General features: G+C 40.0%; 3 protein-coding genes and 2 long non-coding RNA genes across 5 annotated transcripts in view; 4 read left to right on the forward strand and 1 right to left on the reverse strand.

Moving 5' to 3' along the window:
• Positions 1-14,695, forward strand: part of LOC309476005 (uncharacterized protein) — a 220,006-nt gene extending 205,311 nt beyond the window's left edge. The window contains exons 8-10 of the mRNA XM_082139079.1: positions 11,777-11,887; positions 12,416-12,483; positions 14,262-14,695. Coding sequence (XP_081995205.1) covers positions 11,777-11,887; positions 12,416-12,483; positions 14,262-14,315 — 233 coding nt within the window. The 3' untranslated portion in view covers positions 14,316-14,695. The remainder of the gene's footprint in view (positions 1-11,776; positions 11,888-12,415; positions 12,484-14,261) is intronic.
• LOC309474988 lies at positions 9,518-10,472 on the reverse strand. Its single transcript, XR_014197459.1, has 3 exons — positions 10,144-10,472; positions 10,016-10,073; positions 9,518-9,933 (listed from the first exon to the last, which is right to left on the reverse strand). It is a non-coding gene; the product is annotated as an uncharacterized lncRNA (long non-coding RNA).
• A 1,287-nt stretch (positions 14,696-15,982) lies between the features above and the next one.
• On the forward strand, positions 15,983-19,485 carry LOC309476551. The gene is made up of 3 exons (XR_014198267.1): positions 15,983-16,024; positions 17,226-17,378; positions 18,864-19,485. It is a non-coding gene; the product is annotated as an uncharacterized lncRNA (long non-coding RNA).
• A 7,233-nt stretch (positions 19,486-26,718) lies between these two features.
• Positions 26,719-32,274, forward strand: LOC309474955 (uncharacterized protein; the record flags this gene model as incomplete). The annotated part of the gene is made up of 4 exons (XM_082137574.1): positions 26,719-26,734; positions 27,799-28,098; positions 30,725-31,048; positions 32,213-32,274. 4 exons carry the CDS (start codon positions 26,719-26,721, stop codon positions 32,272-32,274), a joined length of 702 nt encoding a protein of 233 aa, XP_081993700.1.
• LOC309475955 (uncharacterized protein) lies at positions 32,167-46,216 on the forward strand. The gene is made up of 17 exons (XM_082138972.1): positions 32,167-32,288; positions 33,226-33,334; positions 34,371-34,533; positions 34,658-34,850; positions 35,320-35,427; positions 35,957-36,064; positions 36,578-36,685; positions 37,221-37,328; positions 37,867-37,974; positions 38,518-38,625; positions 39,175-39,282; positions 39,818-39,925; positions 40,419-40,487; positions 41,173-43,162; positions 43,276-43,344; positions 43,967-44,095; positions 45,635-46,216. The coding sequence occupies exons 2-17, from the start codon at positions 33,232-33,234 to the stop codon at positions 45,856-45,858; spliced, it is 3,804 nt and encodes a 1,267-aa protein (XP_081995098.1). The 5' UTR covers positions 32,167-32,288; positions 33,226-33,231; the 3' UTR covers positions 45,859-46,216.
• The last annotated feature ends 25,873 nt before the right edge of the window (positions 46,217-72,089 follow it).

Below are 72,089 nucleotides of genomic sequence, written 5' to 3' on the forward strand. Positions count from 1 at the left end.
GGGCATATTGCACTGAGTTAAAAGGTGATTGGGAGGAAGGTCTACCTTGGTTGTTGTTGGCCACACGTGAGGTTATACAGGAGAGTTTGGGATTTAGTCCCAATCAGTTAGTCTTTGGACATTGTGTACGGGGACCCTTGGCGGTACTGAGTAATGCTGCTTTACCGGAGGAGCCACCACAGAGTCTGATTCAGTATATACAGGGTTTTCGTCGACGTTTAGTTTTGGCTGGGGAATTGGCAAAAGAAAAGTTGGAAAAAACTCAGGAAAAGATGAAAGGCTGGTTTGATCGCAAGTCTGAGGTTCGCATGTTTAGTCCAGGAGATCAGGTGTTAGCCTTATTTCCTTTACCAGATTCTCCTTTTGCTGCGAAGTTTTTAGGACCTTACACTGTGCTTCGAAAAGTGTCTGATCAAAATTATATTCTTTCTACCCCTGAGCGCAGGAAACATACCCAGTTGTGCCATGTGAATTTGTTAAAGCCCTTTTATTCTCGTAATGCTGCTCCTGAAGTCATTCCTTCCTCAGTTGCGTTAGCTAGTTTGAGTCAAATAGGTGATGTGCAACAGGATGTGAAATCACCTGATGATGTCATTTTACAACCTCGCCTAAAAAACTCTGAAACCTTGGCTAATTTAGAAGGATGGGTAAAACATTTATCTTGCAAACAACGTTCTGAGTTAAATTCTATGCTGACTGAATTTTCTGTTCTTTTTTCAGATACTCCTTCTCGTACACACTTGATTAAACACGATATTGATGTAGGCGATGTTAAACCTGTCCGACAACGATTTTATCGTGTATCATTTGACAAACGTCAGAAATTGGAGGCTGAAGTCAATTACATGCTTGAAAACAACATAGCAAAGCCTTCCTTTTCAGATTGGGCTTCACCTTGTTTGTTAGTGGGAAAATCAGACGGCACTCAGCGTTTTTGCACAGATTATAGACGAGTAAATATCCTAACTAGACCTGACTCATATCCATTGCCTAGGATGGAAGACTGCGTTGACCAAGTTGGATCAGCTAACTATGTCAGTAAATTTGATTTGCTCAAAGGATACTGGCAAGTGCCCTTGACCGCCCGAGCACAGGAAATTTCCTCTTTCATTACACCATTTGGGTTATATTCTTACACCGTAATGAGCTTTGGTCTCAGAAATGCCCCAGCTACATTTCAGCGTTTAATGAATAGAGTGACAGCTGGTTTAGAGGGTTGTGCCGTATACCTGGATGACATTGTTGTCTATAGTGACACATGGGATCAACACCTTATCCGAATTCGTGCGCTGTTTGAGCGTTTGTCTGAAGCCAAACTCACAGTCAACCTGGCAAAGTGTGAGTTTGCCAGGGCAACTGTGACTTATCTGGGCAAGGTTGTCGGAATGGGCAAAGTGCGGCCTGTACGTGCTAAAGTCATAGCGATTGACAAATTTCCTAGCCCTCAGACTAAACGTGAATTGATGAGATTTTTAGGAATGGCTGGGTATTATAGAAGTTTTTGTCCAAACTTTTCTTCTGTTGTTGCCCCGCTTACAGACTTGTTGCAAGCAAAGGCTAAATTTGTGTGGACTCCAAAATGTGAAAGCGCCTTTGAGAATGTTAAACGATTGCTCACATCGTCCCCTGTCCTGACGGCTCCTCGACTTGATAAACCATTCAAACTTCAGGTGGATGCTAGTCAGGTTGGAGCGGGAGCTGTTCTGCTGCAGGCTGATGAGAGTGGTATAAATCGCCCTGTCAGCTATTTCTCACGAAAATTCAATTCGTATCAGACCAATTATTCTACCATTGAGAAGGAGGCGTTAGCGTTGATCTGGTCCCTGCAGCATTTTGAGGTGTATTTGTCTTGTGGGACTATGCCAACCGTGGTGTACACAGACCATAACCCCCTTACGTTTCTTCACTCTCTGCAGAATCCGAATCAGCGTCTTATTAGGTGGTCTCTTTTCTTACAGCCTTATGCTTTGGAGATCCGTCATGTGAAAGGCGTAGATAATGTTTTAGCTGACGCTTTGTCCCGTGCCCCATGTGGTGGAGAATAAAGTTTCTTGACTATTAATACTTCTCTTCTCTTCCCTTTTATCGGTCTTCAACTCCTTAATTTTGCTTTTTCCAGGCGCCGGGAGATTGCTGGTTTTGAAACTAAGAGATGGGTAGAGTTTGGGGAAGTTGTAATGGTTAATGATCGATATTAACTTCACCCTAACCCTGGTAAGGTTGTTCTTTTTGTATGTATGTTTTGGGGTTGGAACTTGTATAAGGTAGAGTTTCTAATGAGAATCTCTCCCTTTTTAAGGGGGGAGGTGTTACGGCTCAGTTTTGTTTTGGGTTTGTTCTGTTGTGTTCTCTCTTTCTATAGGTTGCCAGTTAAGGATCCACACCTGTGTTGAATTTGGAAAGCAGTATTTAAGATGGCTGTCCTTTGTGGGAGGGAGTGCTGACCCCTATCCTGCATTTGTGCTCAGGAGCTGGACCTTCATATTGTTTTTCTCTTTATTGTTTGCTTATTTTCTGTTGAACATCTATTTTCTTCATTATGTAATCCCTAGACGTAAATAAATATTTTGTCTACTTCATTTTTGGACTCTGATCCCTTTATCTTGTTACTTCCTTGAGCCGGAATGTAACAACTGTTTAGCCTAAATATGAATCGCGCGTCTGTGTGTGAAAGAATAAACTGCTTTTACAGTTACAGTTACTGCGTTACAGTCAGGCGAAGTATGAAAGACAACATTTTGTTGACTAGATTTGGGTACAGTTTTTACTGTAGAATATACTGTCACATCAAATAAGCTTTTCTGCTCATATATATAAAATACTATTTTGTCAAAAATAAAGTCATAGACTAAGATGTTCCAATGTTGGCTATATTCAAACTAATGAATACATATGATAAAATGTAGGCCTATAATCTTTTTTTTTTTTTTTTTACAAACAAAGAGTACTTTTTTTGCAGAAATATTGCTGAAATTGTAATTATTGTTGTAATTGTAACCTTTTTAATAAAATAGCTAAACATATTTACAAGATAGATGTAAGCAAAATCTTAAATGGTCAATATAAGTCTTCTTCTAAATATATAGGCTATTTTGTCCTTGCATTGTGGCTCAGTCAGTGTCACACCTGAATGAATGGCTAATTATGCAGAGTCATTATGCAGAGTGGGTGGGACTGGGTAATCTAAGGTGTAAACTACTCCTCCCCCTCGCATATTGGCTTTCCAAGCAAAACCTGTTTTACACCATTTAAATCAATGTATTTTTTTTTTGTGAACGATAAAGCAAGACTATTTTCACATAATTTTGAAGCTAGAACTCCAAGAGAAAACATCCATTAGTCAAAAGTCTTGTGGGCACATATTTTGTATGAGTTTTGTGGTCTTATTTCAGCAACTTTCATTTTTATTTTTTTAAATAACCACGCATAAACATTATTCTCTTAAAAATACAAACATCTACATACATGTTGCTCGCATATTATGGTAGGCCTGTTTGTGCTATATAGAGTGAATTTACACCTTTGCCATTAACATGTTTATAAATAACTGAAAAAAGCACAAATGTCAGAGCATGTCAGAACATCTCAAGGGCCCCAAAAACAGCTTGGTCCCCAGAGGGTTAAGGAAGCTGGCAGAATTAACTGGAACACTACCTCAAGGCCATCAGGGCGGAAGGTCTGACGATATAAGACCCCGTCCTTTTCCATCAAGCGGTCCCACTGGCGGAGTAATACCAAGGCAGGTTGTGAAACCGCCTTCCGCTCCTCACCATTGGGACGACATCCTTTCTGCCAGAAGACCAGGGCCTCTTTAATGACTGGGTCTGCCTGTTGTAGGCCACTAAGATCTAACAGAGTGTATTCTGGCAAGGAAACAACAGCAGCTTGAACTGCTTCAACTGGGACATGCTGTAAAGGGTCTGGGAGTAACATACCAGGAACCATAGTCTCTAGGTCCTGTCTACCAAAAGGATGTTGACGGGACAGGGCATCTGCATTTCTATTACTCCTCCCCGATCGATATTTGATTTCAAAATCGAAGGAGGCCAGCTGCGCTGCCCAGCGTTGCTCGGTAGCCCCAAGCTTCGCAGAGGACAAATGGCTAAGGGGATTGTTGTCCGTAAAGACAACGCATTTATGATCCAGCAGATACTCCCTGAATTTCTCGGTCATGGCCCACTTGAGCGCCAAAAACTCCAGCTTCATGGAGCTGTGGTTTTGCATGTTGCGCTCAGTGGGCCTCAGACCTCGGCTGGCATAAGCCACCGGTCTAACCTTGCCCAACTGCTCCTGGGAGAGCACTGCCCCAAGTCCCCCATAACTTGCATCAACCTCAAGAATAAATGGCAATGAGAAATCGGCGTAAGCAAGCACTGGTGCCGTTACAAGTTTGATCTTAAGGGCCTCAAAATTGCACTGGCATTGCTCCGTCCAATGTCCTCCCACAGACAGTTCTGCTCTTCTCTTCAACTTGGTGCCCCCTAGTTGAGCTACCAGCCTATGCAGAGGGGCCGCCAGCTTGGCGAATCCCTCTACAAAACGGCGGTAATAACTAGCAAAACCGAGGAACGACCGCAACTCTGGGATAGTGGTAGGGGGTGGCCAATTTGCCACCACCTGCACCTTACTGGGGTCTGTGGAGACGCCTTTGTCCGAAATGACATGGCCCAAGTAGCGCACTTTCTGTTGGAAGAATGCACATTTGCTGAGCTTGGCCTTCAGGCCCTGTTGCTGAAGCCTTCCCAGCACTACCTCCAACCTCTCCAGATGCTGTTCAACCGTGGACGAGAAAACCACAATGTCGTCAAGATACAAGAGCAACGATTGGCACTGTTGGTCACCAAATATACGTTGCATCAGCCTCTGGAAAGTACTTGGAGCATTGCACAGCCCAAACGGCATTCGATTCCATTCGAAAAGACCAAATGGAGTACAGAATGCCGTCTTGGGTCGATCAGCCTCAGACACAGGGACCTGATTATAGCCGCTGGCCAAATCCAAAGTCGAAAACCAGCGGGCACCCGTCAAAGCATCCAGGGACTCATCGATGCGCGGAAGAGGAAAAGCATCCTTTCTCGTTTTGTTATTGAGTTGTCTGTAATCAACGCACATACGCATGCTTCCATCCTTTTTCTTCACTAACACAATGGGACTAGCATAGGGACTACTGCTCTCCCGAATTACCTGTGTCTCCAAAAGTTGGTTGATGTGATCTTTAACCAACTCATACTCCGAAGGAGGGATACGCCTATGGCGTTGCCGAACAGGAGTTTCGTCCAAAAGCGGGATGTCATGAGCAATCAGATCTGTACAGCCCAAGTCACCATCATGAGTAGCAAAGACAGGGATATATTCCTGTAAAAAGGACCGCACCCGGCCCTGCTCTTCCGCGGGTAATGAGGACAAGTCCATGATCTCGATCTGGTCTTTTACCCCGGAAGAAACAGCTTGAGACCTCACTGTGGCAACCACAGATGGCACCTCGGTGACCCCAGTAGGCAAGCTGACCACACGAACCTTATCCAGGGTACCCACCACAGTGCGCGGGTACAGCATCACATCGATGGCCCCAACATTCACAATAGGGATGTAGGCAGTACCTCCAGCCACCTGAACCAGGGCTGGGGAGGCCAACAGTCCAGCCGGTAAACCGAAGTCCAGGGGTTCGAACAGTACCGGATGACCAGAGTACTCCTCTGAACAGGTCGCAGCGATGATCTTCATTGTGCCACCAGGGATGCGGCAGGACTTACTACCTCGAACCTTCACCCTACCTGGAACATCCCGAGGGGCCTGCTCACTGGCCTGGTGACATCGCTGCAATGCCTTCACCACAGGCTCCGGAGCCCCAGATACCGAGGGTAAGTTGAACAAGGCCAACCCATACTGGCCGAACAGCTCTCTGTAGCACCTGCGGATGATATTCATTCCCATCACACCAGGGACATGGAGTGGCATATCACCGGCGGGGTCTTTAACCACCAGCACCCCGCACCTTGTCATTAACTTACTACAAAGTTTAACATCCAACTCCAGGTAGCCGATATAAGGGATGGCCAACCCATTGGCTGCTCTGAGCTGCAGCCAGTGACACGACTGAAGTCTCTCTCCACCCCACGGCTCAAAATGCTGAAGGAAAAAGCTCTCTGTAACGGTAGACACCATGGATCCAGTGTCCACCAAGCAAGGGACGTCAACCCCTCCCATCATCACGTTCAAATGTGGACAAGAGGAAATCAACATAGGCCCTCTTTCCAAAACACTTGGAATAACTTCCGAGCCAATGACTGCCCCCCCCGAATTGTGACTCTGCAATTCAGCGGGCGCTAGTTTTCCGAAGACGGAAAATAACGCAACTGCCTACCAGGCGGTTGGGAGGCGGGCAAAACAGACGAAGTGTTAGGTGGAGCACGTATCCCCTCGCACTCCCTGGCAAAGTGACCCGGTTGCTGACAGCGCCGACATATTACAGGGCCTTTATAAAATGGCCGGTTGCGTGGCTGGGAATTCTGTGAGAGAGAAATACTTTGAGTAAGCTGGTTTAACTGCTCTTGCTGTAACTTCAACATTTCTCTCATCTCACTCAACTCAGACGCCTGAATGGTGGTACCCAAGCCCTGAGGACCACCCTGGACTCCGAACTGCATGCCCAAGGCAGAGGGGACAGAATTACTTCGGCCGCGAGCAAGTCCAGGCGACCCCTCGCGCTCCCAACGAATAGCCTCGCTCCTAACCTCGAGCAGAGCCGCAGTGGGCTTCCGCCGCACCAACTGTTTTAACTCACGGCGAAGAGCACCCTCAAGTACGTGTTCCACAAACTGATCGCGCAGAAGTACTTCGGAATTTGGCACGCCACTCGGGGCGTTCTGCTTTACGGATGCCATAAGACTCATCAGGGCAAGCGAAAACTCTTGCAGTGTTTCTCCTTCCTGCTGCCGTCTAGAAAAGAATGCCTCCTGAAGGGCCACATAGGACTCATAACAACCATACAATTCTTGCAATGCCGCTATAATTTTAGCCGGGTCACCTCGCTCTATACTGGGTCGATGCTTTATCTCTTCACGCGCTTCACCCTCCAAATGGTCGAACAAAAAAAAGGCCTGATCGGAAACAGACAGGTAACGTGCCCTCATACATGCCTGAACCTCGTCAAGCCACTCTGTAAGCCCTATACCTGACCTACCCCGAAACGTGGGACACTTTCGATCTCGAGGTACAACAATCAGTCGCTCAGTAACAGGGACATTAACCGTAGGTATAGGAGGGGCCGCAGCGCTAGGGCCAGCAGCATTAACATTCTGCTCCAGACGCATCCTCTCATTATCCGATCTTAACTGGATGACTAGCTCCCTCAACTCCTGTAGCTCCTCACCCATAACTTAAACCCCACTGGTACAATGGAGCCGCAAAGGATAACCACAGTTCGTCACACGCCGCAAAACGAGTGAAGCCAGCTGCTGTTTTGTCTCTAAACACCAAAAGAAAACAAGATTAAACACAATAATCCACTGTACAAATAATTACACAAACAGGAATACAAGAACAAACGTCAATGGCTTTCCAAAAATGCATGAAAATCCTGCCGACTGCGCCAGATTGTGGCGAGTACGACTTTTCTACCTATTCAAGGTCTTAAATTTTAATGAAGACACCGACTACGCCACCCGGGGAGTTTCGCCCCGGGAAATAGAATTAGACTAGTTTGATGACTCAAGTAAACATAATATTTCCAGAAAGCACACAGGTTCGATTCATGCACGAAGCCAGAGACGTAGTTCCAGTAAAACAATTTTATTTGTACCATTAAAATCAAATATAAAGTATCATTCACAAGAAATAAAGAAAAAAATAAAGAAAATGGGAGTGCTGAGGCCTTACCAGTGGAGGAAACCGGGTCAAAGTTGTGGGATCTCAGGGGTTAAGGATTCCCTGATCACACATATACACACAATAAAATAACCAAACTCCAAAACACACCAAAAAAGGGAAAACACAGCACACAGGAGGAGACACCACCACCGAGGACACCGATACCACCACTTCCGGCACTCAGCACTAAAAGAAGAACATTCAGTTAACCCTCTGGGCGCCACGGTCGAGTTTACTCGACAAGATGCGGCACTGAATAAAACGGCTGATTTAGTCAAATAGGGTGTCAAATTTCGTTCGACCTCCCCTCCACTAGTTGGCAGACATGTCATACTTCATCCCCGACTCAAAAAAAAGTCATGCTTCTATACAAAATATTCGAGCTAGAGCGCATTGAATCAGTGCGAACAAAAGCGGAGCTAGTGTGCGAGTGAGCCATTTTATCAGAGCAATATTGTCAACGTCAGCGAGTATTTGCATTAGATTATTATTATTATTATTATCTAATGGCATCAATAAAGCTTACCCGCAATGAAGTGTTGGGTCTTCTATTCGCGGACCCTGATTCTGAAGGGGAATAACGTTATCTGCCTTCAGAAAATGACGGTGACTCTGAAAGTGAAAGTATAGCCCTACACCAAGCACAAACGGTGAATCCTTTGCCCAATATAACGTTAGATGGTCCTTTGCCCAATGTCAGTGGTGGGAACAATGTTTCCCGGGGTCGGAGTGTTCATCGCGAAGTTAGCAGGCGTGTTAGTGTTGTGGGGAACGAGGCGGCCGCGGGAGATTTTTACCGCGCTAGCCATGGTGACCGTGTGCCTCCCCGCAATCGCGGCGACAGTATTGTGTTGGAGACTTTGTCTAATGCCACTGGGTATGTTAGACGAGGTCGAAGTATTCATAGGACAGTTAGGGGGCAACGTGGAGGCAGGGTGGGGAGTCGCAATGACAATGACAGTAGTCCGAGCTGTGCACACTCAGCGCACGCGCGAGGCAGATCTGGCCGCGCCCGCGCTGCTGCTCGTAGCAGGAGAAGAGGTGATGTGACACGGGGCAGAGGGGCTATTATGCATAGTCTATCGCAAGACCACACCATGAAACACTACAAGAAATGTCACCTGGATGAATAGGGAGTCATTATCTCTACAGAAAAAGCCCTGCAACAATTGTTTTTGTCTGCCATTTATTACACTGTTGATTTACTATCTATTTCCCTGACCATTTAGTAGTGTACAATATGTGTTCTTTTTTGTGTGTTCATGTCCTTGTGATGTGTGCGTCTTTGTCAGCTAAAACACAAAAAAAACAACCAAATAAACATCAACAAAAACCATAAAAATTCTATAATCCAAGATGACCGCCACCATATGACGTCATAATATGCAAATTAGATGGGAAAATGTAATCCCTACATAAACTTTGGGTCATCCTTAATATTTCTCTAATTTACAGAAAGTCTCTATCTTTTATCACTTTTAAGATATAGACTTTTGAAATTAAGATGTCAAAATCGAACGTTTTAGGAAAAAACCTCTGGCGCCTAAAGGGTTAAAGACAGAAAAATAACCAATAAACCGTAAATCAATGAAAACACAAAAAGAAAATCTTCTTTACAAATACTTAATCCAAAGAATATATAAACTAATCAAAAGTATTTGTCAAGACAGAAAAATAAACAAACCATCAATCGATGAAAACACACAAAAAAAGGAAAATCTTCTTTATAGACACTTAAACCAAAAAAATATATATAAACTAATCAAAAGTATTTATCAAACAACAAAAGCCACACACACACACTAATAAACACAGGCGAGCCACAGAATGGCACAGTTATCGTCTGTGTCAGTCACTGAGATACTAGTAAAATGTTGTGCGCGACAAATCCCTCGCTGTAAAGTGCATAGGTGCGTTCAGAACCCAGAGTGAGCTCGTATAGCTTTCAATGGTCCATAGTTAAGCAGAAATCAGTTGAAACAGCAATCCGTAGAGACAAAACAGCAGCGTGGCAGGAAGGGAGAAACTCATATAGACACCGGCGCCAGCAAGCGCTTCACGGTCCTGACGTATATAAACAAATCACATTCAATGACGATACATGAACAAACATATACATGCAATACCGACAGGCATACAAACATACCTGTCAGGGAGCTTCACATCTATAGACCGACCGTGTCGTTAGTACAGCTACACGAAGCCTACAATAAAACGGCCCATTACACTCAGTCACGCAAATATAAAAAAAAAAAGGAAGCAGATTCAACCTACCAGCAGCACAACGCAACCCGGTTCCGTTACAGGAAAGATCGGGTTTGAGACAGGAGAAACACTGCAAAAGACAATCGCACACTGCAATGCCAATTGCAACACTAACACGGTCTCTAGGCAATGAGAAAGTTAGCCACGCTGTATTACCTGTCCAATAACCGCGACTGCACCACGAACGCGAGAGGACCCACAGCGAAAGTGCGCCTCTGACGACAACAACATAGAGTGACACGAGGGCTCACCCTCTGCCCATATAGCATGCAGTTACGTCCTGATTGGTCCAGAGAGTGTGATTGACACAGCTGCAATCAATCAACCTGCTACATTTGCAAAGAGTGACTGATGCTTTCACACTCGGCTCTTTTGCTGCGGTCCGAGCGCGATTGTTTCCTGGCGCCTCTATCAAACCCTGGTGCGTTTGCTTGCATCTTAAGTCATGGCAGAAATCAGAGAGTGCGTGGGTCAATATATTGTGTTTTTATTAATTCGGTCCTATTATGCGCAGTTGAGTGAACTACACTGGTTTACTGTGTGTTGCATAAGGTGGCTTTCTGCTGCTTGCAAATGGACTCTTTTGAGGAGAAAGTTGATTTCCATGAATTGCCCTAATTTTACGTGCTACGCATGTAATGCTACCTCCGTGTTGCTTTCACATTCATGCAAACCGCGGCACGGTTCGAGAGCAACCAAACTCAGACCACCTCCTCCAGGTAGTCTCGGGTTCGACACCCCAGTGTGCACTCGGGTCCGCATGACAGTGTTCACATTAGCAATTTTTCATGCGAATCGTGCCCTGTTCCGAACTAAACTGCCAGTGTGAAAGCACCCTGAGTAAACCAAGTATTTATAGACAGAGTTAACAAGAGTAAATGAGAAACAGCTGAAACTATGAAAGGGATAATGTAGAGCGAGGCGGTTGTTATAGCGAATACAACCCCGACAGGCTGATCGGGACCCCGACACGAAGCGGAGCTTGAATCAGCCTGAAGGAGTTGTTTTCACTATAACAACCGCCTCGCTCTACATTAACCTGCTTATTACATGGCTACCTACCAAATAAATCAATAATTTGACACAAAATATTGATTTAAAAAGGAGTTTATTGATTTAAAAATGATTGTATTGCTTCCGCTAAAGGAAATAGTCCGTTCCGTCTCTACGGTTAGAATCCTGCGTCCATAGCAACGCTCTGTTTTTCATGGCAACGGTGTGTTATCCTTAGCAGCGGTCTGTTATCAAGAAATAACACACCGCATTCTACATTAGAATTCAACCAAGCCATGTAATAATCAGGGATAATGAGTCTGGGCAAAGGATTCTGGGAAATGTAGTCCATGGTGGAATGACACTGGTCTGGAGAGGAGAGCCCTCTGGTGGATATCCTGGGCACTCCAGCTGGTGATCGTAACAGTCGGCATACCTCAGATTGTTTATCATATTTATATACATATATATACAACATCACCACCTTTTCAGCCTGAAATGAAACATATACAATTAGATTTTTACTGTAACCCACACTAGAATGGAATAAACTAGAAACTTTAAAATGAATTTAAATGTAAAGCATCAAAATACTACTAACTGTGAAGTTCTCTTATCACTAGCTGACACTAATAACTGTTTCTCTCAGTGTCTACAATAGTGCTGATCTCTGCTGCTGCCGCTGGATCTCTGATCATTGTTTCTGCAGTCGTTGGGATCTTCTGCATCTGCAAGAAATTTAGAAAAACTGATCAAGAAGGCAAGTGCTAATTATAAACGCTATTGAATTTGTAAAATTATTTTTTATATAAATGTTATATCAAATAATAATATTCTTTAATAGTGTCGTTTCTTTTAACCCTCATGTTGTGTTGTGGTAATTATGACCCATATGTTTCCACATTGGACTAAAACTTACTGACTTTGCTCACACAGGGTAACATGTTAGCAGTTATCTATGGTGATGCTGGGGATTTCAGCTTCTATTAATATTTAATTTCAACATAGAACATTTTTTAATTACTTTAATTGAACATTTTCTGGGTTTGAATTATCTGCAAAGAAGGTCTTTCTGAATGAATGTTCAAACGTGACCCTGCTAGTGACCCGTGAGTGAGTGAAAGACAAATCCAATCAATTTGTTAATGTAATGCAGCAATGTGAGCTTTAACACTTTAACTTTGACGGTCCTAATAAGATTTATTATGTAAAAAAAACAGATATAGGTAATAACATTTTGTTGTATCAATCCACCTGTTTATTATATTATATCTTATCGTTTAAACAGTTGAGACTCATGAAGAAGAAATCACTTACGCCGAACCAAAGTTCTACAAAAGAAAAGCACAGAAATCGGTAAGATCGTTTACTGATGGTCTTCGTTTAGCAGTCACAGTGGGGGCCTTCCCGGTCATAAATGACCGGACACCTAAAAATGAAACTTCCTCCATCCCAGTAAAAACCAATGCAATTTATTTTTGTTCTATAATATTTATTCTTTTTAATTTAGAATTTTGAGACAATTTGATTGAACTTATTAATATTTATGTCATATTTATAGTCCATTTTTTGCCATTGGAAATAATGATATTTTTTTTTTCTTTTTTTTTTCTTATTTTTTTTTTTTTCTATGCAGTATTTTCGGGTAAAATAGAGACTAGGCTTTCAGAAAAATTTTTTTTTTTTTTTTTTTTTTATCAATTTATTAAACATAAAATTAAATAAAACATGTTATTGCATGGGTTTACCACTAGATGCCTGTATAGCTCTAAATGGAGATGTTTGTGAATTCTAGTTGTTTTTGGACCAAATTACTTACTTTTAAGATGTGGATTGAATGTATTTTTTTAGAAATTCTCAAATAATACTTTTTGCCAAGGTTTATAACATTTTATTAATTATTATTTTAATAATTTTAATAATTATTATATTAATTATATATACATATATTAATTATAATTATTAATTATGTTATGTTTTTCACTCTTGATGTTTTAGAGCTTCACCCCTTCATAGCTGAGCACTTTTTTTCTGCATCGTGGCTGATTTGTAGAGAATTTTTGTGTTTTTGTAAATTTCCCATTCATTTCCTATGGGGGTAATTTTGACCGAAGACCAAAATCATGACAAATTTTTTTACGACCACTTAGCATGCTCGGATCATGAACTCAATTTTTTTGTGTGTTCACATACCTAATGCCAGAAAAGTCACCAAGTTTCGTAACATTCTGATGAAGCTGTGATTTTTAAAAATTCAAAACAGATTTTTGTAATCTGAATTTAATGGTGTGTATGTGTATAAACGTGTGTTTGTATGTGTGTGTGTGAAGTTTTTGCACTCTTGATGTTGTAGAGTGTCACCCCTTTACTACGGTGTACTTTTTTTTAGAATCGTGTCCGATTTGTAGATTGTACAGACAAAAATTCAGAGAATTTTTGTGTTTTTGTAAATTTCCCATTCATTTCCTATGGGTCGGTCATTTTTTACGACCACTTAGCATGCTCGGATCATCAAAAACTCAATTTTTTTTTGTATTCACATACCTAATCCCAGAAAAGTCACCAAGTATCATAACCTTCTGATGAAGCTGTGATTTTTAGAAATTCAAAACAGAAAATTATTCGGTCAGAAATGACCGAGGACCATCAGAGGGTTAATAATTCATGTCTGTGTATGATTTCAGCAGTGAGTGCACCCGTGTGTGATAGATCATTATACAGACAAAACACCACCATATTAAATATGTATAAAGATCAGCATTCAATGTGAGAAACATATGCCATAACACTCACAACACTCATTCTACCATCAGATCAACATTACCGGTAATTAATATTTCCAGTGTTTATAATGAGCCGCTGATGAAGTGTTTTCTGTCAGTTGATGACATCACAGTCCAAATCTTCTACGTGCTTTTGTGAAATCAACACAATTCTGTCAATATGAAATTTGTACTGGAATACATTTTTATAGCAAGTATTAATTTGCAAGCATTAAGAAACAAACAGAAGGAAACAGTGAAACTCTCTCACTTACAGGCCTATAGACGTGACACACTTGAGGCTAGTTTTATATCTGCATATTGTAAAATGACTTCAAGGACATTTATTATTATATATTGTGTTTTTGACAGGATGATAAAGAGGAGGATCATGTGGTGTATGCGCCGATTGCCTTGAGAAAATGATCAAACTTCAAGAACCAGACCAGCGGTGTGATCGCTTTCACAGGAACCGCTGTAGTTCCTCTCAGCTCTTTAGTTTTGAGTTTCGGGATTGTTGAAGTGTGATATTCAGTGGCGGACTAATGAAACTCTCTCTTAAAGAATGTGATTCTAATACAAGGACTTTGAACAAATTATCCAAATCTTGTGGCCCACTGGAGCTTTTTCACGTTTGTTTTTAAAGCCGCTTTTTTCTCCCTTTATAAGAAATCCACAAAACAAGAACAAACAAGAAACTTTTTGTCTCCTCATTTAAAAAAATATATGAATATTGATTTGTTGTTGGACAAACAGGTTCTGCATGATCTTCTACTGCTGGATGTTTGTGGTTGATGTTTGACAGATGCACTTGGGGGAGGGGGGGGGGGGGGGGAACTAACTAGCAACATTGCTAACAAATTAATGTTTATGTTACAATTAAGTGTAATAAATATGCTCATATTCAGAAAAAAAAGTGTGAAAATTCCAATCAATCAAAATTAAATAAAAAAACAAAACATTTTCAACAAGTTGAATACTTACATTTTTCTCATTTGCAGTTGTTTTACTGACCATAAACCTTAAATTTCATCAAATAAAACAACATCCCACTATTAACTAGAGCGCCATCTAGTGTCCAAAATAAGACTCTTGCACAATAATAGCTTTACCTGTAAGACACACACTATGAATTCACTCACTGGACACTTTATTATGTAAACCTTGTTAGTAGCAGGTTTGACCCTCTTTTGCCTTCATAAATGCCTTAATTCTTCCTGGCACATCGTACTGGGACGTTATCTATAAGCTCCTGCTATTGATGAGAGGGACCAGGGGCTTGTTATTCATCACCAGCTTAAACTCATCCAAGCCACACAGTATTTTTCAAACTTCTCACATGCCCACACGCTGGCCACACACTCCTCGATCTGCGCATATCCGTGTTCATATCCGTGAACATCTCCGTGTTCAGTTTTAACCCTGTAGACTCCACTCTCTGCAGCACTTGTTCCAGACGAGAGTCATAGACAAGTATGTCATTCATAAAGACCTTCAGTCCTCCAGCACTTGAAGCGTCTCCTGCATTTTCCTCTGGAAGATCTCTGGAGCGCTCGAGATCCCGAAGGCAAGCCTCCTGAAACAATATCTCCCTAATGGTGTGGTAAAGGTGGCGAGTCTGCAGCGCTCTGGGTGGAGAGGGATCTGAGGAGGAGAACACCTTTGCTCCACCAAGCTTAGCAATAATCTCATCAGCAGTGGGTACACTGTAAATGATTTCTGTTGTTTTCACAGCATTATACTGTTTTTCTCAACAGTTTCTTGCTAACCTATGTACAGTATGTTCCTGTAGATTTTGTTGCTTTCACAGTATTATTTTGTATTTTCAACAGTTATGTACAGTTGACAGTATGTTACTGTAGATTTTCAATGCATTCTGGGAAATTATTAGTTACTGTAAATCTAAATACAGCAGTGCAAATTGACCGCGAAAAACACCACACACAATTCCACAAGTAAAATTGCTAGCCTACTAACGTTATCCGTACATAAAACATTTTCAGGAGTGGGTGACCATTAACAGTCTTAATTTCTGTCAGTGGGGGGTGCATGAGAGCGCATTTGAATGAGTTTTTCTGTTGTGTCAGTGATCGTGTAGACCTGTCGTTTCTGCCGACCTGGAACTTCGTCATATGGTAAGTAATAAATCTTAATATTGGTATGCATGGATTCTAGCTAATAACTTTAAAATTGTTTAGAGAGTAGCTGACCAGGATTTAGATATTTAATTTAATTTATTCTCAACATTTTACTATAAGCTGTGTACAATATGATAGGCTACTCTAGGTTTCAATGTACAGGGTGGGCCATTTATATGGATACACCGCAACAACATGGGAATGGCTGGTGACACCAAAGTCCCGTTTGTGGCACACCAGTACATGTGAGGGGGCAAACTCTTCAAGATGGGTGGTGACCATGACATATACTAATGTGCCACAAACAGGACCTCAATATCACCAACCACTCCCATGCCACCACGGTGTATCCATATAAATGGCCCACCCTGTAGTTTGGGACATTGGGACATGTTACTGTAAATTTAAAAACAGTAGTACGAAATGACCGCGAAAAATAACCACAAGCTGCCGTTTTATGAATAACTCTTCAGTTCCCTGAGTAACGTTGAGAGCGCAGGCCTTTGCATCGCGTCGCTGTGTCTGTCAGCGAAGTTTTCGCCATAAATATCTGGTTAGTGATGAATCTTTATATTTTTTTTATGCAAACTAAATAGTAGCAGGTTAATGTTAGTTTAGAAGAACTGCCCGCGGCTTATGTTCTATAACGCATGTAACGCGGATTTCCTTCATGTTGATAGCTAGCCTAACGTTACTTGATTAATAAATGTAATTTTATAAACATAGATTGCATTTGTAGCCTCTTATAAGGTCAGAATGATCTAATCATTGTGTTCTTTACCATTTTAAGTCAGTGGAAGCGCCTGCGCGTTCATTATTTTATATATCATACGGTTGGGAATTGAAAATCGTTCAATGTATCCTGAAATTGGATACCCAAGGTTAGGATTCGGATTCTTGGATTCCTCTTATTGATTTATTCGCGATTATTTTTGTCTAAATCAGAATTTTCTTTTACACGTCTGTGAGGACCTGACCTGGCGATCTGCCAGGACCTTGTGCAGTTACCTCAGTCCATGTTCATTCATACACTTTTGTTACAAATTGATTTCTATTAGTAACACCAATGGCTTTTTATTTTGCACAAGTGATGGTTTAGAGCTTATCCCCTATTGTGATGTGACTTACAGATGATGTTACATATTGTGATCACTCTTGATTCAGTTGGAAAATATTTTTATTTCTTTTGTGTTTACAGGTTTCTTGTCAGGATAAATCCTGAAAATTCGAAATGAACATCACAGTTCCAGGTGAGCAGAAAGAGTTGTTCGGAGGAAGACCATGGCCTTGAATCCACACGTTGCATCTTACATCAGGGACTTTGCAGAATATGATTGGCAAAATCATTAAGGTAAGAGTAATATTAGGTATGTGCAGCGGAGCCCATATCTGTAGAAATGATTTGTGTCTGAATCTGTATTTAGAAAAATCCAGAAAGGGTGGAAATGACTTAAACCATACATTTTTCAAATTGATAGTCTGTTTTAAAATGTAATTATGTTCCCTTCACAGTTTCCATTTAACAAATATGCCTTGTATAAGTCAAATAATTTGTATTTTTATATTATAATTGTAACATCTCTTTAAATAAGTTTTAATTAAAACATGAAATGGTAAAAATAGGGTTGAGTGATATGGTCAAAAATCATCTTGATAAAATGTTTCATATCAGTCAGTGTTGATCATTATCACAATCAATGTCAAATATTTATTTATTTTAAGTTTTAAATGTTCTCAAACATACATTAAATAATGAAGACAACAGGTAAAGTTAAAATATAATGAAATGTAATAGGGGTGGGAATCTTTTTGATTCAACGATTCGATTCAAATCGATTCTTTGGGTCACGATTTGATTCAAAAGAGGCGGTACTTTTGGAATTGGGAATTCTCTTTTGAATAAAATTTCAATTTGATATATGCATAGAATAGATTTAAAATCTATGATCAAATCTAAAATCAAATCTATGCATATATCTAAATGAAATTTGATTCAAAATCGAGAATCGAACAGAAGAGAAATGATCAGCAGCTACTGTTAGCCCCAATCAAGCGGGAGTTATTTAGTTTAAATTATACACACCTCATATCTGTGTTAATTTAATCTAACCCGCTGCCGCTCAGCGTTCACATTTACCTCTCACGGCGTGAGCTCACGCACGTCTTTTTCATCATTAAAATTAGTAAGCATAAAGTCGACAGACATATCTATGAAAGGAACTGACTATCGTAAGCATTGTAAGCCTAAATTGATCGTAGAGACCATTGGTGGTAATTGCTCTAGAATCAATTTAAGGTTACAATGCTTTGGGGAAACGCAGCCCTGATCAGTGGCCGATTGTTTGGAGTCCGAGATATAGAATATGGGCCATTGCCTTCTCAATATTTATTACTTTAGCTTCTGATACAGGACATGTTCATTCTCTTTTATAGAGTATTTGTTCGTTACCACAGAAAACCGCTTGCGTGTCCATGTTGGACGTGTTTCTTATATGTAAAAACTAAAGTATTAGCCTACCTAAGCTATTTTCTGTGAATGTGCGAGACTTCCGGTTCATTACCCGCTATATGGAAATAACGAAAAGTGCTGTAAATAATAAAAATATTTGTGCTACAAACTAGTGTTTACAATTATGACGAATTCAATACATCAAAATATCAAGAAGCATAGCAAGCTTTTTTGTACAGCTAGAAATAACTATAAGCGGATGACACCGGAAGCCAGACACATTTCATTTATAAATGGCCGTGCCCACTCTTCCGTGAAAAATAAGGTGGATACCATAGGCAAATTTTTTTTTGCCTCTGATTGATTTGTGCTTATCATTCCTTGCAGGATTATCAGAAATGCTGTCGCTCTTCTACCACTAGACACCATCACTACCCTCCTCACCTGGCCTTCATCCTCACCTGTCTTGCTTTCTTTCTAAGTTTATTTTTTACCTGTTCAGGATCATTTTTGCATGAATTGAAATACATGAATTGTTCACTGATCTTAATTATTAAATATATATTGTTCATTAGTCTTCTTTTAAAACAGATTTTTATTGTTGTATTATATTACATTATTATTACTAATGTATTGTTTAAAAATACACAATAAACCTTGTTGTGCAGTTAAAGCTTCAATTGTTCTTTTTTCTATTTCCCATTAACTGTTAAAATAATATTCCTACAGATTTTCTACATAATTCTACAGGTAACACAGTAGCACTATAAAAGTAATAAAATAACATTTCATAACTGTATAATACTATACAGTATTATTAAAAATCAACGGTGTAATACTGTGTTTTAACGTGGTAAAAAATAACAGTAAAATAATGTATTTAATTGTACAGTATGCTTAACACTACTGTATTTAGTGTTACAGTAATTTTACTGTTGAATGAAATACAGCAACTACTGGATAATTGTTGCCAGTAAGTTACTGTTAATTTGACAATACATTTTTTACAGTGTAGCACAACATGTTCTCGTTTTACTGCCTCGTTCAGTCTTTTAAGATCCATGCAGACGCTTTGCTTTGCCGATCCTCTTCAGAACGGGTGCCATTGGCACACACCATTCGGTTGGTTGTGTCACACGCTCTACGACACCATTGTTCTCGATCCTCTGCAACTCCTCTTTCACCTTTTAAAGCATTGGAGTGGGAACACAGCATATGGCTGCGGCAAGTCTTTTAACCCTTCTGTGCTGTTCGTTTGTGGTTTACACTCGGGCAATTTTACAAAGATGGGCAAAAATCTTACACTAAACCATGTAAAATTATCCATGTTATCCCCATGAATGAAATTTAGAAATGTGGGCCTTTTATAAAGTGAATTTTACATAAAAAGTTGCTATTTTTATTTTATAAAAAAAAAACTATTTAAAATATATATATATAATACGTCAATTTTCATACGTCTCTGGAGACTTTTTTTCCGCACACTAAAAATAAATAAATAAATAAATAAATAAATAAATAAATAAATAAATATATATATATATATATATATATATATATATATATATATATATATCATTCTAATTATTTTTTATTTATTTTTTTATCTAGAAAGTGTTGACAACTGTACAAAGTTTCATGTCATTTAGACAAATATATATTTTTTGTTTTTAATTTTGATCAAACGTCTTTTGGGATCACAAGACCCCGAACATTTAGTATTTTGACAGGGTCAGTTTTGAGTGTGACATGCTCACCAAATGCATCATAGCGTTCAGAAGCTACGTTCGCCTCCTCTACTCTCCTTACTAGGTTCATGTTAGCTGATAGAGACCGACTAAGCCGGTTATTCACGTTATATCCACGGACCACATAGGCAGAGAATGGGCATTACTTTCCCCCAGGGCTGTCCAATGACATTAGCTGGCTCTAGTGTCTTTACTGGGACCAGTGCGGTGAAAGTCTCTTCTGCCACAATGTTTACGTCAGTCCCAGTCTCTATTTTGAATCTTACAGGGGTCGCCCCAATCAGGAGTGGCACCATCCACTGCTCTTCTAGTTCATTTACATTATAAACTGGGCCCAAAAAGTACGAAGGTTGGTCAAAACATTCTGTGACTTCTCTTACTGACCAGTTTTAGTGACATACTCTGGTCCAGTGTCCAGATTTGTGGCATTTGTGGCCAGGGTTGGGGAGTAACGGAATACATGTAACGGCGTTATGTAATCAGGATACAAAAATCCAGTAACTGTAATCCGTTACAGTTACGTCAAAAAACATAGTAATCAGATTATAGTTACATTTTGAAAAAAGGGGGAATACTTTCAGGATTACAATGGTTTCATTTAAAACTAAATAAATAAGTATTTTGGCATAATAACACTATATTAAGCGCTGCTTGATTGTACAGTAGTTCCTGGTTCTGTTGCCAGTAATGACTCACGTGTGCCACCCGCTGGTGCGTGTGCAAATAACAGCTGACTACAATCTCCTCAGACGCAGAGTGAATCACTGCTGCTAGTAGAAACGATGCTGCCTGCGGGTAAAATCGCTTTTAATTCATGGAAATTCCGCTGCTATTTTGTAGAAATTAGGAGAGTAGCTTTTTTAGTACCCAAAATGTCCTTTCTTAATCTTTTCTCACGTAACGGGATGTTCGCTGTCTAGGTAACGTAGGGGAACTCCCACTGCCAACGCCCCACGTCCAGTCAGGCAAATTAAGAAAGATCACGGCTTTAGTCAACATGTAGGCCTATTTTAAAATAAACTAATATGTAGATTGTGTAAAAAATGTAAATGTTGAGTTTTTATTTTTTAGTTAAAAATTAGTTAAAAATAAAACAAAATAATCTGTAATACCATACATTAGCCACTAGATGTCTGTATAGCCCTTTACATAAATATATTTCAGGCATGTGTGTATATTTTGCAAATATTGTACACTGGACCAAATTCTTTAAAAAATATATATATTTCTTCTTGCTTGACTTTATTTATATATGTGACCTTGAAGTAATCCCAAAGTAATCAGTTACATTACTTTCATGTTATAGTACTTGGATTACATTACTGAATACTTTTTTTATGAAGTAATTTGTAACTGTAACGGAATACATTTTTAAAGTAACCCTCCCAAGCCTGTTTGTGGCATCTGCCTATTACTCAGATACAGATGTTCAGATAACATCTACCAATAAGGCCTATCGTTACAGCATTGCAATAATCTAGCCTTGAGGTCATGAATGCATGAATTAACTTTTCTGCATTTGACAGTGATATCATATGTTGTAATTGAGTATTTAAGATTTTTAAAAAAGCAGTTTTACAAGTGCCAGAGATGTGGCTTTCAAAAGAAAGGCTGCTATCAAAGATCACTTCTACACTATGGTAGAAAATCTAAACATTTCAGTTTGTTCTGAAGAAAAGACCAAGAAAAACTCACATGTGTTTAATTTTGCTCAGATTCGCCAAAATACCAAAGTCTGCAATCAAAAGCAAAATATCTGATTATGAACTCAAGCATTTCTCATCAAATTTTCCCACGACCAACACTTTCTGGTAACCAGATGATATTTCTCTAAATGAACGATTACATTTACAGGTTACTCTATGTTTGCATTAATGTTCATTCATGAATTTTGTTGCAACACAGGCATACATTATACATGTGATTAAGTGGATTCTGAGTCATAATGGACTCTGTAATGGTTTACCTCTTTGTTTTATCTGTACAAACATCTGTGTGTCTGGTTTGATCTGTCGGTGGATAAACAGCTTCTGCTGGATGTTTGTCGTCTCTGTGTGTGTCAGCAGTTTGTGGCTGAAGCGTTTCTTCATTTTCTCTCCTGCTAATAAGAAGCTCACAATCTTCCACTCCACACAAAACATCTTTACACTGAAATAAAGTGAATCCATCAACAGTCAAATAAGAGTCACAGGTCAGAGGTCAAATATGATTGACAGCTCACAGCACTAAATAACACACCAGTAGATACAGATATCTAATCCAATATTTCACTCTTCTGCTATTAGTTTTCATTCAGGGCCAGAATTCATTTGAAAATGTAAGATCAGCAAAAACTTGTTGATTTCGATGATGTTAAAGGAGACGGATGTGTGAGCGGAAACTGACTGAGGTTGGGGGAGGATTCACACACAACCAGATACATTTCTCAGTTAAGTTATCTTTCAGATCAATCTGAGTGTTTCAGACATTAAGAGTTACTATCGTGGGCTTTTCAGTGAACCGATGAAGAAAATGTTTCTCAAATTAGTTTAGTTCTGTTTATGGTGTTTTAAATGTATTGTTATGGCTTCAGTTATTTAAATTTTTCTACAGAATTATGCCAGTTTGGATCAACACATATTAATCCTTCACATTTAGGAAAAGTACCAACCCATGATTTCCTCAGATTTGGGAGATGAAGACCTTCCCTTTAGTCATGATCTAGAAGTCTATTTAAAACCGCAGCTCAACCCTGACAGTGGTGTCTGTCGAGGTAGTCTTGCGACGACAACACAAGCGTGGGACTCGAGGTGATACCAGAGTCTTCCACAGAGAAAGAGTACGAAGCATCTGTGCGTAACCCTTATGTCTCACAGATAGTTACTCAGAGGGAAGTCTCTGCTCCTGAGTATCCAGAAATGGCTGCAATATGTCCTGGCCTAAACTGGGTCAGACTGAGGGCGACTCCATACCAGAAATGTTTGCCCCCAAAGCAAACTTGAAAGTGTGTGTCTACAGACTCATCCCCCATATTACTGTAGACTTCTAGGAGGGGAACTTAGGCAAAGGCCCCTGCTCCCAAGAAAGGCTCTAACCTGATGAGCACATCAGAAAATGAGGTGGACTAATGCCGAACTAAGTCCTGTAACCTCATACCAATTCTGTTGTACAGCAGCTCTAAAAAGACAATAGAGCTGGTAAGTCCCGCCCATCCGTAAAACCCCAAGTTGACCTCTAGGTTGAAAAATCATCAATGCAAGTGAATGTGAGAAAATAATTATTTTACGGTCCCGTTTGAATTGTGCCATGAATGTGAACATATGTTGTCTGTGAATTTTTTATATAATTTTTCATGTTACGAGTTTGACAGTATATTGTATGATTCTTTGGCTAGCAGTTGTGGAAAAGACATAACGAGAAAGACTACATGTCGCCTATGTGATGTCACCCCATAACACATTTTCCCTCCACTTGTCAAAGCACGGTGCTAATGCTGCGATAATCCAACGCTATCTCACGACCAATTCGTACGAATTCGTACGAATGATAAAAAGTTGGCTAATTCGTACTAATTCGTACGACCTCACTCGTACGAATTTGTACGATTTGTCTAAACCCACGTGATGGGTAGGTTTAGGGGCGGGGTCAGGGGTAGGTCATTCGTATGAATTCATACGAATTGGCCAATTCGTCAAATATGTACGATTTTGCAAAAATCGTACTAATTCGTACGAGTCAGGTCGTATGATTTCGTACGAATAAGCCACTTTGTAGAATTTGTACGTTTTCCTGTGAGATCGGGCTGGATAATCTATGGAGACAGATCGAGATGCCTGTGTGTTTTGTACCCAAATGTCACCATTCAAACCAAATGGGCTGTTCTTTCTTCAGATTCCCGTCTGATGTAAAAACTAGAGTTGTAGTCCACAAAGTGCTCTCACACAAAGTCTAACCGTATCAAACTTCTACCCGCTAAATTGTAGCATTCTTCACACGAAATATTATATTAAAAATTCACAGACAACATATGTTCACATTCATGGCAAAATTCAAACGGGACCAGAAAATAATAATTTTCTCACATTCACTTGCATTGACGATTTTTCAACCTAGAGGTTCCAGTGGGGTTAGCGGAAGGGGCGGGACTTACCAGCTCTATAGTGCTGTTGTTCAGCTGAAGTCAGTTCAGTGTTGATTCAGTTCAGTTAATTTAATCAATTGTGAAATGAGTTCATTTCAGCTATGAATCAAAACAGTGATGTCATCATCCAGCTCAGTTCAGTTCTCATCCAATAGTGTCAGTGCATTCAAGTCAATAATATTAATAACTAAGTATTCAGAGGCGACAGCGGCAAGGAACCCAAAGTCCATCATGTGACAGAAACAGAGAAAAAAACTTTTGGGAGAAACCAGGCTCAGTCGAGGACCAGTTCTCCTCTGAACATGATGTGATTATGATATTTCATCCAGCTCCTTCTGCTTGAAGATCAGAATACATCATGCCAACATATGGAGGGAGGAGATAATAATAATAACCTTTATTTTATAAAGCGCCTTTAAAAGCATATTCTCAAAGCGCTGTACACATAATAAACAATTGTTAAAAGCAACAAGAAACACATCAACAGGAAAATGCAAGTTTAAAAAAAAATATGTCTGAAGTTGACCTTTAAAAATGGTATAAGTCTGAGCTTCCCTAAGTTCAAGAGGTAGAGAATTCCAAAGGACAGGTGCATAGAAAGAGAAAGCCCTGTCACCCATAGACTTTAAGCGAGTTTTAGGAACAACCAGCATGCTCGATTGTGAGGAGCGGAACCTGCGATTAGGAGTATAGGGGTACAACAGTTCTGCTAGATAATTTGGAGCCAGGCCGTGCAAAGATTTGTATGTGAGCATCATAATCTTGAAATCGACACAGAACCTGACTGGGAGCCAATGCAAAGATTCCAAAACCGGAGTGATACGGTCATGGGCGTCGGAACCATTGTATATGGGTGGGACAAGACCCACCCACTTTTTAAGACCAATGATATTGGACCCGCTTACTTTTACATTCAGCGCATAGCTGTTCGCTTTTCAGAGCGTCGTCAGTCAAATCCATTCCACTTGAGGAATGCCCTAATGAATTAAACTCCATTTCCGCTGAAATAGCTACATTATATTTCTCAACGAGCCGCAACTGACGAAAAAAAACGCCCGTTGTACTCTTCCAGTCAAATATTGCGTTGCAAACATCAATAACAGCTTTAAGTTGTCAATGCTGGCAAATTACCATGGTATCAGCAGGTTAATCCACGGATAGCTGTGCATGTAATGCACGACGTGGATGCGAGTTTAGTTTACTTGTTTAATTAAAAGGCATCAGAATACATGAAATGGTGTAATTAACATTTTTCTGGGGGAGGACCCACCCACTTTTTTTTTGCTTCCGACGCTCATGGATACGGTTGCATATTCTGGACCCAGTTAATCCTGGCGGCAGAATTTTGTACATGTTGAAGCTTGTGTAGTGTAGATTTAGAAACTCCGGCTAAAAGGGCGTTACAACAGTCTATCCGAGAGACAACGAAGGAATTTATCAGCTTTTCAGCTACAGGAAAAGTTAACATCGGCCGCAGTCTAGCAATGTTTCTAAGATGGAAGAAAGATGTTTTAACAGTACTCTGAATGAAAGAATCAAATGAAAGATTAGCATAAAAAATAACTCCAAGGTTCCTCATTTTACTCTGGATACCCAAGACAGAGCCATCAAGAGTCAAAGATGAAGAACCAGCTTTGGAAGTTTGAGATGAAGCTGTTATAGGGGTCTGTGCAGAGATCTGGTCTGGATCTAGTGTTTGCTGAGGATCTGTGCCGATGACGGTCTAGTCGACGAGGTCTTCACAGGCGGTCTGTCTCTAGGCCTCGTCTAGTTGTCACAATCTCTGCTGACATTCAGGGCTGTTGTGTTCATCTCTATGTGCAGATCCACCATCTGATCTGGATACGGACCAGATCCGGCTGACTACAGTAACCTCGGGATAAGAATGAGATCAACAGACTAATATTAGTGTAGATGCCGTTCCTCTTACGATGTTACAAGTACATTGGATGTTATGGAAAGTGTTCCTGTTCCGGTTGAGATGATTTATGCAGCCTAACAATCCTTTAATGGATGTGAATTATAGGAATGTGATAATGTGTTATGTGTATGCCAGGTTAAAGAGATGTGTCTTTACTCTTGATTTAAACTGACAGAGTGTGTCTGCTTCACAAAGCTAGGAAGACTATTCCAGTGTTTGGCGCTAAATGGGGAAAAGGATCTACCGCCTCCAGTGTATTTTGATATTCCAGTTATCAACTGGCCAGAACTGTGAGACTGCAGTGGATGTGAAGGACTATAAAGTGATAAAAGCTCAAGTACTCAAGTATTGAGGAGCGAAACCATTCAGGGATTTGTTAGTAATCAGCAGGAATTTAAAATGTATGCGATGTTTGATAAAGAGCCAATGCAGTGTTGACAGAACCGGGCTAATATGGTCACACTTACTGGTTGGAAATGTAACTTCTACCAGTTGGTGTCAAATCTACACTTCTCAGTTTGTCCAGATGAAAATCACATTATACATGTGATTGAATGGCTTTTGCGTCAAATTAACCCTGCAATGTTTTTTCTCTTTTATTTTATCTGTACAAACATCTGTGTGTCTGGTTTGATCTGTCGGTGGATAAACAGCTTCTGCTGGATGTTTGTCGTCTCTGTGTGTGTCAGCAGTTTGTGGCTGAAGCGTTTCTTCATTTTCTCTCCTGCTAATAAGAAGCTCACAATCTTCCACTCCACACAAAACATCTTTACACTGAAATAAAGTGAATCCATCAACAGTCAAATAAGAGTCACAGGTCAGAGGTCAAATATGATTGACAGCTCACAGCACTAAATAACACACCAGTAGATACAGATATATAATCCAATATTTCACTCTTCTGCTATTACTTTTCATTCAGGGCCAGAATTCATTTGAAAATGTAAGATCAGCAAAAGCTTGTTGATTTCCGTGATGTTAAAGGAGACGGATGTGTGAGCGGAAACTGACTGAGGTTGGGGGAGGATTCACGCACAACCTGATAAATATCTCAGTTCAGTTATCTTTCAGATCAATCTGAGTGTTTCAGACATTAAGAGTTACTATCGTGGGCTTTTCAGTGAACCGATGAAGAAAATGTTCCTCAAATTACTTTTGCTCTGTTTGTGTTTGTGGCGTCTGGATGGTGAGTTTTAAATGTGTTTTTCTGGTTTCAGTTGTTTCTGTTCTGATGTGATAAATTACTGGTTAAATTAGTCAGAAAGGATTAACATTCACTGTTATTCTCATATAGAAACAGTTAATGTGTGATTTTGAGATCTTATTGAGATTAAAGTCGATCTTTTTAATGCATTTATTGATTATATAAAACTGTTTAACTTTCTCATTTTGATTCATCATCTTTTGTCTTTAAACTGCTGCAGAATATGAATCATTTCACATTTACATGATTAAAAGTATTTTAGTGAAGCTTCATCAAACCAACATCAAGGAGTTTTAAAGTTTTAATCTCTGAAAAACTCTGTTCTTCAGGAGTGATTGGTCTGTCAGTGATGGAGGGAGATTCAGTCACTCTAAACTCTCCTCTTACTGAAAGGAAGGATGATGATGTGATTCGGTGGAAGTTTAAAAACACTGTAATAGCAGAAATCAATGTAACGGCCGACAGAATCACTGTATATGATGATGTTCTTGATGGGAGATTCAGAGACAGACTGAAGCTGGACAATCAAACGGGATCTCTGACCATCACAAACACCAGAACTGAACATGAAGGAGTTTATTATCTACAGATCAACAGTGAGAGAACGAGATTTGATCTCATTGTCATTGGTGAGTTAAATATCAGTTTCATTTGTTTTATATTTTATATTTATTTTTATATTTTTAGATCAAGAGATTCAGGCTCTATGTCCGCAGTGAGTAAATCTTTTGAGTGATACGGTCCCACATTTAGGATTTGGAATGTTCAGTGATGTCACATAACTGTCAGATTCAAACTCTTCAGACAATTTGAACTGTGGCGCAAACAAACATGGCGGCGCCATCTCACATTTTAAATCAAGATTATGACGGTTCGCCATGGAAACAATAAGCGGGAAACGTTCTAAAATAAATGTTGCCTTGAAAAAACGTTCTGACAATTAATTTTTTATATCCCCCATTTAGCATGTTATCAGGGACGTGCACAGACATTTTGAGGGGCAGGGGCTCAAGTGAAATAAAGGGCACTTCTCATAATTACGTTTTTTTTTTTTTTTTTTAAACAAAAAAGTATATATATATTAACGCAACTCTGACTTCCTTTTTAAAAAAAATATTTAAAAAGTTAATTAATTTTATCTTCCTCAAACTCACGCAATTGTTTCATTTTCAAAAGATGTCTACAAAATAATCAGTTCACACAGAAACCATGGTCTCTTTAGTATTCACTATTATAGAGCAGCAAAGGAAAACATTCCACAATGTGCATGTTTTGAAAACATTTTCTATGCTACTAGTTTCAAGTATATATTTAGAATAACCTAAATAACTGCATCAAGCAGAGGGGCGTGTTTTACTAATAATTTGTTTATTTTTGCACAAGGCACTACATCATTTTAATTATTTTGGTGTTATCAGAATACATAACACTTTAAAATCAACACAAATATTCACTCTAAACTGAAGAGGGCTGTTGCTGCTATTTTGTTAACTTTACTGAAAAAATCACTGCAAAAATGATTGACAAAATACAAAAATAAATTGTATTACTAACTTATTTTATTACATGGCTTGGTTGAATTCCAATGTAGAATGCGGTGTGTTATTTCTTGATATCAGACCGCTGTGCGGAGTATAACAGACCGTTGCCATGAGAAACAGAGCGTTGCTATGGACTCACAGGATTCTAACCGTAGAGACGGAGCGTACTATTTTCTTTAGCGGAAGCAATCGGGTTTAAATCAATAAACTCCCTTTTAAATCAATATTTTGTGTCAAATTAATTATTTATTTGGTAGGTAGCCATGTAATAAGCGGGATAATGTATAGCGATTATCCCTTACACATTAGCTAGTCTAGTAGCTCATGAGGCATGCATGCTAGCAAAACACAGGTTAACTATTTGTCTTTGGCTAATCAGCAGTAAATTCGAGCCTCGACCAGTGCCTCGAATTTGGGGGGGAATTTATTTTTCGGGGGCAAATTTATTTTTCAATAAACATATTTGTTTGACAGGGAAGCTGTGCGCAAACAGGAATATATATTATAAAAAAAAATTTAAAAAATAAAAAGCACCCCAGAAAAAAGGGCACTTTCTCTCCAGGAATAAAAAGGGCAGGTGCTCAAGCCCCCTTTGATGTCTATGTGTGCACGTGCCTGGATGTTATGTTTTGTGGTTAATTTTTAAGCTGAAGTACATTGCTTTGACCAACTGTGGTAATTAAAGGTATAGTGGAGGATTTTCCCGAATTTTAGAAAAGAACCGCCCTCTCAACTTTTTGAAAAAATGCACATGCGCAACACTCTCCCTGCTCCCGAGAGGGAACGCCTATTAAACGCTAGCATCGCTAATCATAGCTTACATTAACTTTTACTAGCAGTGATTTTAAATGGATTTCTCCAAATAGCATGCCAAACTTTACCTGTCGAGTAGAAACTTCGCGACTGAGGCATCAGTGGGAAGCCCAACCTGTGCTTTTAGCGCACGCCAGCATGTGAAATATTCTCCCAAAAACACTCTGGTCTTGTTTCTTTCTTCAGAGGCCTTTCTCTTCTTGTCATACAATTCTTAGACACTTTTTCTCTTGCGACCCTCAGACATTTTGAAAAAAACCCGGTGAGAACGGCGAGCTTCAATGAATGGCTGAAACCATAGCTCACCACACATATACACCTGAAAGTGCGCGTGCGCAGAAAGGGCGAGCACGTACGACGGCCTTACGTAAACATATCACCAGAATGATTGACAATTAGGAGGACCAATAGTCTTGATGATCCACCCGGAAAAAGAAAATCCTCCACTATACCTTTAACTCATTAATTTACACTATTAGTTAATAAAATATGTTATTAAGGAATTAATACATTATGACACATTTAATTAATAACAATTCATATATTACTGAATCTATTAATAATTTAGAATCTTTATTAGTTACTGATGCAGTAATCATTAATTAATGGTTTAGTTCTTCATGAGTCATACATTAACACATGATTATCTGTGCATTAGTTAAGCATGAATTAATGCTTATTAGTGCACCCGTATTGTAAAGTGTTACCAGAGTGTCTTTTTTAGTTGTTGTTCCATATATAATAATCTATTTCTCTTTTCATTCATCATCTTTTGTCTTTGTGCTGCTGCAGAATATTATTAATTTCACATTTAAATGATTAAAAGTATTTTAGTGAAGCTTCATCAAACCAACATCAAGTGATTTTAAAACTTTAATCTGTGAAAAACTCTGTTCTTCAGGTGTGTCTGGTGTTGCAGTGAAGTCAGTGTCAGTGATGGAGGGAGATTCAGTCTCTCTAAACTCTGGTCTTACTGAAATGAAGGATGATGATGTGATTCAGTGGAGGTTTGGATATGAAAGCACTTTAATAGCTGAAATCAATGTAACGGCCGACAGAATCACTGTATATGATGATGTTCTTGATGGGAGATTCAGAGACAGACTGAAGCTGGACAATCAAACTGGATCTCTGACCATCACAGACACCACAACTGAACATACTGGAGAATATAAACTACAGATCAACAATATGATCAGAGAGAGATTCAGGCTCATTGTCTTTGGTGAGTTAAATATTTGTTTCACTTGTTTTATATTTTAATCAGGACAAAGATACAATTATTAATCCAAACTCCATTTTGCTTCTGGTGTTTAATGATGATATTAATTTCAAATTTAAATTTCAAACTATTTACTTTTATAAACCATGAAGTGACTGTCTTAATCTGTGACGAACCGTTTCTGTTTATCTGTGTGTGTGTGTGTGTGTGTGTGTGTGTGTGTGTGTGTGTGTGTGTGTGTGTGTGTGTGTGTGTGTGTGTGTGTTTGGTGATTCAGTCCTGGAGTCAGTGATGGAGGGAGATTCAGTCACTCTAAACTCTAATCTTACTGAAATGAAGGATGATGATGAGATTCAGTGGAGGTTTGGAGATGAAAACACTTTAATAGCTGAAATCAATGTAACGGCCGACAGAATCACTGTATATGATGATGTTCTTGATGGGAGATTCAGAGACAGACTGAAGCTGGACAATCAAACTGGATCTCTGACCATCACAAACACCACAACTGAACATTCTGGAGTTTATCAACTACAGATCAACAATATGATGGATTTCTTAGATATCAGAAGTGAGATCAAGACTTTCATTCTCGCTGTCTATGGTGAGTTAAATATCAGTTTCCCTGTTTTATATTTTATTCAGCACAAAAATACAATTAATAATTCAATATTAATTTTGTTTTTGGTGTTTAATGATGATATTCATTTAAAATTTAATCTATTTACTTTTCGTTAACTGATCATCTTAATCTGTGACGAACCCTGTGTGTGTGTGTGTGTGTGTGTGTGTGTGTGAGTTGGTAATCATCACGTTGTGGGGACAAGAATCTGTTTACACAGTCACGTAATGGGGACCTCTTGCGTTGTGGGGACCAAAAATCAGGTCCCCATAAGGGTGACCCATTTAATTGAATAGAGGAACTATTCTGAAGGTGCTGGGCGGAGTTTCAGCATTGGCCCATAACACACGATTATGAGGTATGGTGAGTGTGTGAAGTGTGTGCTCAGCTGCGCCCCCAAACATATTTGGCTGGTAATGCACTCACTTCTCCACACACACATTTTCCAATTATGGTTGAGTACCGCCCACTTCCGGGTCCTCGTTAGGAAGGAATTCAACAGCAACCTGAAAATATAAGTGTTAAATTGATACTGCACACGGAAGACAAAGAAGAAGATTATCTACTGGAGATGCCAACTAAGGATCTAAACTTCTGCAGAGGATAAAAGTGAAGCTCAAGGTAAGTTAATCACATATGTATGAAACCAGTTAACATTAGGTTAACGTTAATTAGATTAGGCAGCGGGCTAGCTAGTTAGTGCTAATTGTTGAGGCTAAGTGTGGCCTGACATGTTTCTGTGTTTTTCCAATCACAAAATCGATCAATGTAATATTAGCGATCACAAAATCATACAATGTAATGTTAAGTACTTCATTTCAACTGAAAAGTGTCATCAGGTGTTTAGTCTGACTGATTGCTAATGGAGGAACTTGGTTATTAAGTTTGTTTCTGTCTAGTTCGCGTTAGTGCTGGACGGTGGATTATTTTATACTTTAAATTAAAGATATGTTATATTACTTGTCAGGACAGGATGAGGGGGAGGATTATCGCACTTGTGTTTGACTTTTAGTATTGATATGAAGAATAAAAGATCAGTAATTGTTTTTACATTTAAGTGAACTCAAAGGCAACATATACAAGCCACAGATCTTGACCAAAGTGCGTTAACAGAGAAATTAAGTAGGCTAAAATAAAAATAAAAACACTGAAATGGTAAGTAGCTTTAAATGAATAAAATTCGTTTTAATTATGACAGTAGTTAAAATAAACTGGGCTTTGTATGGTGAGATCGTTCAAAAGAGTAGTTAGGTTAAGGTCCAAATGAGTAGTTAATATTGCCAAGGCTACCTGGGATTATATAAATGTTGGTTTTGTGAGAGATTAGAGCCTAAGTGAAAATGTTGAGTTGATGCCCTCAAGGCTAGTAAGTTAGTCAATAAATGTGATATCCTTGAGTTCTGATTTCTTGTCTTACATTGATACATACGATATCATTGTAATGCAGTGTTAGCCTACATTACAATAACATTCTTATCTACTTATTGAACATGCTAGTTTAATTCTGCATGTCTCCCCATTTTCACACTGTTATTTATTACAATTTTGTTTCTCTCAGTTTGAAATGCCCCCACGAATCAGCCCCCTTAAGGATGCCATGCATCATGTTGTTTCGAAGACTGACAAAACATTCAAATTAGATGTGAAGTATATCAATGCAGTGAAAGGTAAGGAGGTGTGATTTATCATTCAATATTTACCATCATATGCATGTCTTAACCCTTTAGAACCTGAAGCTAAAATAGGTGTTTTTCACATAATTTGATTTTTTGACTGTAAAATTCTAAAACAATGTGCTATCTTCATGTGCAAGGTGTCATCTTTTTCAGAAAAAGATAAGCTTTCAACAAATTACAGTTATTGACCATTATTGTGTGTGGTGAGTTTGTAAATATAATTTAAATAGACAAAACATTTAAAAACGAGAATAAATTTACTGATTTTTATTTAGAAAAAAAACTGAAAAAATCATGAACGAAAGAAACTAACACTTTAAAGTTGAAAATTAACTATAATACATATATACAAGTATTTTTGTGACATTGAGTTGCACAGTTTTCATTTAGGACACTTCTTTTCATGCACGCACACATACATATGCGCACGCTTACGCTTTCATAGGCACGCACACATACACATGCACGCACTACATGCTTAGATACGTGAAAGAGTAACGGCCATCCGCCTCCCAAATTTCATTAAAAATCATCCCAATCCCCTCTTCTGCTGTCTAACACTTATTTCGCCATGTATTTGTTCGTTTCTTTTATTATTTTATGAAATCCAAAACACTCTAACCTGCCGCGCGTCGTATCTCTCTGTTCAAATCCTTCCTTCCCGCACTGCTGTCATTTGCAGACGGAAAGCATGACATAACCGTAATAAGCCGTATATTGGCGAAAAGCGCGTGATGTCTACTTTCAGGAACTATTTAAATTATTATTATAGTGCAAACGGTTGAAGAGTTACAGTGACATGAATACAGCTTGGTTGACTGTATCGTCGACGACACATCCGGTTTTAAAGGGTTAACCATAATCTTATGAACATGTAATGCAAAACTTCTGGGTATTTAATTAGACCCCTGGTTGCAGCTTATTTTAAATCCGCTGCCAACTATTGATGTCTTTTTTGTGTATTTGGCATCCTTTATCTATAAGATTTTATTTTATTTTTTGTGAGAATGTTTTCTGTATTTTGCAGGACGTGGTCTATTCGCAAAGGGTGCCTTTTGCAAAGGTGATTTTGTCGTTGAGTACAGGGGAGATCTGATAAATGATGCAGAACTACAGAGGAGAAGAAAACGTTACCACGCATCCTGTGCTGCATTTATGTTTGATTTCAAGTGGCGAGGGAAAACATGGTGGTAAGAAGTCAAGTTGCACCAAAGCTATATTCCTTATGCTAAACTATAGTAAAAAAAGACACTGATTTGTGGTGGTATATTGTAATACTTGTATTCATCCTTTTCTCATGCTTTCATATTTAAGTATTGATGCCTCAAGAGAAGATGGATCGTTTGGGCGGATTGTTAATGATGACCACAAACATCCAAATTGTAAGATGAAGAAAATTGATGTCAATGGAAATCCTCACCTTTGTCTGTTTGCCCTGGATGACATTAAAGAAGGAGAAGAAATTGCCTATGATTATGGAGGAGAAGACTACCCATGGAGAACACAAGTATGTTGCAAAGCACACTGTGTACAGAATATCTCATATTGTAGCAACATGTCAAGCAAGTTGTTGGTTGAATAGATTAGAATTTGAATCTATTAGAAATCTATGAATCTAATTTATGTCTATTCCAATAAATGATGTCCAAATCTCAGAAAGCTACAATCCAAGTTAAGTTACTTTTTAGGTCAGTGTTTCTACCCCACCCCTAAAATGTATACATTTAAAGAATGAGGTGGTACAGTCTTAGGCCACTTTTCTTTCCCCAAGTTATGTGTGGCATACAATGGCCATATTGCAACTAATGGGTGAAATTTTATCACAAAATAAATGAATGATTAACTATGTAAAATGAAGACATGTTTTACTTGTAAATATTTTTTTAAATTCTGAAATCATGTGGTATCTGCTTCAGATTTCTCTCTTGTGTTTCCATGTTCTAATATCTTGTCATTATGAATGTTGTCTCTTACAGATAACCAGCGTTGCCGTTAAAACCAGCGCAGCGAGTGCTTCTGATCCTTCTCTCCAGTCAGAGACTCAGATGGATGAGGAATCTGCTCAGATCAACTCTCCTCAACAGGTATGTTCACATTCATCACTAAAGATTTAGGTCTACTGTCTCTCTTTGTCATGGTTTAGTGATTTTTAGGCATATTTTGATGCATTTCTGGTGTAAATTAGTAAACCGTGTAATGACATGTGTCCAGTAGGTTAGTGCTAGTGGAGTATTTAGGGCCAGTTTTATCCTTCACAGGAATTTTTTTCTGGGTTAATTGTTGCTTTAAAATGGACACTCACGACGTCCCCACAACACACTTTCAGTCAGTGTTTGAGTTCAAACTTGTGTGTTGAATTTGATGAAACTAGTCCCCATAAGGAACTATAACGTTGTGTGTGAAAGGTCCCCATGAAGGTGTGTGAAAGGTCCCCATGAAGCTGGTTTTAATCCAGATGTGTGTGAGCGCAGACAGAGGTTGACTGGACAGGAATAAATGTTTTAGATGAAGTTGATTGTCTCTCTCTCTCTGAAATCATGTGGTATCTGCTTCAGATTTCTCTTGTGTTTCCATGTTCTAATATCTTGTCATTATGAATGTTGTCTCTTACAGATAACCAGCGTTGCCGTTAAAACCAGCGCAGCGAGTGCTTCTGATCCTTCTCTCCAGTCAGAGACTCAGATGGATGATGAATCTGCTCAAATCATCTCTCCTCAACAGGTACGTTCACATTCATCACTAAAATATGACCAAGTGAGACAGTAAACTTCAATTTTTAGTGATTGTTAAGCATATGTTGATGCGTATATGGTGTAAATTAGTACATTAAACCGTGTAATGACATGTGTCCAGTAGGTTAGTGCTAGTGGAGTATTTTGGGCCAGTTTTATCCTTCACAGGAATTTTTTTCTGGGTTAATTGTTGCTTTAAAATGGACATTCACGACGTCCCCACAACACACTTTCAGTCAGTGTTTGAGTTAAAACTCATGTGTTGAATTTGATGAAACTAGTCCCCATTAGGAACTATAACGTTGTGTGTGAAAGGTCCCCATGAAGCCGGTTTTAATCCAGATGTGTGTGAGCGCAGATAGAGATTGACTAAACAGGAATAAATGTTTTAGATTAAGTTGATTGTCTCTTTCTCTCTGAAATCATGTGGTATCTGCTTCAGATTTCTCTCTTGTGTTTCCATGTTCTAATATCTTGTCATTATGAATGTTGTCTCTTACAGATAACCAGCGTTGCTGTTAAAACCAGCGCAGCGAGTGCTTCTGATCCTTCTCTCCAGTCAGAGACTCAGATGGATGATGAATCTGCTCGAATCAACTCTCCTCAACAGGTATGTTCACATTCATCACTAAAGATTTAGGTCTACTGTCTCTCTTTGTCATGGTTTAGTGATTTTTAGGCATATTTTGATGCGTATCTGGTGTAAATTAGTACATTAAACCGTGTAATGCTATGTGTCCAGTAGGTTAGTGCTAGTGGAGTATTTAGGGCCAGTTTTATCCTTCACAGGAATTTTTTTTCTGGGTTAATTGTTGCTTTAAAATGGACACTCACGACGTCCCCACAACACACTTTCAGTCAGTGTTTGAGTTCAAACTTGTGTGTTGAATTTGATGAAACTAGTCCCCATAAGGAACTATAACATTGTGTGTGAAAGGTCCCCATGAAGGTGTGTGAAAGGTCCCCATGAAGCTGGGTTTTATCCAGATGTGTGTGAGCGCAGACAGAGGTTGACCGGGCAGGAATAAATGTTTTAGATGAAGTTGATTGTCTCTCTCTCTCTGAAATCATGTGGTATCTGCTTCAGATTTCTCTTGTGTTTCCATGTTCTAATATCTTGTCATTATGAATGTTGTCTCTTACAGATAACCAGCGTTGCCGTTAAAACCAGCGCAGCGAGTGCTTCTGATCCTTCTCTCCAGTCAGAGACTCAGATGGATGATGAATCTGCTCAAATCATCTCTCCTCAACAGGTACATTCACATTCATCACTAAAATATGACCAAGTGAGACAGTAAACTTCAATTTTTAGTGATTGTTAAGCATATGTTGATGCGTATATGGTGTAAATTAGTACATTAAACCGTGTAATGACATGTGTCCAGTAGTTTAGTGCTAGTGGAGTATTTAGGGCCAGTTTTATCCTTCACAGGAATTTTTTTCTGGGTTAATTGTTGCTTTAAAATGGACACTCACGACGTCCCCACAACACACTTTCAGTCAGTGTTTGAGTTCAAACTTGTGTGTTTAATTTGATGAAACTAGTCCCCATAAGGAACTATAACGTTGTGTGTGAAAGGTCCCCATGAAGGTGTGTGAAAGGTCCCCATGAAGCCGGTTTTAATCCAGATGTGTGTGAGCGCAGACAGAGGTTGACTGGACAGGAATAAATGTTTTAAATGAAGTTGATTGTCTCTCTCTCTCTCTGAAATCATGTGGTATCTGCTTCAGATTTCTCTCTTGTGTTTCCATGTTCTAATATCTTGTCATTATGAATGTCTTCTCTTACAGATAACCAGCGTTGCCATTAAAACCAGCGCAGCGAGTGCTTCTGATCCTTCTCTCCAGTCAGAGACTCAGATGGATGATGAATCTGCTCAGATCAACTCTCCTCAACAGGTATGTTCACATTCATCACTAAAGATTTAGGTCTACTGTCTCTCTTTGTCATGGTTTAGTGTTTTTTTTTTTTTTTAAGCATATTTTGATGCGTATCTGGTGTAAATTAGTACATTAAACCGTGTAACGACATGTGTCCAGTAGTTTAGTGCTAGTGGAGTATTTAGGGCCAGTTTTATCCTTCACAGGAATTTTTTTCTGGGTTAATTGTTGCTTTAAAATGGACACTCACGACGTCCCCACAACACACTTTCAGTCAGTGTTTGAGTTCAAACTTGTGTGTTTAATTTGATGAAACTAGTCCCCATAAGGAACTATAACGTTGTGTGTGAAAGGTCCCCATGAAGGTGTGTGAAAGGTCCCCATGAAGCCGGTTTTAATCCAGATGTGTGTGAGCGCAGACAGAGGTTGACTGGACAGGAATAAATGTTTTAAATGAAGTTGATTGTCTCTCTCTCTGAAATCCTGTGGTATCTGCTTCAGATTTCTCTCTTGTGTTTCCATGTTCTAATATCTTGTCATTATGAATGTTGTCTCTTACAGATAACCAGCGTTGCCATTAAAACCAGCGCAGCGAGTGCTTCTGATCCTTCTCTCCAGTCAGAGACTCAGATGGATGATGAATCTGCTCAGATCAACTCTCCTCAACAGGTACGTTCACATTCATCACTAAAGATTTAGGTCTACTGTCTCTCTTTGTCATGTTTTAGTGTTTTTTTTTTTTTTTTTTTAGCATATTTTGATGCGTATCTGGTGTAAATTAGTACATTAAACCGTGTAACGACATGTGTCCAGTAGTTTAGTGCTAGTGGAGTATTTAGGGCCAGTTTTATCCTTCACAGGGATTTATTTTCTAGGTTAATTGTTGCTTTAAAATGGACATTCACGACGTCCCCACAACACACTTTCCGTCAGTGTTTGAGTTCAAACTCATGTGTTGAATTTGATGCAACTAGTCCCTATAAGGAACTATTATAACGTTGTGTGTGAAAGGTCCCCATGAAGGTGTGTGAAAGGTCCCCATGAAGCTGGTTTTAATCCATATGTGTGTGAGCGCAGACAGAGGTTGACTGGACAGGAATAAATGTTTTAGATGAAGTTGATTTGTCTATTTCTCTGAAATCATGTGGTATCTGCTTCAGATTTCTCTCGTGTTTCCATATTCTAATATCTTGTCATTATGAATGTTGTCTCTTACAGATAACCAGCGTTGCCGTTAAAACCAGCGCAGCGAGTGCTTCTGATCCTTCTCTCCAGTCAGAGACTCAGATGGATGATGAATCTGCTCAGATCAACTCTCCTCAACAGGTACGTTCACATTCATCCCTAAAACATGACCAAGTGAGACAGTAGACTTCAATTTTTAGTGATTAAGCATATTTCGATGCGTATCTGGTGTAAATTAGTACATTAAACCGTGTAATGACATGTGTCCAGTAGTTTAGTGCTAGTGGAGTATTTAGGGCCAGTTTTATCCTTCACAGGAATTTTTTTCTGGGTTAATTGTTGCTTTAAAATGGACACTCACGACGTCCCCACAACACACTTTCAGTCAGTGTTTGAGTTCAAACTTGTGTGTTGAATTTGATGAAACTAGTCCCCATAAGGAACTATAACGTTGTGTGTGAAAGGTCCCCATGAAGGTGTGTGAAAGGTCCCCATGAAGCCGGTTTTAATCCAGATGTGTGTGAGCGCAGACAGAGGTTGACTGGACAGGAATAAATGTTTTAGATGAAGTTGATTGTCTCTCTCTCTCTCTGAAATCATGTGGTATCTGCTTCAGATTTCTCTCTTGTGTTTCCATGTTCTAATATCTTGTCATTATGAATGTTGTCTCTTACAGATAACCAGCGTTGCCATTAAAACCAGCGCAGCGAGTGCTTCTGATCCTTCTCTCCAGTCAGAGACTCAGATGGATGATGAATCTGCTCAAATCATCTCTCCTCAACAGGTACATTCACATTCATCACTAAAGATTTAGGTCTACTGTCTCTCTTTGTCATGGTTTAGTGATTTTTAAGCATATTTCGATGCGTATCTGGTGTAAATTAGTACATTAAACCGTGTAATGACATGTGTCCAGTAGGTTAGTGCTAGTGGAGTATTTAGGGCCAGTTTTATTCTTCACAGGGATTTTTTTCTGGATTAATTGTTGCTTTAAAATGGACACTCACGACGTCCCCACAACACACTTTCAGTCAGTGTTTGAGTTCAAACTTGTGTGTTGAATTTGATGAAACTAGTCCCCATAAGGAACTATAACGTTGTGTGTGAAAGGTCCCCATGAAGCTGGTTTTAATCCAGATGTTTGTGAGCAAGGTTTGCTGGACAGGAATAATTTTTTTTTCTCTCTCTCTGAACTCTGATCAGCTTTTTTATTTTTAAATTTCAAATACTATAATAATGTAAAATGTTGTTTATACTGTTATCTTTTCTTTTTACAGATTGTGATACAGCTCCGAAATGAAAATGACATTTTTGTACCAAGACTGAGACGGACTAAAAGTATCATGGTAAGGACTGAAGTCACAACAAAAGACTCAATGGCTATGTTTACATGCACACGTTGGAGTTTTTCCCTCTTTTTCTCCTCTCTTTTAAATCAATAATTTGAAAGCGAAAGTAAAATGTGCACGGCTGCACAGGCATTCATAATTGGAATTCATTCCTATGGAAGCTCGCTCTGCTCACTCTTTACATGTGATTAAGGTGTTTACATATGAAGGCTTTTCAGTCTGATTGAGCCATCAATCTGATTACTAATGGATTATTTGGTTGCATGTAAACGTAGCCATTGTCATTTTTTATTGATTAGTTATGTTGCTTAGAGCTGCCATCAACATTTTATTCTCATTATCAATTACTCAGTGAAATGTAATATATTCTTATGTGATAAATCATTTTGACTACAAAATATCAGAGAATCAAAAATTTGCATCACCTTTACTTTAAACCCATAACCCATCAGATGTCCTTATGTTTGTCAGATCAACTGCCCAAAATGATTTATTACACTGAGAACTTTAGTATAACATACAGTAAGTAGCAGCAAATCATCACATGTAACAAAATACTTGAACAGTTCACTGATTATTACAATAGTTGGTAATTTATGTCTGTTAATTTACTGATCAATTAATTAAATGCAGCAGTTCTACCTATTTCTAACTAACTTTTTTTTCCTTTTTTTTTTTTAAGATGAAAGACACGGATCTTCAAGATTCTGGTGAGCTCTTTGATTCTACACCAGAGAGTTCAGATAATTATGTTCCAGATACCACTTCTGACAGTGACAATCACAGTGATGTTAGCCTTACACTAAACCCAACAAAACGTCAGCTTCTTGATGAACTGGATATTGATGAATCTGGATCAGCGAGTTCCCCTGACTGTGACACAACAACGTCAGACAAAATGCACAGCCTTACGTCTGAAGCATCTGGAACAGGAGAAGAACCCAGTTCAAGTCAGAACACAATAGACTGCGTAGTTGTTAATGCATACCAAAAAAGAGATGGCAGTAGAGTGTACAACAAAAGACATTACTGCTTGTATTGCTCCAAACCTTACGCTAAGATGGCAAGGCATCTAGAAAGTTCACATGCAGATAATTCTGATGTGGCTAGAGCTCTAAGCTTTCCAAAGGGTTCAAAGGAGAGAAAAAAACAGCTGGATTATATCCGCAACAAAGGGAACTATGCCCACAATGCTGCTGTTATGGAATCAGGAAAGGGGGAACTGGTGCCATTTAAACGACCACCTAAAGAAGCGCAGGGAGAGGATTTCATGCATTGTGCGTACTGTCAAGGACTTTTTACAAGAAAGGTCCTGTGGCGACATATGCGTTCTTGTAGACTTAAACCTCAGTCAGTCCCCCCCAAACCAGGAAAAAACCGTGTTCAGTCCATGTGTACATACACGGGGCCTGTGCCTTCAAACATGACCAAACAACTGTGGGGAGTAATCAGTGCCATGAATCCTGACCCAATCACAGATATAATAAAAAATGACACAGTAATTACTGCAATTGGGCAGCACTTGTTGAACAAAGGAGGGCTATCAGCCAAAAATAAACAGTATGTGCGGGAGAAGATGCGAGAATTGGGAAGGTTGATTCACAAGGCGAGGAGAGTCACCTCGTTAAAAACGATGGAAGATTGTGTAAATCCAAAGAAGTACATTGAGACTGTCAAAGCTGTCAAGTATACGTGTGGATATGACAGTGAAACGGACAAGTTCATGATTCCATCGCTTGCAAACAAGCTTGGGAATTCCCTGGTTAAAGTGAGCAAACTCTTAAAAGCTCAGGGATTAATATCAAATGACCAACAGCTTGTTAAGAACGCCAGTGAGTTTCTAGAAGTCCATGCGAATAAGTGGAACGAGATGATCTCGGCTACAGCATTGAGGAACATCAGTGAAGCAAAGTGGAATGTGCCCACTATCATGCCCTTTACTGAAGACGTCCAGAAAATGCATACATATCTCAATCAAGTGCAAGACAAGTGGTTCAAAACACTCTCTGAAAGTCCCTCTACCAAAGCCTGGATGGAGTTGGCAAAGGTGTGTCTAGCCCAGATGATTCTCTTTAACCGGCGCAGGGAAGGAGAGGTTTCGAGCATGCCTTTGTCTGCATTTCTGTCAAGAGACACTTCTGATCCACATGAGGATGTGGACTGGGCACTCTCTGAAGTGGAAAAAAAACTCTGCAGACACTTCACAAGGGTTATCACAAGGGGAAAGCGTGGTCGACCAGTTCCAATTCTTCTGACTTCAAAAATGTTATGTGCCTTAGAACTCCTTGTTAAGCAGAGAGAGGCTTGTGGGGTTCTGAAAGACAATACCTATATGTTTGGAAGACCAGAAGCCATGACACATTTTCGAGGGTCAGACTGCCTCCGTGGCTTTGCAAAGGCGTGTGACGCAAAGTGTCCCAAGTCACTGACATCTACAAGACTGCGAAAGCATGCCGCAACCCTTTCAACAGTGCTGAATATGACTGACACCGAGATGGACCAGCTGGCAAACTTTCTTGGACACGACATAAGAATCCATCGTGAGTTCTATCGACTCCCTGAGAAGACCCTGCAACTTGCCAAGATCAGCAAAGTTCTAATGGCTCTTGAGCAAGGAAGATTAGCTGAGTTCCATGGCAAGAACTTGGATGAAATTGGGATAGATCCTGATGGTGTGGTATTTTATTTGACTTTTGTTAGATTTTTCTGTTTACCATCTATTCATATACCAAGTGTTTGCGATCCATTATATACCATTGTTAAGCTGTACTTTGAACTTCCACAGAAAAAGTTATTGACTGTGATGAGGAAGACGGGAGCATACAAGAGGGACACTGTTCATCTACTGTTGACGGTTTGTATTACTGTCAAAATACACTACTACATTTTGCAGTTATTCATAGTTTTCACTCACGTAACTTGTGAAGACCTGACAGACAAAAACATTGTTCTAACATCATAGCCAACATTAAAGATGCTTCAGTATGCTGAACAAATGCTTTTTTGACGAAATGGCTCATTGTGTAATGAATCAAATGCCTCCAAGCTATTCTTCAACTAAATTACACTAAACATTAATTCTGGAGTGAATATTTTTTGTGAGTTTACTACCATAAAAATGATATTTCATAGGAGAAACGTGTACATTTGTCGTAAAACACTAGCTGATCCGCTCTCTTCTCGTGTTGGTTGTGTCATGGCACAAAACAAATCATGTCAGATGATTAAGACATGAAATAAAATGGTTAAATACTCTGTTTACTTGAGCTTATGTTTGATTAAATGTCTGCTGGAAAGATGTAGTTCAATTATACTTGCAATAATGAACAATTGCACAGGTTTAGGGTTTATTGTACTTTAATGATTTTAAATAATTAGTGCATAAGTGTGACAAATAACATATTGTGTATTGTCAGCATTCTATAGTAAAGTGTATATCTTTCTGAAAATGTTGAACTTTTGATTATTTTCCATAGAACCATCGGCAGAGGTGGCACGTCCTCCTACCGAGAGGAATGACATGCCGCCGCCACCCAAGAGACCCAGACCACCATCAGATGAAGAGATGCCTACAGGAGCCAGTGTTGTGAGGCCTTCTTCCAAAGGTGAACTCTTTACATATTTCTAAGACTAAATTAGACCCTTTAGGAGCACTTTAATACCCAGATCTCAGACCAGATCACTAAATGCTGATTTTGTTTTTTGCCGTTTCCCTTTTGAGACGTTTCCACAAAAACTTTAGCGATTTGAACAATTTGCCACATAACTGTTTCTGCTGGCAGCCCTAATTTTTTCCTCTACACTTGAATTTCTAGATCATAATGCTCAGGAACCCATCTGTAGTTGTTTAGAGGGTTACTTGGTTGATGCTAGAATCTACTAGGTGCTTTGTGGCACTTGTAGGAACTGTAGCTGTTCTAATAATTGAAACATCAGTAATAACTAACCTAAAAATCACTGTTTGATTGACAGTGTAATTCTATTTATAGGTAGAGTGCAAATAATTTCTGTTGCAATATAGATGCTGACATAAATACTAGGGCTGCCCTCGACTAAAGTTTTTTTTTTTCTAGTCGACTAGTAGCCGTTCATTAAGCTATTAGTCAGCTAATCGCATTTTTATATTAATAAGCCATAACTCATAATAATTAGCCTTTAATTGCCTATATAATACATAGCCTAATTGGCGCTCAAGCGCACACTTAAAGTTCCACAGCGCACCAACAAACATAATGATTGAGTGTGTCTTGAAAAAACAAAAGGAGACTGTCTAAACATTGTAACACTTTCCTGTAGCTCAAACAGTAGAGCGTTGGCGCTAGCAACGCTAAGGTCATGGGTTCGATTCCCAGGGAAAGCAAGAACTGACAAAATGTAAAATGTGTACCTTGAATGCAATGTAAGTCGCTTTGGATAAAAGCGTCTGCCAAATGCATAAATGTAAATGTTATAATTTATTGATAATGTTTTTGGCTGCAGAGATTAAGTTGACGATGCGGACTCGTCATCTCCGCAGTGACTCGCATTTCATACGCTGAAGTATACACTGAGTTTCGGCTCATTTCTGTGACGCTCAAGTTCACTGAGACTGAGACAGCAGAAAGCACATCCTGATTGTTTTCATTATTTTACAAAAGCACAACATTTTGTAGTTATTGTGAGTTTACAGAAATAAAAGTTGACCCTTTACAGTTTTCATTACTCATCTGTATGAATAAAATGAGAGTATTGTAAGTTAAATGATCGCGCCACCGCCTGTATGTCCTGCAGTAAAGCGTCTCTCTACACACACACACACACACAAATGAGTCTAATAATAACACACATTTATCAGGTTAACATTAGAGTGAGCGACTTGTAAAGTTGCTACTACTCACATGTTTCAAGTGATAAGCCATTTTTAAGGTCATTGACTGATAGGCGAATGTTTGGATTTCCTGCCGTTATTGATCTGTCCATCACAGCCTGCGTGATTTCCACTTCCTGTGGAGTTTTTTTGTCCTGCGACAAACCAACTAATAAAATTGTGGTTTATTATTAGGGGGCAGACCTAATAAATACTGATAATAGGTTTCAGAACTTCGGATTGGAATTCCAGCACACACACTTTATCATTTCAATTGTTTTTTTCTGTCCACTTTTAGGTAAAAGTACCCAGAAGAAGACACCCTGGCAGCAGACAGAGGTGCAGGCGGTGGAAAGGCACATGAAGCGATTCATCACATCGCTCACTGTACCAGCAAAGAGCGACTGTGACAAATGTTTAAAAGCTGAACCAGAAGCACTGAAGAACCGCGATTGGAAGACCGTAAAGTTTTACATTTATAATCGCATTACAGCTTACAAAAAGAAATTGCAGTGCAAATGATAATAATGTGAAGATGCAACTCTGTCATGGCAGGCTTTGTTAAAAGATGTTAAAGGGTTAAAATGTTTGGGTTTACTAACCCTTTAAAACTACAGCAACACTTGTAGGCTATAGATAACTTTGTTGTTCGACCAATGCTTTCCGACTGGTGGCCTTCATCACAGTCATCATAAAACATACGGCAAACAGCATTTCAAATAGTGTCATGTTTGCAGTATGTTTTATGATGACTGTGATGAAGGCCACCAGTCGGAAAGCATTGGTCGAACAACAAAGTAGTTCTAAAGTTGTAGTTTGTTTAAATCCACATGTCTGTGAAAGGAAGCATGTGTGAAAGTTAAAAAAAAAATCAGATTTTTTTTTTAAATACTTTTAATATCCGGACTTTTTGAGGTTTGACTTCATTTGAGTTATTTTGTGTAGTTGAACTCAATAAAAGTTGAATTCAGCAATTGTAATGTGAATTAATGTGTTGAAGCTCAATAAGTAGTAGATTTTGTTTTATTTTTTATAAGTATCAGGTGAATGAGTAGCAGCTGATGCTGGGAGGTTGGCTGAAAAAATTACAATTATAGAAAGAATAGTTTGAAGGTTTAAATGTTTGACTTGTGGGTATGAAATGGGTTGGAAATTATCCAGACAATAATTCACTACTTGCATGCAATCCTTTGATGTTGCAGTGAAAAAGTTCTCCATTCACATATAATCTACTTCAATCACACTAATATTCCAATCAATTGTAGGAACAATCAATCGATCCAAACAAATATTCTGCATGTTGAGGAGATGATTACAAGCACAACACTAGGGCCTGGTTTCACAGACAGGATTTAGATTAAACCAGGATTAGGCCTTTAGTTCAATTAGGACATTTAAGTAGCTTTTATAAACGTGTCTTAGAAATAAGCATTACTGGTGTGCATCTTGAGACAAAACAATGGCACTTGGACACAAAGGACTTAATTTAAGATGTGCTTTCAGTTAAAACGGCTTAAACACACACTTCAGTCTGAGACTATCTTAAGCCTGGTCTGTGAAACTGGCCATAGGTGTTCTATGCAAGAGTGAAGCTTGGTTGTAGATTGAACCCATTTTTAAGGGCAAATGGACAAATGCAATCTGAGGAATTACTTTGTATAAATGCCTATTATTTGTCATTAGTAATATACTTATTGTTCTATCTAGGTCCCCACAAATCAAAAGGGGAAGTTGTGTGAATTATGCAAATTAAGTCCCCACAAATCAAATGGGAGGTTGTGTGAATTATGCAAATTAGGTCCCCACAAATCTAATGGGAGGTTGTGTGAATTATGCAGATATTATGCAAATATTATGCAAAGTGGGTCCCTATAAGACATGTCCACTCGATTTTTCAAAAGTCCCCATAACGCATGGTCAAATCATTACTTCATCAATTCAGATATCTGAAGGCGTGTATAAGTTATCAAAGCTATGGTAAGTATCCCTAATTTTTTTCATACCTCTAGAACCTTTAGAAAGGGTGGTCCCCACAAGTGATGATCATAAAGTTGGTCCCCATTCAACATGGAAACCAGTATGTGTGTGTGTGTGTGTGTGTGTGTGTGTGTGTGTGTGTGTGTGTTTGATGATTCAGTCCTGGAGTCAGTGAAGGAGGGAGATTCAGTCACTCTAAACTCAGGTCTTACTGAAATGAAGGATGATGATGTGATTCAGTGGAGGTTTGGAGATGAAAACACTTTAATAGCTGAAATCAATAAACGGGCCGACAGAATCACTGTATATGATGATGTTCTTGATGGGAGATTCAGAGACAGACTGAAGCTGGACAATCAAACTGGATCTCTGACCATCACAAACACCACAACTGAATATGCTGGAGATTATAAACTACTGATGATTTCAGGAGGAAGAATGTGTTCATCAAAAGCATTCAGAGTTTATGTCTATGGTGAGTAGATCATTTGTCTTCTCCTTCAAATATTCTTATTTTATTCACTATTTACATGTTGAATTGTTGAATCTTTTACAGTTTGAGATGACAGACTGTATAAAAACTCACTTGGAACCGAATATAAGATTGTTGATTAGATTTGATCATATTTCTGTGTATTCAGAAATATTAGTTGATGTCAGCGCCGCTGATATTAGTGTTTATTGACTGATCTGATCTCAGTTTGATGTGTTTATTCCTCAGACTCTGTCCACTGTTGTGGTCCTACTGAAGCTGTGATCCGATTGGTCCTCTCTGCTCTGGTGGGCGTGGCTACTGTCATTATTGTGGTTTATGAGATCAGATCCAGAAGAGCTGAACGAGATCAAGCACATATTCACACATCAGGTACATGATTGATGATGTCATTTCTCACAAACTGATTTTGCATATATAAATATCTGTGAGATTTATTAATTTATGGCTTTTTATGTTCATCTTTTTCAGGAAGTATTGAAATCTAAAGCAGAACGCTGAACTTTAAAGGTTCTTCAAGTGTGTTTTTGTTCTTCTAGTGTTTATTTTCATAATAAATACTGATGATTATTTGAGTTTGTGCTCTCTTTCAGTGGCAGATTTTAACAGTGTCACTTTATTGTTTATATTTCACTTTATTGTGTATAACTTCTCTCAGATACAAAAAAAATAATAATAAATAGACACAGATCTCACTTTACTACTGCTGTATATTTGTCATATGTATTTTCTTGCCTTTATCAATAAAGTTTCTCACTCTGAGGTTCAAGAGTCTCTCCATGATTTATTCAGAGGAATACAAACTGTATGTATATTTGAAATATTTCAACATTGTACCGTATACAGCTTTATTTCTACTTTTTTCACAGGTGCTTCTTATAGCCTTATCTGGGTCTCATCAGTGCACAACATATCGATGCTCCATTTCCTCCAACAGGGAACAATAAAGTCTTTAACCCTCTGATGGTCTTTATTTATGTCTACACTTGTGTTTTTTGGGGTCTCCAGAGACCCCAGACAATAACATTTAATTTTGTAACAAGATAATAGTTTTTTTTTTTTTTTACAAATGTAATTTTATTCTGTTTGTTAATGTTTTTACTCAACATTTGTGCAGTTTTTGGAGAATTTATGATATCTTTAAAATTTCTATAAATAAATAAATAAATATTTATTTAAATAAGCTTTTTACAAAAAAACAGCATTTGATGTAAAATTCACTTTATAAAAGACCCAGATTTCTAACTTTCATTAATGGGGATAACATGGATCATTTTAAATGGTTTAATGTAACATTTATGCCCATTTTTTGGAAAATGCAGTTTAAAAAAAAAAAAAAAAAATCACTTTAACCACTAGATGGCCATAGAGCTCCACTATATGCTATTTGCTATTTGACTACCTGAAAGATATCTTTTCACAAGTTGGATTCAGTTGGATTCATATCTAAATATTATAAAATCACAATTATAACAAAAATAAAATATTTTTGTCAAAGTTTGGCATTTTTTTGTACTGAACACTGTGAAACGAGTTACAAAGAAGAATAAAACCACATGTTGAAGTGTTCAGAGAAAATAACCACACATGTTGAAACTGCACTGAGAAATATTTTAATTCAAATCACTGAACAAAACATGATACCAGGATTGAACTCAAACTAAAAACAGCTAACTAACACATTTCAACTATACACATTGCTTGTATGTTGGCAAACTACAGTGAAATTAAAGAAATCTTTTGAGCTGGACTGTGTTTTTATAAGCACAACGCTGCATTGTGTTCAGAGGTTACCAGTGAAACAGCTTTATTTCTGCTGATCCATAAGCGCCATCTACTGTCAGAGAGTCCATTACATTTCCATTCGGCCCGTCGCTGTTTTTCTACAGATCAATGTGAAAAACGTCATGTTCTCTTCTGGATAGAACTGAACCAGTGTAACATTTAGTTAAAACTGTAAGAATAAAATATTGTAACAACACAGTCGGCCTTTATCAGCACTAGTTCTTTGGCAAGGGTTTAGTGTGTCTCTTCCCTAAGCCGGCCCTCAACTACAGACCAGTCTCTTTTCTTCCCTTTGTGTTAAAAACTCTTGGAAGAGTTGTGTTCAATCAACCCTCTGCATTTTTGTCACAGAACAACCTATTTGATGACATCCAGTCTGGCTTCAAAAGTGGACACAACCGCAGCGAACGCCAGATCATCTGTCCTTATTCTACTAGACCTGTCAGCTGCCTTTGACACTAAAGCACCAGATCCTCCTGTCCGCCCTTTCTGACTCGGGCATCACTGGTACGGTATTTCAGTGGCTTCAGTTTTTCATTCAGTTTTTCATTTAGTCATTTTTCATTTAGTCATTTAGTCATTTAGTCACTGGAGTGCCTCAAGGTTCAGTGCTCACTCCTCTTCTTTTCTCCATTTACACAGCTTCACTGGGAATGATCATAAATGCACATGGCTTCTCCTACCACTGCTATGCAGAAGACATGAAGCTCTATCTGTAATTTCCACCTGATGATCCCGTCAGTTTGTATTCAGACATTTCTGCCTGGATGAAGGAGCATCATCTACAGGTCAGCCGTGCAAAGATGGAGATCCTTGTATCTCCTACAGACCCATCAGTTGACCACAACCTCACATTCATGACCTCGAGACTGGATTACTGTAATGCTTTATTAGCTGGTTGTCCTGCATCCTCAATAAACAAGCTACAGTTAGTCCAAAATGCCGCCGCTAGAGTTCTTACGAGATCAAGAAAATATGATCATATAACACCGATTTTATCATCACTGCATTGGTTACCTATAAAGTTCCGTATTAATTACAAGGTATTGCTACTGACTTATAAAGCCCTAAACGGCTTAGCTCCAGTCTATTTAACGGATCTTCTATCGCCCTATAATCCATCGCGCTCTTTGAGATCACTAAATTCAAGGCTTTTGGTCATACCTGGGATATCCAGAACCACCAAAGGAGGGAGAGCATTTTCACATTTGGCTCCAAAACTCTGGAATAGTCTTCCTGATACTGTTCGTTGCTCAGACTCGCTCTCCCAGTTTAAAACTAGATTAAAGTCGCATCTCTTCAGCCAGGCATTCATATAATCCTACAGTTCAAACTACAATCCGGCCTCTATCCAATGCCAGAGGAGAACTGGCCCCCGACTGAGCCTGGGTTCTCCCAAGGTTTTTTTTCTCCATTAAGGCACCTGATGGAGTTTTAGGACACCATTAGGTCACTTGGAGTTTTTCGGTTCCTTGCCACTGTTGCCTTTGGCTTGCTCAGTTGGGGATATTTTGGGGATATCTAATTTAATTTTATCAATCAATAAATTCCTCTTGAAACAAACTTTGTTGTATTATTTTAATTTAATACTGTGAAGCTGCTTTGATGCAATCTGTATTGTGAAAAGCGCTATACAAATAAACTTGACTTGACTTGACTTGACTGTGTAACTGAGATCCACAACAATAACACCAACCAGGACAGCAAGGATCCTGGGGCTTGTGTGTGATGACCAACTCTGTTTTTCCACTCATATATTTCAACATCCATTCCAGGAGCGGTGCGTATACAGCAGTGCAGCGATCGTTTCCGCACCGAGTCTATTTTTGCTGTGCAGCACGCGCTGAATTAAAGTGACAGTGCATGGTTCGTGGTCAAAATGAACACAGATTGACCAGATTGACATGAAAATGTAGTAATTTCATCATAAATACATTTAATTAAATAAAATGTAGGCCTAGTAATCTCACCATAAATGCATTTAATTAAATACTACTATTTTTCACAGTCATCTTTTTACTTTAAGACCGGGGTAAATCAAGGAAAACTACAACTTACTTCAACAAGGCGACATAATGAACAACACTCGTATCATTTGTGGAGGTGGAAAAACAAGTTCTTTGTGACATGCAAGATTTATTGTATAAAGATTTAAATTATGCTAAAGAAAGAGTCTGCTGTTTTTGTCAATTTTAAGTTTTAATTTAAAATATATGCGATTTTAATATAAGTGCATGGTTAAATATTTTACCACTTGCTTGAGCAACTTAATATATAATTATATAGAAGTAATGCATTGAATAATACTTTGTTTAAATTGTTACGCACTGCAAACGCAGCATATGTGAAAGCACTATAGCACGTGCTGCTCCTGCACCGCATATGCACTGCAACACGCACCGGTGCGCACACCACTGCACACGGAGAATTGGCCCTATCTTGCACCCAGCGCAATTGACTTTGTACACCGACGCTTGTATCATTCCTATTTTGCACCCGCGCAAAGCTGACTTTTCCCTCCACAGAAGCACGTCGGTTAACTAAGAAATACACTTGCGCTCCCGGGGGCGGTTCAGCGCAAAGAGGAGGCGTGTTCCGGCGCAAACGTTCCCTCATGCTATTTTACAGGTTTAGAAAACAATTCCGCCACTGACGAAAAAAAAAACTAGTTTAAAGTCAGTGGTGCGTTGCGCATGTTATTCATATGCTATTTTAAGGGCGCATGCTTGGCCATAATCAATGTAGCGTGTGCACAACGCGCATATACTTTGATTCTCTCATCTACACAGAAGCAGCAGTTTTCATTTTTGCAAATCATACATTATTACGATAGATAGATAGATAGATAGATAGATAGATAGATAGATAGATAGATAGTTTATTATAAAAGCATACATCTAGCTTACACATTTACCCAAATTATCATACGCCTGTTTAACCGAAGCTAATTTAGGTGTGTTTCTCCATCCCCAACGTCACTTCTCTGTGTTTTACGGCCCTGACGAGAACGTCGGTCTCCTCGGCTGTGAACCGCTCCTGGCGTGCGTCTGGCAAATCCGCCGTTATAATAGCAATCCGCTTTAGAACAAGTGCGCCTGCTCTTAAAGGGAATGTGAGATGACGCTCTGATGGGTTTATTTCACATTACGCCCAAACCACACCTATGAATAATGAAGCTACTTCAGACCAACCCATTTTAGATTTGCGTCGGGCGCAAGAGTCATTTATCCCGCCGGTATAATAGCAACAGCGCCGAGACCCGCCCACAAAGTTACTTGCGTTTTGCGCTTGATACTTGCGTTTCAGATCGTTAAAATAGGGCCCTATGTGTGAAACGGGCGTCAGTGACTTCACTTCAGTTGCTGCCTGGTGTGATCACAGAGCGGCGGCAAGATGAGCAACGAGTCTGCCATCATCAAATAGGCAGAAGATGATGCATGTGGTAGGGATTTTTTTAATGATAGTAAAAGCATAGTCCATATTAAGACGTTAAGACTGCTCCTCTAAACAATTCCCAATCTAGCTTAGTCTGTAGGCCTAACTGTTGATTATTAACTGGGGTGATATTAAATCATGAATATGAAAACTGACATGTTTTTTATGGTCTTGGTCTCGACTCCTAAAGACTCGGTCTCGACTCGGACTTGCTTCCTCAAAGATTCGGTCTTGACTCGGACTCGACTGTATTTGAAAACCAACGGACTCGGTCTCGACCCTTCAAAGACTCGGTCTTGACTCGGACTCGGCATAGGCGGTCTCGTCCCCATCACTACCTCTCACACATGTGATGTCTCCTGCTTATGTATCTGAGCTTATTGCTCTTCATCAAGCACCTAGGTCTTTAAGATCAAATAATAAGTCATTGCTTTCTGTCCCTCTATCTCATTTAAAAGGCGATCAGGCCTGTGCTGTTGCAGAACTAAGAGAGATCACATCTTTAAATGTTTTTAAAGTTCTTGTTAAAAAGTACTTCTTGTCTTTAGCCTTTGAGAAGTTGGGCTAGTATCTTTATAGTAAGCTGTATTGTGTTTTTATGTTTTTTTTATTTTTTTATGCTGCTGATTGTACATCACTTTGGTCTGCAGGTGCAGTTTTAAAGTGCTTTATGAGTAAATAAAGAGAAGTGAAGTGAAGAAGAGAGGTGGCAGGACTGATGGCCTGGTATTCTTAAATGTACATAAGACTAAGGAGATGATTATCAATCCTATAGAAGGAGGAGGAAGGAGCAGCATAAATTAATTTACCCATTGGCGAGACAGAAATGGAGAGCGTGAAAACCTTTAAATTCCTCAAACCTACATCAGCGAGGATCTCACCTGTTCTCACAACACTCAGCAGATCCTGAGGAAATCCCAGCAAGAAGGCTGAGGAAATTTGGCAGGCAACCGAAATCCTCAGTGATTTTACAGATGATCAGTTGAAAGTGTGATTGACAGTTCGATCACAGTGTGGTTTGGAAGCTGCAGTGTTCGGGATAGGAAAGCTCTCCGGCGTGTGATAAAAGCAACTAGTTCATTTCACTAGGCACAGTTAATTTGTGGAGTAGCCTTCCCATCACTTCAGGATATTTACAGCTCCAGCGTCATCAGGACGGCCCACAACATCATCAGGGACAATAAACATCCACAACCTAACCTCTTCACACTCCTGCCGCCTGGGAGACGATAAAGGAGTGTGAAATCAAGGACAAAAAGACTTTGTTTTTATCCGCAAGCCATTAGTCTCCTGAACAACACATGAGACACTAACCACTTCACTCCACGTTACCCTCATTGACTGTTACACTGATTGTTGCACAATGCATAGTTGCATATTTTTGTATATATTTGAATATTTTTTTGTATATTTGTATATGTATTTGCTTGTCTTTATCAATAAAGTTTTCCCACTCTGAGGTTCAAGAGTCTCTCCATGTTTTATTACATTTATTATGTCCAGCGCCCCCTGGAGGAAAATACAACTTTATGTAGCATTAAAGATTTCAGCATTGCACCACATACTGTATACAGCTTTACATTATTAAAACATTATTTAAAACATGGTAAATGTTTACATTGAGTAAAATAGTTTATTTAAATAATATCAATTAAATGAAATAATATAATAAATCGTTTTTATTTAATAATAATACTTCTTCTACCACTACAAACATTATTTTTGAATTATTATTAAATTATGTTGTGCCTCTGCCAGATTTTCTGGAGTAAAACACACATACACAAACACATCAACAATACATACAATTTAATTGACTTTCCAAAAACAGAGACAAATATAGAGAGATTGATAAGATTGAGTCAGAGGAGAGAAAGATGTTTAATTCACCGTCACTCCCTCAGCATCTGTATTAGAAACACTCTCACAGAAGTGTTTACTTGTGCTTTGTAATACCAAGGTAATATAACATAATGTAGCCTATAGTGTCATGTGATACACACATTTTTTTTTCTGAGTATTGTTATTAACTGATTACGCTGCTTTATTTCTTTTATGCAGTGCTGATGTGTAAAATAACAAATGTACATTGAAATACATGGACAAAAGAGAGAGAATACGGAATCGCGCACTGCGCATGCGTCCTCATATCAGCAGAGGAGCTGTGACAGACCAGACGCGACTCTCCTGCTCTTCTGACTTTATCCTGCTTTACAGGTAAAAACACGGGAATAAAAATAGAAAAATGAAAACTGGAGCAGTGATTGCACTATTACAATGTCCAGTGAATGTAAACTGTTATTGATGAAGCAGTTCGAGGAAGTGCTGTTTTTCTTGATTTATGATGTTTGCGCTAAGAAAATGATTGAATATACTCCAGTGATCATTATATTTAACTATAGTGTTATATTACTTATTTTTTGGGTTACTAAATGTTTATTTGTTCGTGTTAAAGAGTTAATAGATGGCGTTAAAGGGATAGTTCGCCCAAAAATGATATTTAAGCCATGATTTACTCACCCTCAAGCCGTTCGAGATGCATATGTCAATCTTTTTTCAGACGAACACATTTTCAGTTATTTTAGAAAATGTCTTAGATCTTTCAGTGGTTATAATGTGAGGCAATGGGGTCCAGCTGCTTCAAGTCCGAGAATGTGCATGCATCCTTCACAAAAATAATCCACCCTGCTGGCGTATGACGTAGGACGTAGCGTAGGAAGCGTCGTGACGTAGAACGAACGTGACAGCGCAGCCAGAGAGCAGAGCAAAACAAAACTCTACGTTCGTTCTACGTCACGACGCTTCCTACGCTACGTCCTACGTCATACGCCAGCATCCATCTCCATGAACGCGCACCAACCGCCACCGGAAGCCAGTTATTTTCGTTTATAAAGTTTTAAATATGTAAATTTTTACGACAAAACCGCACGGATTACCCTCGGAAGGCCTTCGTTTATCCCCCTGGAGCTGGGTGGATTATTTTTGTGAAGGATGCATGCACATTCTCGGACTTGAAGCAGCTGGACCCCATTGCCTCACATTATAACCACTGAACGATCTAAGACATTTTCTAAAATAACTGAAAATGTGTTCGTCTGAAAAAAGATTGACATATGCATCTCGAACGGCTTGAGGGTGAGTAAATCATGGCTTAAATATCATTTTTGGGCGAACTATCCCTTTAAGTATCTCTTGGAAACTTGCTCTCTGATCGCGTTTGGCGCGCTTACTAGTCACGTGATCAGACTCTGAGGAAAGTGTAGAAGCGCTGAATCTGTGCATCTATTATAAATCCACTCCTATGGGGGAAAAATAATGAATTAGCATTAAGAAGCAAAAACAGTTTGAAACACACACTGGATATGAGTTAATTCACACTAATTCTCATTGTGTTGGTCAATATTAACATTTTATAAGAAGTCATATAGGCAAAAGAGTGACAAAGGGTGATTAATGATGTTGTTGAAACTGTAATAGAAGAGAGACAGAAAAGGAATGTGAAGTAGTGCTTTAAAAGCAATTGTGTGTGTATCTGAAATTAGAGAATTAGTTCACTTTCAAATTTTTTTTTGCTGATAATTTACTCACCCTGATGTCATCCAAGATATCCATGTCTTTCTTTCTTCAGTCGAAAAGAAATAAAGGTTTTTGAGGAGAACATTCCAGGATATTTCTACACAGAATGGACTTCAATGGCAACAAACGATTCCAATGTTCAAAGAAGGTTCAAATGTCAGTCTCAAAGTCTCTACACGATCCCAGTCGAGAAATAAGAGTCTTATCCAGCGAAACGATTGGTCATTTGATAATTAATAAATAAATAAATAAATAAATAAATAAATACATTTTATATATATATATATATATATATATATATATATATATATATATATATATATATTTTTTTTTTAGGACTGGGAATCGATTAAAACAAAATTAACTAATTAATTGCACAATTTGCGGTAATTAATTGCAATTAATTGCATTTCCCCCAAGCTTGTAATCATCAATATTTAAACTTAGAATCACCTAATTAAATTAAATTAAACAACACAGGAAAAAAAAAAGGAACAGAAAATAGCCCTATATTAAAATAATATTAAACATCAATATATCAATATATTATTCTTTTTCAATAATCAATCAACATAACCAATTTAACAGATTTTTATTTATTTATTTTTTACTAATTATCAAAATAAAATACAGTCCTACAAAGCTATTATTACCAGAGCATGTGATCTGAGCAGAATTTTACCATTGTTGCCCAGCATGACTAACCAGCTCAGCAAACAGAAGTCTACTACTGAGAAATTTCACGTTATTTGAGCGGACTTTGTTTTTCCAGTGCGTGATCGGTACATGATTGGAGCGTTTGGGCCGTTAACGACAGAGCAGAAGGCAGCGCAAACAAGCGGAACATTGAGCAGAGAGTGCAGCAGCGCGCCGACACACACAAGCTGTGCTACAATAAAACAAAATATGTTATAAACCACCACTCTGCCTCTTTTCATTTTCATTAAAAAAAAATCTTAAACATATTAATGGCCACACAAATGTGGTTCAGGCAACGCAATTGGTTATCTTCACTGCATATATTTTATATAACACGAAATATAAAACACAACCCTGACTCTTTTTGTTTTCATTTTAAAAATATGAGACATAAAAAATATGTAATATTGATCATTATAACTGACATTTAGCAAAAAGAGACAGGGTTGTGTCATTTTATTTTATTATATATTGTTACGGTTGTGATGCTTTTGTTGTTGTTCCTACTGTCTCTTTCTCCTCCTTTAGGATTGGTCCTGGACTTAATGAGAAGCCGTTGGTGGTTGGACCAGAGAAAGAGGCCTGGACTATAAAATCCCCTGGAATTCCTCTGGAGGGAGCTCTCTGTTTTTTTTTAATTGCCTGCACTTTGTTGTACTGTGTGTTTGACCTGTGAAAGTGTAAACAATGTCTGCTGTGCTCTTTCTGTGTAGAGTTAACAGAGTGCTGTTTGCCACCTAACTTTTGGTGATATGTTTTGTTTAGAAACCTCAATGCTTTTGATTACATCTGTTACATACAAGCTACATGACTTTGAGAAGCCGTAGGGGGTGAGTGCCTCGTTTTTTTTGTAGGCCAAAAGGCCTTCACTTTTCTCCTGTTTACTGGATAGTTAAGGAGATAGGGTACTTTTTTGTATATTTTGTTTCTTTTATTTGTGATCAATAGGGAAGTTAGCTTTCTTGTGGGAAAGTTAGTTTCTGTTTGTTTGTTATTTTGGCATCAGCTCACCCCTGAAGATTTTGCTTCATATATTGCTTTGTTTGATTTATTTGATTTATTCAAGACACTTTGTAAACTCTGAGATACCATCTTCTGAAAACAATTACAAAAAACGAGCAAGAAAAGTCAAATAAAAAGACTAACTGAGAAGCATTGTGTTGTTGTTCAAGGCACTAACGCTTGCTTACAGATCTATCACAGGCTCAGCTCCCTCCTACTTTCACTCACTCCTACGAGTCTACATCCCTACCAGACACCTACGATCGGTCAACGAGCGACGTCTCGTGGTTCCATCACAGAAAGCCACAAAATCACTTTCCAGAACATTCTCATTCACAGTTCCATGCTGGTGGAACGCTCTCCCCACCCTCATCCGGAATGCAGAATCCCTGACAACATTCAAAAGACAGCTGAAAACCCATCTCTTCCGTGAGCACTTAACCTTATAAAAAAAATAAAAAAAAATAAAAATAAAATCCTTTCCCTTTGAAACATCACTTATCAGGCTTATGCTACTCTGAATAATACCTGAACTTCGTATTTTGAGCACTTCTTGCGTTATTGTTGCTTTTGCCTCTTTATGATGACTCGCTGATTTTTTTTGTCCTAATTTGTAAGTCGCTTTGGATAAAAGCGTCTGCTAAATGACTAAATGTAAAAGTAAATGTAAATGTAATGTAAATGTTGTTTATGTTACTTCCCTGACCTAGACCAGGGTAAATGTACATACAGTGAAGAGAATGTAGGCAACATGTATAATAAAATATTTTATGTTTTAAATATATAAAATGACATAACCTTTTTTGTTAAATGTCAGTTTTAATCATCAATAATAGCCATTATAAAAGTATAAGAAGCTATTCAATAATAAAGCAAACGATTCAGTCAAACATAAGTCAGCTCTCTGGGCTACAATGTTAAAGTTAAATAGACTAAATATATAAAGCTATGAAACTTTTTGTCAGGGAACAAATTATAGATTAATGAGACAAATAAAATAAATAAATAGCCCGTTAGATATACACAAGACGATTTATATCTTATGTTAAACCACTAGACTAGAGAGATCCGAGCCAGCGGCAAACCTCAGCAGCACTAACCGAGGAAAGGCTGTTCTTGGCGGGGTACATGAGCGCCGAGCGTCCGATTGCCTGGATCTTTTTTTTTTGCCACTATATTTAAATAAACCAAAGATTTGAGCTTTAAACAACTACATTCTCGCCTGAAAAACTCTTAAAACTACATTTCGTGACACAATAACAGCAGTATTTTTAAATTACGTGGGGTTTCTTCTCTGCTATTGACGCTTGCTGGTTGGTGTGAGATGCATGGGATACCTGGCTGTCTCAGTCCGCACAAGTCACCTCTCTATGCATCCTCAGTAAAAGGGGCGGATCAAGAACACATCCGGGGATTTGAACTGGACTTGGCTAGATGTGAACTTTGAATTGGAACAGTACTTGGGCAGCGCCTGATGACGTTGCACAAGTCCACAAGAACACAAGTACAGACAAGAACGCATATTGAGAAACGGCCACACACACACACACACACACACACACACACACACGGAAAGCCCCGTCAAGCCCCGTTCACACCGCCAGCGTCACGCAGCAACAAAGCGACACGATCCCATTCATTCCAATGGAGCGCTGGCGACTTCCGGCGACACGAGCGACAGTGACCGTTGGCGACAGAATGTGGGCGTGTCAAGCGACAAGAGACACGAGACAAAAGTTGAAAAATTTTGACTTTATGCAAATGAGAAGCGATTTTCGCGAGCGACAACCAATAGGAAAGAAGACTTTTCAGTGGAGCTCATGTCACCGTCTCGAGTGCAGGCAAGACAGAAGAGTTCGGGGGCGATTTCACTGTTATGATTTGACTGTAACCACATACATGGATATAATAAAATGATGCATGGAAAAGAAATACATTTATAGTTCGAGTGTTGTAATTTTATGGTGCAAGTTTTCAGCACTGCTGCAGTTCATTTTACAGCTTCCCCTGCATTATGTGGATTATAAGGGACAAGAAAATGGATTATTTGTCAAATTGTCGAATGACGTTTTAGTAACTGTTGACAGTATGAGTGAGTTTAATTTGTTGATTGATCGATCGTTAATGTAGTTAAATATTGAATGCACTGCACTGCTGTGGTTAATATAACAACACTCTCCCAACAGCATAATATTACTTTTAAATCGTTTAAGACCAATTCATAGTCAAATTAGAATCATATCTTAGTTTTATATAACACTTGTGATGGTATTTTCTATAGATATGCTCAGACGTGCAGTCTACCAATAACATTAGAGCGACAGCACTAGGAACGCCCACAAGCGACTTCACTGTAAAGAGACTAGCGACATGCAGCGCCAAAATCGCTGGCGGTGTGAACGGGGCTTCACACCGCCAGCAACACGCAGCGACAAAGCGACAAGATCCCATTCATTTCAATGGAGCGCTGGCGACTTCCGGCGACATGAGCGACAGTGACCGTTGGCGACACAATGTGGGCGTGTCAAGCGACGCGAGACACGCGACAAAAGTTCAGAAATGTCAACTTTATGCAAATGAGAAGCAATTTGCGCGAGCGACAACCAATAGGAAAGAAGACTTTCAGTGGAGCTCAGCTCACATCACCGTCTCAAGTGCAGGCAAGACAGAAGAGTTCGAGGGTGATTTCACTGTTTTATATGATTTGACTGTAACCACATACATGGATATAATAAAATGATGCATGGAAAAGAAACTGTGACAGTCTCAGTGAGTTTAATTCATACATTTATAGTTCGAGTGTTGTAATTTTATGATGCAAGTTTAGCACTGCTGCAGTTCATTTGACAGTTTGACAGTCATTGTTTACTAGTTTTTTCTTTTGTAATGTAATGCCAAGGTAATATAACAACTGTTTTGATTGTTTTTCCTCTCAACAGTCTCTCACGTGACACCTCTTAACAATGATCTTAATCTTTCACATCACCTGTTGTTTACTGGAAAATCCCTGACTAAGCAAAAACTGCTCAGTGGCTGCACACTTCTCTTGTTGACCTTTGTAGTCACAGTCACATAGGCCTTAAAAACACACATGGCTTGTATAGTATTTAAACTACTTCTACAATTGTTTTCTATAGAATAAATACAATATTTTAACACTACCCCTCTATATAATGCGAGCATTCTGCCATAGGAACTCAGGTCAATTCGACTGAAGTGTGCAGCATGATAGCAAGGCAAGTTACGCAGTACTCGTTCCTGTTATCTCGGAACTGATGTTACGTTAGTAACCAACTGAACGTACTATCTATACGGTTCACTCGTAATGCGTCACTAGACCCAGTCCAATCGCTCTGCTTATAATTGCGTAATGGCAGTAGTTCAAAGGCCTTGGCCCAGGACGCTTGAATAAAGGCCCAGAGGGCACCAAAGATAGGTAGGGCGAGGTAATCCCCCAACATTAAGAGATTTAGACCGTATGCCGGAACCACAAAGAAGGAATCTGGTGGGTTAAGCTAATGTAGAGGTCAAAGCCCAGCTACACAGATAGGTCCCTTGCTTGTAGAGCAGGGACGTCCATGTTATAAAATCTGGCAAATGTGGACAGCGAGGACCAGTCGGCCTCCGCACAAATGTCACCAATAGACACTCCGCTGGACCATGCCCAGGATGAGCCTCTGGTGGAGTGTGCTTTTATTCTGATGGGGCGCTATAGGCCCATCGAAGCATAAGCTAGTGCAATTGCATCCACTGTCCAGTGGGTAAGTCTTTGCTTCGTGACCTGATGTCCTTTGGTGCGTCCTCGGAAACACACAAAGAGATGCTCCGACTACCTGAACTGGCCCGAACGGGGCAGAGTAAATGCTTGCCCTCAGAGGGGGAAAGAGCAGAGAGCGTAATGACCTGTGCTCTGAATGGAGTAGAGAGCACCTTAGGTACTAAGCCATGTATTGGTTTGAGGATGACTTTGCCATCGTTAGGCCCAAACTCAAGGCAAGAAGCACTCACAGAGAGTGTTTGCAAGTCACCCATTCGCTTGACCAATGATAGGGCTGGCAGGAGGGCGGTTTTTAGAGAAAGGGGCAACAGTTTGGCTGAGTGGAAGGGGTGTGACTCTTGTCGAGGAGCTCTTGAAGGAAAGACAGTACCAGTGAAATGTCACAGGATGTCAGGTCTTCAATCCGGGCGGCGCACCAGCCGGAGAAAACACACCACGTAAGGGTGTAGAGGCATCTATTGGACAGTGCTCTAGTCACATAAATAGTGTTTAGGACCCTCGCGGAGAGGACCATAAGCTCCCGTCGAGAGGCCAGAGGTGAAGGGCCCACAACTCTGGTCGGGGGTGCCAGATCATTTCTTTTGCTCCAGTCTGCCCGGCACATGAGCCGCTCTCAGCAAACAGAGGTTGAGTCGTGCCCATAATAGGAGGCATCTGGATAGCTTGTACAGAGGCCTCGATCTGAGTCCACCTTGGTGGTTTATGTAGGACACCACTGCTATGTTGTCCGAGCGGACTAAGACATGGTATCCTCTCAGGTCTGGCAGGAAGGTTTTGAGGGCCAGAAAGACTGCCAGCATTTCCAGGAAGTTGATGTGCAGCCGCTTCAACGCGCTTGACCAGGAGACCGAAGTGGGCCTGCCTTTGCACAAAGCTCCCAATACCCTTTTGGGGGGCATCTGTTGAAACCACCTTCCTTCTCGAGACCCTTCCCAGGTCCACGCCAGATTGGAACCGATGAGGGTCCTTCCGCTGTGGCGTGAATGTGGCCGAATTGAGAACTGCTTCCAGGAACGAGATCCGCTGGCTGGAAGACAGAGAGCTCTTGGCATCATTGATCCATTGAGTCCAAGGCATTCCAAATGGCTGAGTAAGAATCTGTGAGCATCTAGCTCAGTCTCCGACTGGGCTAATACAAGCCAGGCATCTAAGTAATTCAGGATGCACACTCCCTTCTGTCTCGGGGGGAGAGGGCCGCATCCATGCACTTCGTAAAAGTGCTTGGAGCCCAAGACAGTCCGAATGGAGGGACTGTAGGGTGATAAGCCACCCCTTTGAACACGAATCTCAAGAATGGTCTGTGATGGGGGGCTATCTGGATATGAAAAAACAATCCCCTTGGCACACTTGCGAGAGGATTTGTTTCAATGTTATCATCTTGAACGCTCATTTCATAAAGGCATGGTTCAGATGCCTGAGATCGAGGATGGGCTTGAGGCCGCCATCCATCTTTGGCACGAGGAAGTAGCAGCTGTAAAAGCCTGACTCACTGTGCACTGGAAGAACAGCTTCTATAGCCCCTTTCCCCAGTAAATTCATCACTTCAGTGGGGAGGACGTGAGCCACATTGCTCCTTATAAATGTGGAAACCACGCCCCTGAGGCGGGAAGGCCTGCAAGCGAATTGCAGCGAGTAACCTCATTTGATTATGTTCAAAACCCAACTTGACACCCCAGAGATGGATTCCCAAGCCTCGGCACATGTGTCTAAGTGGTTCGAGTGACAGGCCGCTGTGCAGAAAACTGGCACTCGAGATAACTGGAAGGGGTAATTTGCTCTCTTATTGAGTGTTTGTTTTTTAATTTTGTTCGCTATAACAGCGGTCAGTTGCATGGGAGCGTGAACTTGAAAGGGCCCCAATGCTTGCAAAAACACATTGCTTCCAACACCCCGAACTGAACGAGGTTTGGAAGGCAAACTCAAGGCTGTTTGGGGAGAGGTCTGGCCACGACAAGACTTAGTTTACTTCTCTTCTTTCCTGAAAGATCAGGAAGGCTTCTGAGGCAAAGGATCCAGCTTTATCTTAGACCAGGGACCTTGGCACTTAAGAAAGGGGTAGCACTTGTCTGCGTTCTTGATCTCCATTAGGTTGAGCCATAAGTGACGTTCCAACACCACAAAGCTGGCCATAGCTCTGCCAAGAGACTGGGCTGTAGTTTTAGCGGCTCGCAGGGCCAAGTCAGTCTAGCTATGCAGTTCCTTAAACACGGCAGGGTCGTTCCGGACTCGTCCTGCTTGTGGGCTCCGCCGGGGTAAACCACTCCAGTGCGAGCTCCTCGACTGCTTTTGAAGGAGGCGGATTTACTCGGCGGCCATTCCAGCTCTAGCGTCACTCGAATCTCTAGACGGCAGGGGGGTGGGGTTATCCAGTGAGCCCGACCAGTCCTCTGTGTCTGAACCCGCCAATGACATGCTGTCATCAGGGAGATCAGATCCCCTGAACGAGACCAGGCCGCTCATACCAGAAGGGGGCGCTTGACTGCGCGGTAGTAGAGCACCTGAGAATTCTCTTGGGGAGAGTGAGGCACTCGGGAACTGTGCCGACGTGAGCTTACTTGTGCCTGATCTCTCAGTCCTCTGGCTCTGCTGTTTTTTCCTCCGAGGTTCCTGGGAGGAAGAGAACAGGAGAGCGTGGGGGCGGGACCATTGTCTGAAAATTAAGCGGTCCGCGAGCAGAGAGAGGTGAGACTCATACTCTTGCAGTGAGAACAGCTCGTCTCAGTGAGCGCAGCTTCTGTGTGGGATTTCCCCAGACAGGTGATGCACTCACTGTGCTCATCAAATGTGTGCAGGGGTGCCCTGAACGTGCCACACTTGTGGTGCAGTATTTGCAACAACGGCGCATGAAATTTGCTCTTTTAGAAATGCAGAATGGCCACAGGGGAGATCGCTGAATCAGCTCGAGTGCAGACTGCTGTCAATCCGCTTGCAGAGCGCCGATCCTATGGCAGAATGTATGACGCAGTACGATTGAACCGTATTGATAAGGAACATGTGTTAGTTTCAAAAGAGTTATTTTACTCAGATTTGCCAAATTGTGGTGAAGTCTGCAAAAAAAGAGATCTCGTTATAAACAAGTATTTCTAGATAAAATTTTCCAAACACCAAATCTCTCTGGTAACCAAATGCAAATTTCTCTAAATGAACAATTATATAGGTTATTGTGTTTTCTCATTACACTCTAAAAACTCCTGGGTCAAAAATAACCCATAATGGGTTATTTTTTGACCCAACTCCTGGGTTAAAAAGGGACCAACTGATTTATGGGTTATTTCAACTCAGAAAATTGGGTTATGCTTTTTGACCCAAATTATGGGTTAAATACCTGACCCAAATGTTGGGTTTAAAAAACCCAACATCTGGGTAGAAATAACCCAAACATTAGTTAATCCTTTTTTTAACCCAGGAGTTGGGTCAAAAATAACCTAACTTGGGTCACTATCCCAGTATGCCTTATTTCAGAAAATAAAACTTTGTTTTACATTATATTACACACTTCAAGCACTTTTACATTTTTATTGCATTAAATAAAAATCTATAAGAAAAAACACATACTTGAACATGTTTATTTTCATATTTATTTTAGGTCACACTGTAATAACAATATTAGAAATAAAAAAATAGAAAAATAAACAACAATTCTCAGAAGAGCCTCAGGAATTTAAGCCTGGGGCCAACTTTGGGGACAAGATTTTTTATAGTGTCCTCATCAAAGAGAAGAAATGCCTCCTCATCTATCTGAAAGACAGAAAACAAGACAACATGAGTATTGTTAATAAGTCGAGACAATTGTGAACCACTCACCAGACACTCTTTCATTATCAAGCTAACAAATATTCACTTTTAAGGTAATGCAGTGGCTTTTTTTTTTTTTTTTTTAGTGGCCCAAATTGCTAGTTAACTAATGTGGTTCTTTTGCAGCATTAACATTACCCATTTTGTGTGAATGACATATTTTCTTTCATTAAAAAGTGTAATGACAGCCCATTCTTATGCATAACAGCTTAAAGACAAGGCACAATAATCTTTTAGGGTTGTACATTCCCCACTAAAGAAGTTGTGACTTTCACAAAATCTTGCACTGACACATTTAAGTCTTATTAAAAAAGAAAATGTAGGTATAGAGAGATGATATAAGGGCAATAAGAGTAAAATGCTCACCTCTAAAATTCTCTGTCAGCTCAGACAGCTGCCACTCAGTTAGCTTATCAGCGACAAACTGTCCATTCAAAATGACCTGGAGAAAACATAGCAATATAGAGGTTAGCAATAATTTGAAGACTTGACCCGCTTCTTTAACTCTCACTACTTCAGCCAGTAGAGCACTGTATAATATGGTAAGCACGGCACAGCTGGTAAACATAACTCAACTATTGTGTTGCCTCGTCGCTCTGTAGCCGCAGCTATGGGGCTCGCACACCGGACGAGAAGCGCTGCGTCGCGTCTAGGACAACTCGAGGTATCGCTCACACTCTCTCAAGGGGCTCGCACACCGGACGCGAAGCGCAGCGCCGTGTCTTTAAAATCGAACACATCATTCTCTATGAGTGTAACGGACACACGCACACACACACACACACACACACACACACACACACACAGACACCGGCGGTCTGTCCGCGGCACCCAGCAACGGCTCAGGACCGTGTTCAAAATCGCGTCCGGTGTGCGATAACGTTACCTCGAGTTGTCCTAGACCTAGATGTTGTCGTGATAGCCGCGGCTACATGCCAACCACAGAATTACCACGGCTAACGCTAGTCTCATCGTAGCAACGTATTTTTTTTTGAGCAAATGGTGCTAAACTAGCAACAGGGACATGGACACAGAAAAGTTAACATTACATCAACACTGAAAATACTCTCTTACCTTGAATATATGTAGCCTGTGGGCTGGGTTAGGATTGGGATCCTTTAGTTCACTCTCTTTCCCTGACTCTTTACTTTCATGTTTAATTACATCACTAATTTGGGGGTGGAGTAGGTATTTAGTAAACCACTTAATGTGATTGAAGCCGGCTTATATATAGACACCTGGGGTCCTTAGACTGGAACTGTGTCAAATTACTGCTGGTTCTGGTGTGGTGAACCAGTGATTCAAGGGCTGTGGTTGAGTGTTCAGTGAGCGGATGAGCCGACGCTGACTGAGCTGCGGTGCAACATTGTTTCCCTGTGAGACCGTGAATGGGCGAGCGAACTATGGCAAAGTAATGCCAAACGACTTCCGTGTTTAACAAGTGTCGACTGGATACCACGATTACAGTGGGATGTTTACATCCAATTTAGTGCTTTCTATTTCACTGTTAATGCTACGACAGACCTGTACAGCTACACCTGAGTTGCTGGCTGCTGTTCTCCATATTGTGTGATTTGATTGTGTGGTGCTGCTTATAGTATAGATTATTCTATTTTCATTTCTTTTGCTGTTGTTTGTTTTCCTCTAGCCTTTTGGCGATATGTTATTGTATGTGAGTGTATGAATTGTATGTCACAGGCTAGAGTGGTTTTATTTACTTTCTTTTTTTTTTGTATTTCATTTATTCCCAATTCTTTTGTTGTTTATTTATTTTTTTATTATTTTTTTGTAAACGGCCTCTGTGTGGGTGGAGCCAGGGTAGTGCAAGAGACTTCACTGTAAAGTGGGTTTTTGTTCTTCTTTTCTTTCTTTTCTTTTTTTTTCTCTTAAGACATTTGCAGTGCTGTGTAGTGTGAACCTTAATGTCTTTTAACCATACTTATTAGTGCTGTGAGTTTGCGGTGTGTAGACGTTGAGCTCTAGTGTGTACTACTTATAAGGCTCTGTGCCTCTGTCCACTGGTGGTAGTGAGAACTTGGCCTTCTCTTAGTGCTTTCTCAAACCGCTCTACTGGCTCCCATGCTGATGATCTGTTGACTTCTAGTTATATTTATTTTGTTTGACTTATTTATTTTTGTTTACATTTAGGCCAACCAACACCTTCAACTATTTATTAATAAAGATTGTATTTTTATACTTTTCTACGAACCTGTGTTTGTACCTTTTTATTGGGGCAGAGTTCTCCTTGCTCTGACACTAGATACCAGCTAAACTCAAGGGGTGGCGTAGTCAGTTGTACAATTAGGGGGCGCCACATCTTGGCGTAGTCGGCAGGATTATTTTTTTTAAGTGTTGTTGGTGGGTTGGCCATACTGAGCAGCACCGTGTGAGTGTGTGTGTGTGTGTGCATGTGTGTGGAGAACAGCAGCTGGCAGCATGATGGACTCGGACAACGCCGGTGGAGGATTGGATGTGCAGCTGCAGCAATTGCGAGAGCGCGTAGCCCAGCTCCAAGCTGAAAATGAGAGACTGTCAGGTGCACAAGGAAGCGACGCTGGCGGGAGTGGTTCCCTGCCAGTACGAAGAGAGCAGGCCGTATATCTGCCCAGAGAGAGACGGTGCTCTAAATTCTCCGGCTCTGTAACAGCTGGGTCACTTTCTGTTGAAGAGTGGAGTGAAGAAGCACAGAGTTGCATTAGGTCGAGGTACATGTCTGATCTAGAAAAAGCAATGTTTTTGTATGACCATTTAGAGGGCGAAGCCCGAAGTGAGATTAAATACCGACCTGTAGCTGTAAGGGAAAACCCTACAGAAATAATTTTAGTGTTAAAAGAGGTATATGGATGTTCTAAGTCATATGTATATTGGCAGCAGCGTTTCTTTGATAGAAAGCAACGAGAAAATGAGTCATTATTTGAGTTTTCCCATGCATTAATGGAGCTTATGGAAAAGGTGAAACAATCCAAGGGGGATTCAATTACTAATCCGGACATAGTGTTAAGGGATCAATTTTGTGAGAATGTGCGAGATCATATGCTGCGAAGGGAACTTAAAAGGCTGGTACGGGCTAATGGGCATTTGTCTCTCTTGGATGTAAGACGGGAGGCCACTAGATGGGTAGAAGAGGGTCAGACAAGTCGTGACCGGATTCACCGTGTACTGGGGCGTAGTAGTGAAACATCTTATATGTCTCAGTGTGACTCCACTGTTGCTCAACCCTCTGAAATGGCAGAGTTAAAGGAGATGGTTTTAAAGCAGCAAGCCCAACTAGATATGCTGGTCCAACATTTGGGACAGTCTACTGGTAAACCTTACGCCCCTCAGTTAAATAGGGAAGGCCGTTTTAAACGTGCTCCTAATGGTCAGCCTATTTGTATAAGATGTGATCGACCTGGACATATAGCCCGGTATTGTCAATCTGCCCCTAGCAACAGTAGACCTATCTCTCACACGTTATCGGATTCCATCAGTCAGCCAGCGCCCCTTGCAAGTAGTTCTAATAGCCAGCTGGGAAACTAGAACCCCCCAGTGTGCAGAGCCGCACACTGGGAGGGGAGGTTTCTGGCTCTGTATGTCCTTCCGTTCTTGGACAGTTAGTGGGGAAATTCCCTGTGTTGAGTGTGGTAATGGGAGGTGTGGCAGTTCCTTGTTTAATTGACACCGGATCAATGGTTACAACTGTAACTGAGAATTTTTTTAGTAAGCATTTTAGCAATTTACAGAGGAAAGATTGCAAGTGGTTAGGCCTTAAGGCAGCTAATGGGCTAGACATACCTTACACTGGTTATATTGAGTTGGATGTGGTCGTTTTAGGACAGTGTATTCCGGGAAGGGGGATATTGATTGTCAGGGATCCACCAAATGGGGCCCTCCAAGATCGCAAGGTAGCTACCCCGGGCATATTGTGTATGAACGTACTTTCAGAGTGTTATAGAGTTCTCTTTGAGCAGCATGGTTCACAGCTCTTCCACTCCCCTCCAGTTAAGTCGGCGGCCCCAGCAGCTCTACGGGCCCTGCGACATTGTGAGATGGTCCAGACCCTCTTCAACGCCCCCAAGCCATTTAAGGTTAAAGTCCAGGGGAAGTCTCCGATCCGCATTGGGGCCGGTGCCTTGACTATGGTTCCAGTTACATGCCCTCAGCTGGAGACCGTTGAGTTCCTGCTCGAGCCGCTAGGTCTTGAAGATGGACAACTGCCTGAAGGTCTTCTGGTGTCTCCTACCCTGGTCTCTGCCAAAAAAGGCCTTTTGTATGCCCCTGTAGTCAATGTTGGGTGTACGGAAGTGTGGCTTTCCCCCCGTCGTGTCGTTGGGACTGTGCAAGCAGTAGTGGCGACCTCAGTTGGAAACAAATCTGTCGCTATTGAGCCCTCATGGGAAGAGTGTTGTGCTTATGTCTCTACTCAGGAGGCCGTCACTTGTTCAAGTGTCTTTGAATCTGTTCTCCCTGACCTTGAGGGGCTGACTCCACAGCAGGTCGTCCAAGCCAAGACCCTCTTTGCCCGGTATGAAAGTATTTTCTCCAAGGGTGATGGAGATTTGGGATGTACCTCCCTGATTGCTCATGAGATTCCGTTGGTTGACGATGCTCCAGTCCGTCAGCCCTACCGACGAATTCCGCCCTCTCAGTATGAAACCGTGAAGGCACACATCCAACAACTTTTAGAGAGCCAAGTTATAAGAGAAAGCAGAAGCCCGTACTCTTCTCCCATCGTCTCGGTAACAAAGAAAGATGGGAGCCTTCGCCTTTGTGTGGATTACCGGCAGTTGAACTCCAAGACCCGTCGTGACGCCTACCCTCTTCCCAGGATAGAAGAGTCCTTAGATGCCCTGTCTGGGGCAAGGTGGTTTTCCACCCTTGATCTCGCAAGCGGGTATAACCAAGTCCCAGTGGCAGATAAAGATAAGTCGAAGACTGCCTTTTGCACCCCGTTTGGCCTCTTTGAGTTCAATAGGATGCCATTCGGGCTCTGCAATGCTCCAGGCACCTTCCAGCGCCTTATGGAGCGCATGTTTGGAGATTGCCGTCATAAATCAGTTCTCCTGTACCTTGATGATGTGATTGTATTCTCCACTACGGTGGAACAACATCTTGAGCGGCTAGGAGAAGTGTTTGCTCGGCTTCAAAATCAGATCCTGAAAGTCAAGTTGTCTAAGTGTCGATTCTTCCAGCATCAAGTGAGCTATTTGGGGCATGTGGTCTCTGCTGAGGGGGTGGCTACTGACCCTGCAAAGATCGAGGTGGTAAGGGAGTGGCGGCGTCCAGGCCACCTGGCTGAATTGAGATCTTTTCTTGGCTTTGCAAGCTATTATCGGCGGTTTGTGGAAGGCTTCTCCAAGCTTTCAGCCCCATTGCACCATCTTGTCGGGAGGCTCAGCGGACCACGGCGGAAGGGGAAGACTCCTCCAGTTCCTTTAACAACAGCATGGGATGATGGTTGTGAAAATGCATTTCAGTCTTTGAAGGAGAGACTTACCTCTGCCCCAGTCTTGGCCTATGCTGATTTTAGAAAGCCCTTCATTGTGGAAGTAGATGCCAGCCATGGGGGTTTGGGGGCGGTTCTCTCTCAAGAGTATGATGGGAAGGTTCGCCCGATCGCCTTTGCTAGTCGAGGGTTGAAACCCAACGAGAGAAATATGGAGAATTATAGCTCCATGAAGCTTGAACTTCTCGCACTGAAATGGGCAGTGACAGAAAAGTATAGAGAATACCTGCTGGGGAATCATTTTACCATTCTGACAGATAATAATCCTCTGAGCCATCTGCAGACAGCTAAGCTGGGGGCAACTGAACAGCGGTGGGCTGCCCAACTTGCATCTTTTAACTTCACTATCAAATACCGCCCAGGGAAGAACAACCAAAATGCTGATGCATTATCCCGGCAATACCTGGACCGTTTTGCTGCTGGGACAGACGTCCCCTTGCTGGGAGCCCTGGCTGGGATGGGCCAGCCACCTGCCGTCGAGGGTCACTGTGGAGAAGTGGTGGCGCTGCCTGGCCGTACGCCTCAGGACCTAAGCCTGCTGCAAGAGGCTGATCCAGTCATCGGGCCGGTACGTAAATGCCATCAAGTAGGGCGACATCCAAGAGCGGAGGAGCGGGAGTTGCTGTCTCGCTCCAGCAGGGCACTGCTGCGTCAATGGAACCGCCTAGTTGAGAAGGAAGGGGTATTGTACCGCCTCATTCATTCCCCAGGTGGAGGCCCGGAGACAC

The sequence above is a fragment of the Leuciscus leuciscus genome (assembly GCF_965113295.1).
Source record: "Leuciscus leuciscus genome assembly, chromosome: 15".
NCBI classification, from domain to species: domain Eukaryota; kingdom Metazoa; phylum Chordata; class Actinopteri; order Cypriniformes; family Leuciscidae; genus Leuciscus; species Leuciscus leuciscus.

Excerpts from the sequence above, each read along its gene's own strand:
- LOC309475955 (XM_082138972.1), top strand. The coding sequence starts at position 33,232 with ATGCCCCCACGAATCAGCCCCCTTAAGGATGCCATGCATCATGTTGTT. Across the intron at positions 38,626-39,174 it reads AGATCAACTCTCCTCAACAG|ATAACCAGCGTTGCCGTTAA; the intron begins GTACGTTCACAT and ends TGTCTCTTACAG. Across the intron at positions 43,345-43,966 it reads CTGTTCATCTACTGTTGACG|AACCATCGGCAGAGGTGGCA; the intron begins GTTTGTATTACT and ends TATTTTCCATAG.